This window comes from Dipodomys spectabilis, unplaced genomic scaffold (genome assembly GCF_019054845.1).
Source record: "Dipodomys spectabilis isolate Male_0828 unplaced genomic scaffold, ASM1905484v1 ptg000108l, whole genome shotgun sequence".
NCBI classification, from domain to species: Eukaryota; Metazoa; Chordata; class Mammalia; order Rodentia; family Heteromyidae; genus Dipodomys; species Dipodomys spectabilis.
Window position 1 is genome coordinate 2,946,885 of NW_024870785.1, and position 72,089 is coordinate 3,018,973.

The 72,089-nt window shown below is 43.2% G+C and overlaps 1 protein-coding gene across 1 annotated transcript; it reads left to right on the top strand.

Annotated features, from left to right (window-relative positions):
• The first annotated feature begins 2,084 nt into the window (after positions 1-2,084).
• Positions 2,085-45,863, top strand: Tmco5a (transmembrane and coiled-coil domains 5A). Its single transcript, XM_042687579.1, has 13 exons — positions 2,085-2,193; positions 3,128-3,300; positions 6,537-6,587; positions 35,402-35,559; positions 36,092-36,215; positions 36,563-36,613; positions 37,339-37,410; positions 39,433-39,489; positions 39,899-39,958; positions 40,386-40,450; positions 41,457-41,514; positions 43,419-43,459; positions 45,665-45,863. Exons 1-13 carry the CDS (start codon positions 2,085-2,087, stop codon positions 45,861-45,863), a joined length of 1,218 nt encoding a protein of 405 aa, XP_042543513.1.
• Positions 45,864-72,089: the final 26,226 nt, after the last annotated feature.

Genomic DNA, 72,089 nt, shown 5'->3' on the forward strand with positions numbered 1-72,089 from the left:
GTGGACGGGAAAAAAATGATTATTTAGGTATTTATTTATTGCCAGTCCTGGGGCTTGAACTCAAGGCCTGGGCGCTGTCCCTGAACTTCTTTTGCGCAAGGCTAGCACTCCACCACTTGAGCCACAGCGCCACTTCCGGCTTTTGCTGTGTATGTGGTAGTGAGGAATTGTACCCAGGGCTTCATAAGCCACCTGCCCAGCCCCTGTTTAGAGATTTAACCAGAGCATGGGCATTGCTAATTTGTCATGTTCCGTAACTTCTAATAATGAAACCCGTCAAGGTTGTGCCAGTTGCCCACGGTCAAGACTGCGCCGCTACAACAAAGCACAACAGGAAGAATCTCTTGTTGTTGGAGTTTCCATCTAAGACACAAAGCCTCCTTGACAACTTTAACACACTGCTTTTTACTGGGCTCTGTCTCCGTAAAACGCAAGCTACTGTTTACAGAGAATTTATGTGCTTGTTCCCGGGATCTGAATTACAAGAGAAAAGTAGTAAATGCATTATAAGAGAGGAGCATTAAATTCCTCTTCTCACTGGCTAAGGTAATACCTGAAACTTGGTACTTATCCCCCAAGCACTCTACCTAAGGCCTGAGGGACTGTAAGCAGCCCCTCTGGGGAAGGGCTGCCTGCGCCCGCCTCCGCCTCCATGGCGTCTCCACTTGGTCTCCACCAACCGAACCCTTCTTTTCTACTTTCACTCTTTCAGTCCTCTGGTTACTGCCCGGAACCATAAACTTTCTACGGTATTATAATATTTTCTCTTTTAAAAAAAGTGGTATTAGAAACAATAAATACATAAGTAAATCAATAAAAACAAAATGACAGTTTTGAATCATCACACATAGGTGGCAGAAAAACACTTCCCTGTCATCAAATTATATAAAGCGATGTGAAGTTTGTGGGAAATCTCATTATATTATTTTAAGCCCTTTTTTTTTACTTTTATGTGAAATGGTATCTCTTAATAGGAAAGATTAGCTCACATTTAGACAGAGTGAACAAATGTGAAACCAGGGATCCTCGCCGAGGGTAGGCTTTACATCTGTGCGTGTTTACATCTTGTAGCTAAACACTGGGCTGAATGTTTCTAACAAAGTTAATGCTCAAGTTATCCCGTTTATTATCATTCCATGAAAGTCTGAATATAGAAATTAACTACAAGATGCACTGGGTTTATTTTCCTCTCCTCTCATTACATATGCAATGGTGCCTATTCAATATGCAATGCCTGCTTGATCCAAACTTTCCAGCGCATTTCAGATGACTCTGTCAGCTCTACCACCAGCCTAATTCAAAGACAGCAAGAAGTGCTTGCATCCAAATGAAATCTATATTTGGCAATTCTTAAAATACCATCTTCCGCGGCTCCGTAGGGCGTGTTACTTGCTCAGATCAGGCACATGCCTTTTCAGCATAGCTTTTTTTTTTTAATTGAAATGTGAGCATAGGGTCCTTTCTAATGAACTTATTCCACATGCAGGATAAGTAATCCAGATAAAACACTGTCATTAAAAGCATGCTACTAGAGAGCTCTGTCCAGCCAGGTGGGACGTCCGCATGACTGGAACCTCTTCAGATCCAGCACACCTGCCCTGTGGGTGGACAGGAAGAGCCTCTCTTGTTTTCTTGTTTGGCTACACAGTCAGCCACAAAGAGCCAAGACAACCTTAATTTACCCATTAAGAATGGAGGTCCATATTTAAGAGTCATCAGCAATAAAGGGAAATACACTGGATCATTTCAAGTGCATGCTAATCATTTAATGTAATAAATGGAGCAACTCTAATTATCTCCCGAGGAAATGATTTCACACTAAAACAATGGGAATGGAGAGGTTACTTCAGGAGCATAATACCCAGCTGAAAACTACTCATGTAAATCTGTGAAGCAGAGGTGGGGACAACCCCCCCCCCATTTGTCCCCAATGCTTTGCTGCCTTGCTGCCGAGGAAGGGGGTGGAAGGTGCAGGCTCCTCTGCACGTGCTGCCGGCTTGTTTGCTAACCCCAGGCGAGGCTCCCGCCAGGCTGAAGATCTGCGTCTATCACTGCAGCTTTAGAAGCCGCTTCCTAATAGGAGGATGGTCTGCCTGGAGGGCAGCGAAGCCGAAGGCAGTCGGCTGGCCGTGCCCCTCCCGGGCCGGCCACCCCACACCCGCTGGCCACCTGCACGGCCGCCAAGAGAAGAATGCCAGTGACACACCTAAAACTAGGCTTATGAATGTTTTAGTCTTTTGTGACCAACATTTTTTTAAATCAAGTTGGGGGGGGTTGCATATTTTTTAAGTTATTCCTGTTTAAGTGTGTGTTCTGACCTTTTGGGCAACAAAAGATAAGTTTTAGAAAACGTAATGGGGGATTTACAAGAGAATAAAATGTTTATAGATTTAGTCAGCTCTCTGTAAAAGGTTTCATCATAAGCGTAAGCTTAAAGTGGTTTGATAAATTCCTTGTTTCCACTGCCTCATTGTTCTGTTTGTTTTGATGGAGCTCATAAAATGAATGCTATCCTTTCTATTAAAAAAAAACCACATATTCACATATTCACATAAGGTAACTACAGGAATGGGTGTACAAATCCTTCTATACTAGGTGGTAACCTAAGTTTGGCTTCCTTCAAATCCCCTCTTTATGTAGCTCCAAAATTAAATAACAACAATACCAACAAAAGAAAAAGGAAACACAATATAGACCTGATTTTTGAATGTCCTTCCTCAAATTTCCTATTGCTTCGCTTTGGGGAATAAAAAGCAGAATAGAGGACTCTCCTCCTTCAGAGATGAGGAACGATCTGGGAAATTGTATCTGTGTAAAGGACCTCAGCCATCTCTAATACATATTTATCACTGTGACTACAGTAAATGTAAATAAATAAATCCAAACCTCTGCCTCTGCTTTGGTCATACTAAAAGGTATGCTGAATAAAGAATACAAACACTGTAGATTCGGTAGATTAGGATTAATTTAAAAAAAAAATCAGAGATCCTAAAACAACTACACAAAATAGAAAACAACCCAATACAACACTGATTAATTCATAATTTCAAGGGAACAGATTTGCATTTATTCAAAAGCAGCATGTACATTCACAATAGGGAATGCTTTGGCTTTCTTTTTACCTTAGTTTCGCTGCTTTCTGTGTACGTGAAGACAATCGGCATCAGATATGAAGCTAACTGGAATCAACTTCGCCTATCTTTACAGGAAGATACTGGAATGTGTACCATTCAGGCTCGGCTTACCATAATATTCTCTATGGGACAGCTGACCACAGGATTCTCATTCACAAACATCCAGGTTAAACAGTTAAATGCTAGCAAATCCTGCATAGCCCTGTGGGAAATTTCACTTTAATCCCGAACTTATAAGAGGACAATCAAAGCCCAAAGCCTAGGTAACAAATGTGATCCTCTGTAGCAATCTTCGCCCTCATGGGAAGGAGAGAGGTGCTCTCCATACAAGCCCGAGATGGATAAATACCTAAATGATGAGATGGATGGGGAATGCAGAAGAGGCGTGTGGCCTCAGCCATTCGCTTCCAATTCCATATTACACGGCAAGAGGCAATTCTTGTGCAGCTCAGGAGCAGCCAGTCCTGATTACTAGAAGTTGAAGTGTGGCTTAAGGGATGATTAATGACAGTGTCGGGAGAAAAACAAAGCACAATGAGAGTTATCTCTAATCCACCTGCTTGCAGACGCTATAGTAGGGGAATGAAAATGGCCCCGGTGAGCCCTGATGATAAAAAAATCAAACTAGAAAGGTGCAAAGCTGTAGATATGTATTAATCTGATATCTAAAAACTAGGTCTTAGCTTGAATAAAGCATTAGGCATGAATGGAGCCCCATAGGTGATGGATACCAGGCCATAGTGGACTTCACATTGTCTGTGTTTTTTAAATCAAACAGAACTGTTCCCTTCAGTATTGCCTTTGACATTAATAGGTTGGTATTTGAAAAGTCACAGTTCACTAGATGAGCAGGCTTGTGAGTGCAAGCTCATTAAACAAACCCCCTTTCCTTGTTGTCCTTAAAAAGAATGCACGGCACCATAGCGCCACCTTGTGGTCTTGCTGCACATGTGCATACCACCCTAGAGAGGGCTAAAATTCAATCACATTTTCCAAACATATAAATCCTGGTAGAACATAATTATGAGATCGATGGTGTACTTCATAAGCAAGCACATTTATGAGCCGCTTTTCCCTAAGACAACACATTGCCAATAAGATCACTGGAGTTCCATAATGTATTCTTGGATACAATAGCAGGTCTTGGCCTGGCCATGCCAATGTAGTTGCTCTAGTTTTAGGACCCCGGTGAAACAAGCTTAGAAGATATGGAACACTCATCTACCTGAAAAGAGGGCAAAAGGCTTTCACTCACTTGTTCCTTGAGAGTAATCACTAACGTCTCAATTTTAACACAGCTAAGTGGGCACAACACTTTGGCACTTTGGGTGATTCTTCTGATTGTGGTAGAGAAATGAACAGACACACGTGGACTCTCTTCTGAAACAAAAGAATATGTTTTGGTCATGTCTCCCAATCCACAATAAAGAACAGTAGGGATCTTTATAAGATAAATTTTCACCGTAAGCCACTCTGTCAACTAGCCCTATAGTGGCCTTAATGTGCACTTGATTCTCTGCACAAGACAGCACCGGGAAAATTCCACTTGCGATGCAGTCACTCCCGTGAGAGGCCACCCTGCCCCACAGGGCTCTGCTCACGGATTTCTTGCTGGGTTTGGGGAAGCACCTCTGTCCTGCTCCCCAGTGCTAACTGTCCTCTGCATACTTGCTTCTTTAATCTAACTAGCAACAAGTTCAATGATAATTCATATTTCATACAAGATTTTTAATACTGAAAGTCTAATGAAGATTTAGCGTCCCATTTTTTTCAACAAGGCTGACATTACTGTCGAAAGAAAGCAAATACATTATTTTAATTAATATCACTTCATAAGGACTCCCGATTTATACATTAAACAAAGAGAGAAAGTGTCTTGTCACACTCGACAAATGATTCGGTATTCACCCATCATTTACTCGGGCCCATTCCCCGCCTTCTTCCACAGTGTGCGCATGATGGAAGCTGCCCGGCAGAGTGTGGCGTCTCGGCCCCAGCACTGGGCTCTGACCACCTCTCACCTGACTTCCTCATGACGGGCTCATGTCTGTTCTGGCCAACTGTGCTTCTCTCCACCTGACATCTTCTCCTGGCAAATAAGCAGCTTCTATTGTCTTAAGCTTAATGCTTCTGTGTATGGCACAGCCTTCCAATAATCACAGCGAGCCTGACAAGAAGTGTGCTAGAAAGGCATAATGTTAGGCCAAAGGAGGTAATTAATAATAGCAGGTTAATGCAGCTGGGAACAGGAACTGCCTTACAAACCAAACATCCTCCATTATGCAGCCAAGTGCAGACTTGGCAAGATGGGGACCGGCCGTGAAGGGAGAGGCCACCGCCTTCCCACGCGTGCTGGTACACAAGGCAGTTAGGAAAATTCCAGAAATATCAGGACCATCAATAAATACTTTCATTAGCTAAGTTCCTCCAGTGGCGGTACAGTGTCTTGTCCTTGTGTAAAATCTCTTCCCCAAAGTAACCTTGTCACCCGGCCCGCTCCGGCCTCCTCACTGCCACCTCTGATGCATGCCATGCCAAGGGCGCAGCACCTGCGCTTCGCATAAAAAATGCTGGCTTTTTGTGTTTTGTGTTTTGAGATTTTTATCTGAGCTCTGCTGCTACTTCCCTTCCCCAGAAGCACTCAGAGTTAAAGACAAGCCCCATATCCTGTGGGTGGGCCGGTAGGAGGGGCGGAGCCACAGGACTTAATGTAGGAATAGTTTTAAGCCAGAGAAAGGATTTCATTTCTTGTTAATTGTTGGGCTGTGGTAAAGCCAGTAATTATTTTGTCCCCCAGTACTTCGAAAAGAGGAGGGCGGGGGAGAGGGGGATGAAGGGAAAGGGAGAAAAAAAGCCTATCCTTTAAGTTTCATGCCTGAATCACTCCAACCAATGATGCTGGACGCTGTTTGCGGGAGAACACATTCCAAAGCCTCGAGTTAGAGTATCAATCCCAAACCCACTTTTAAGTAAAAAATAAATCATTTGCCAAGAGGAAGACAACTGGATCTGTGAGTGAGAACCTGAGCTGAGATGCCAGGCAAATTCCTCTCCCCTAAGCCAGGCCCTTCGTTCAATCATTTAAGAGTATAGGTAGGCATGTCTTCCTGGACAGCACAAAAGCACCATCCTCTCCCCCCACGTTCCCGAGGGCCAGGAGTGGGCACCTGGGTGCTGTGCAGGGCACTAGGGCTTGGGGAGATGCCTCAGGAGAGCCCCAGCACCAGTGAGAGTCGCATCTGTGCTCCATGTAAGAAAGAAATTTATTTTCCCTGGCACGATTATTTATCCGGCATTACACAGCAGCAGCCCAAGGAGTTGCTTCGTAGTTTCTCTGGAGCTGCTCTTGTTTGCAGCAACTCTGTAAATAACTTGTGTCACCATTCTCTGTCCCATTTCCAGATGCGAGATAAGACGTTATTTCTGCTTCAGTGCAAAATCTTAACAGCTGATGTAAGGAGGTGTTCAGATTCCTATCTAAATTACATGCCAGACATTCTGCATTAGCATTGTTAGGCGGGTTATTTATCTACAGCCTGAATATATTTCCAGGATATCAAATGATGACTTATAAGTTATCTCCTGTGATGTGATATGCAAGCCTAGAGCAATGTAAGAAAAATTTTAAAACCATCTCCACAGAAGGCCTTATTTAGCTTAGAAAAACTGATTTGACATTGTTCTATTTGCCCTAATTAGCACAAATCCTAGCCATATTTGTTTATAACACTATGTTAGTGACTAAATAAAACAGTTATAAAGCTGCCTACAAGACCACTGGGTATGCAAGGAAAACTACACAGTCATTACTACTCAGCAGAGGGCAAACACATTGTATTTTATTGCTAATTTGGACTGGATCCCTGTAATTTGGTGCTTAAGGACTGCGCCTGGGTTATGAGCATACAGTTGTTGAATAAATGTACCATGGCACATTTTTGAGCATCTGTAAATGTTTTAATTGAATAATAGTCTCCTTTCTCTATAGCCTAACAAAATGCATGTGTATCTGGAGATAAGAAGAAGGTATACTATTTGGAAAAGCATTTGCTTGTACCATCTAAAACTCCCTTAAGCTACTAGACTCTGGAAAGGAAGCATGGCACTAAAAGTTAAAAATTACACACAGGTGGAAAATGGGTTCTCTTCCATGTGACTTCAGCTCCTCTTTGTTAGGAATGAGGCAATGCATCTCTCCCTCATCCAGAGGTTTTAGTCTGGGCCATCATGTTGTGTTATTCCATTAGTGTGTGTTTTAAGACTGAGAGGAGATATTTCTGTGTTATAAATTATTTATCAACACAAGAACAATAGGAGGCTGTCAGGACTATAGCTACTTTAAGAAAATAAAAAAAAAAAGAAATGATGAATTTGTGACGAATCTAATATGATAAAGAAGACAGAAAGGCAACTGCTAATTACTAACATCCATCTGTGGATAGAGACCCGCATAGAGAGAATGACAAGGACACATTCACATCTGTCTGTCACCAAGAGAAATCTCACCAAATTCTCCCCGTCTCGCCTAGACAGTCTTAGAGACAGGTGGAGATACTTTACACAGCAGCAGACCATGGAAGAGATACACACAGAACTTTAGAACTGGACGCTGAAAATCCATCTCACTTCCTCTTGGACTCTTCTCAAACAGAAAATAATTTAAAAATCGTTTTGAAAAGGCACGGACCTGACCCTTCTAAGGAGAGGGGCAAGTGGCTTCAAGCCACACCCCACCCGCACCAAGCACAGCAGAGAGGAGGACAGCGCCAACCAAGGAATGTCCCGGAGGGGAAACGAAGAATGCCTCTGACGTGAGAGGGTGCTCTGGGTGTGGCTGGACACTGAGCCTACCTCTTGTCTTCTGGACTTGGCTTTCCTCAGCAGGAGGGAACGGAAGGTGGGATGCTTTGAAAACACACCAGCCTGAGCTGCAATACCTTCCTTTCCTGAAAGGAGTAGGGGAAAGGGTAAACAGACATAAAAAATTATAGATATACACATATATATGTATATACACATCAAAAGAAAGCAGTACTCGCGCCTAGATGCAGCTCGCTGAAGATCAGGAGGAAAGTCCTTCTTTCTCCAACATGAGTTTAAGTCTATGAGTCTCTGAAAGGGGTCACAACCCCAACTTTGCCCTTGTCATCTTATTTTCGGTAGCAAGGTCATCTATACTTGGGAGGTTTCAAATCACCTTGGAAAAATGTAGGGCACTATTTTTATCTGTCACCCTCCACAACACAAGCCCTGGGCTGCTTCCCGCCTCTGCTATTCATAGATGGAGCAGGTTTTTAGCCTAGATTTCTGATGCATTGTCCATCATGTGATTTCTCCCAGTTGGTCTGAATTAGCTGGACAGGGAATAGGAAGAGCGCTTTCCTCAATTCTCTGAATTTATCACATATTTTTAAACCAGACAAAAAGAACTGTGTGGTCCTTTTCAAAATATGAGAGATGTCACTTTGTTGATAATTTTATGCCCTGTAGACAGTCTACATAGTAAGGTTTTTGTTCCAAGCTCATATCACCAGTCATCCAAGATAAGATTTTTTTTTCTTTCAACATTACATTCTCTCATCAAACTTTTCTCAATTAATAAAGGTGTCTTACAATTTTTACAAACCCATTTAAGAAGTTTGGGAAAGATGGATATTTAAAACATTGGGAATGATTATCCATTACTATGACTCAAAAAAACGTTTCTTTTGCCGGTATCAGTGGCTCACACCTGTAATCCTAGCTACTCAGGAGGTTGAAATCTGAGGGTCTCGTTTCAAAGCCAGCCCAGGCAGGAAAGTCTGAGACTCTTATCTCCAATTAACCATCAAAAAGCTAGAAATAGAGCTGTGGCTCAAGTGGTAGAGCACTAGCTTTGAGCACAAAAGCTCAGGGACAATGCCTAGGCCCTGTCTGAGTTCAAGCCCTAGGACTGCACCATAAAAAAAAAAGTTTATTTTTAGTATTCAGTGCAGAGTGCTGATTGATCATAAAAAAGAAGAATAAAATAAAACTTCATTCTGTATGGACACTACCCCAAAAGTAGGACAGACAGAGACAGACACCAACAGATAAATATTTGATACCTGCAAAGCTGGTTTTTACCAAATTGTTTCCCAACATTTTGTAATAATCTATGAAATCGTTTCATCAGAGTTTTCCCTTCTGGTCAGGAATCATTACTGACCTTAGTTTTTCCCAGAGAAGTTAAATGTTCTCTATAGAGGTCCATGCATGGAAAGCTAGCTGTGGATTTAATGGGGTCACGTAGGTAAACTGTGATAGATGAGTCTGTTTTTAATAGCAACTTTGTTGGAAAGGTACAGAGAGGTCAACCTGTAAATCACTCTAAAGTAAACTTTCAGTCTGTCCATTTCTCTTCCACCCCCCCCCCCAAATACTTTTCATTTATTATCTGGAATGTGTAGGATGTGCAGAAATTCCAGAAGCTTTTCCAACATGATTTACTAGATGTTGGGGTGAGCCTGGGGAGCACAGTGAGCAGAGGCTTAGCAAGTGCTGCTGTGGGGGGCGGGGGGGGGGGGAGGGGGGGGCGGGGGTAGAGGGGAGGGGGAAGGGGGGGATGGGGCTCTCATGCTGGGATAACCACCAGACAACAAACAGCCCCTGCCTTCCCAAGGGATGCAGCCCAAGCCTGCAAAGGGTGCGCATGGGAGAGGCCTGAGCAAGAACAGACATGCGCGTGGACTCTTGGAGACTGCGGAAGGAGGAAAGCGTACTCTGCGGGGGCAGCGCTCAGAAAGATGGCGATTTCCCCCAGCCTCCCTCTGTCTAGGAAGGAAACACGGCAGTGGCAGGTCTGCGGCGTGTTCACTTACGCGTAGAATTCGGAGCTGGTGTTTTGGTACTCAGGCTTGCCTGGCCTTAGAGAGGAATGGGGAATCCTAAGGAAGCTAGGGGAAGACACTGACCACTGAGATGCTGGTGGCCAGAGCACAGCATACCGCTTCCTTTTCTGAACCTCCACCTCCCCATTTGAATAAAAGGCTTCCTGGAAGGCCAATAATTCCATTCTAACAAGGATGGCAGACTGAATGGAAAAGTTAGTATTATCTACCTCTACTACGAAGTCTTTAACTTCTGTCAAACATCCCTGTGAATACTCTACTCCCCATGAGCATCATGCAGCCCTCTTTTGGCACAAGGGAACTGCATGGAGTTTTGCTGATTTTTAAGCAGTCAAAAAACACAACACAGGATAATATGGATAGCATCAAAAGTACGTCAAATGTGACTGATTTTGGTGCAGATGTATGTACGTATTACTACAAGGTTTGTCTCACAATATATCATGGTCACCAGTTAGCAAAGGCCATTGTTAGCAATGGAAAAAAAAAACCCAGAAATTATGTCCTCTGACTCACTACAACATAATGCATACACAGCGCTCAGATGCTGCCCCAAGTCCTCACGCTGTCCCACTTCATGCTGTCCCCACAGGATGCCACACCCTTCTAAGCATAGCCCCAGCGCAGGCCATGAACTGACACACTGAGTAGTGGCTGCTCGTTCACTATCAAAATCACCCCACTGAAGAAATCAGGGGGCCACTGTGTGTCTCGCCTTGAAAATCCATGTAAGATTCCAGAATCCTGGTCTCTTCTCTTACAGATCTGAGGTATTCTCTGTGATCATCTCCCTCGTAAAAATGTTTTGTAAATTTCTCAAGCAATGTATGCATGCTATCATTATCATAAGTACCCCTGGAAAATGCTGGTCAACAAAATGTCAAATAACAAAATGTTTCATCTCTTGAGAATTGCATAACTTTAGCATCTTCATTTATTCAACAGATATTCACTGGGGTTCAAATCTGAGACACAAGTTATGCTTGGCATTGATTAAAGAGAGGAGGAAAAAGGAAAATAAAACAAAAAAAAAATACTCCGTGTCCTTCCATAGCCTTACACTGATGCCTCAAAAATAAAAAAAAATAATCCTGTTGCAAAACTCAGACAGAATGAGAGCAATTCTACTTTTATCTATCGAATCAGATGACAATGTACAGAAAGATGAGGTTCTCAGGCCTCAGCTACTCAGCCCACTTCCACACAGAGGCTGGAGTTTACCCCTCCTTGTACACATCCAGGCTCTGGCTAGTTTATTACTTTGTTTTTAAAGGATTAATGGAAATTCTTATGGAGTCCTTGATCTAACCCCAAGAGATTCCTAGCTTATCCTGGCCTCTAGGCAGGATTGCCCTTAAAGGCAAAACAAAAATAAGGCTAATCCTTCCAGCAGTGCCAAGCTGGTCAGTGATGTTTATACAAGTTCTACAACCAAATCTTCAGGATGTGATTTTCACATTTAATGGACACATCCTCAGGACTTCATGAACTGTTTCAGTCTTGCAGAGTTCAACACAACCCAGCAGGCTCAGCTGAGAAACAGGGCAGACGGAGGGAAGCCCCCACCACCAACTGCCCAAACAAGTCACCACAGAGCAGAATTTGGTGTTTTGAGAGTGAACATTAATAATAATCTCCTTTTTTTTGTTGTTTTAATCTTTGGCTATACAAGCTGTAGCTCCTCTTGCCATTAAAATACTACTCCTTTACAAATACACAAGAATAAGACTATGACTCCACTATTAGGAAAACTTAATTAAATATACATCTTTAACTGGAAAAGACCAAAGTCAAAACACCTCTTCCAAGGTCCAATCCATATTTAATCAGAGCGCTTCTTATAAGGGAGCAGGGAAACATCTCAACAAATCTGCTCTGAAGCAGCTCTAACAGCCACGAGAGAGCTCCAGCGCCCTCTTTTGGCCAGCAGGGAGCTCTGCAGGTCCCTCCTATTGTCACTGGAGCCCTCTAGAAAAAGAATGTGTTTACAACAAAGCCCTTTGCTTATGCGCAAACCTCAATGATAACTAGACAAATGGAAGTTGCCTCTAAGCAAAGCACTTTGGCTCTCAGAAATCCTCATTAAATGAGTTTCATTATATATCTCTCCACCCCGGTTGGGAAGCAGGATTCATTCTTAACCCTGTGGAGTTGAACACTAGATTTTAATATCAATTCATCAGGGAGCTCAGGACTCTCGTTCCGCAACAGGGTGCAGCAAATAGTTACTGTCCTCTTCTCTCTCCATTTAGCATTATTTCAACCCGCCCTCTACTATGGCTAGCTACCTACAAGAGAGCCTGTCAATTTTTTGAGGAGCTGAGCGATACTGTCTGGCTCTTGTGTCCCTAGAATGAATGTCAAGGCTCTGCATGCAAGGGGAGCCTGCAGTGACTAAAAGGACCACAGGATTCATGAGAACCCATTTAGAAAAGATCTTTGATTAAGTGATTGCCAGAATTAATTTTCTCTTTTCAATCTATTTTGTTCTATTCCCCTGGTGAAATTTCAGTAGCTTTCTAAAATCCAATAGGGTGGTATATGGTTTACAAGCTCCTTATTAGATCTCTGCCTTTTAAAAGTCTACAGAATATGTAATATAAAGTTACATACAACTCTCTTCCCTCTGCTGTGGCAAAGCAGCTACCCAACTGGCTCTTCTCAGGCAACAAATTCAAAAGCTACCAAGACCACATCAAACCTTACAGTGTCATAGAAAGTGCTACCTCTGAGAAACATCTTTGAGTGACTATACTATTTCCAGAGCAGCATCATACTCAAGTTAACATTTTCTGAAACAGCTTGATACCAGCTTTGTCATTCTGATTACTACTACTGTTTGGTATAGTGAGTGGGTATTCCAAAATCTTCTTGTCAAATTACAGTGGACAAAATCTCAAATCGACACATACCTCTAATATTTTATCATATCTTTACTGAAGGAGAGTTTCTGCAATTCTGAAGAACATACCGGAATATGCAGCCTTAAATCATCCAGCACAATACCAGCACCTAATAGTAGCCTAGACGACCAAATTAAGTTTTATGGGCAGTTATCCCAAAAGAGGACTGAAGATTTACTGGGAATAGTTGGATCAGATAGGGCCATTCTTTGCCATGAATTGGCATTTACTGAACACCTGTCAAATCCTGGACACCTTAGCAGCTTCTTCTGAAGAAAGACTGGCAAGGCATGGGTGGCGCCCAGGACTGTGGGTGCTCAGCCCCGGCCTCCCCGCACACCACTGCCTGGCTGGCACTTATAGAAAGCACCTGAAACAGGCGTCACATGAGAGACAGCTCAGTGCAAGTGAGCAGAACTGTAACTCTTTCAGCAAGATAACAGCACATGGCACCATCAATATCTGAAAAGCGGGAATATCTGGATGGAATGAGGTGTGTAGATGGTACAAACCACTCTGTGTCTCCTGCCTACCCAAGAAGTCTTTATAAATCAGGAAATCTAATGAGTCAGAAATGAAGGGTCAGCAGAGCAAGATAAGGTAGTTCATGAAGAGAACAATACCTTTGCCAGAGATAAAACATTTGTTTGAAATCTTAGAGCTTCTAAAATGTTGGCTCTTTATATTTCAAGAACTTATTAGTAAATTCCAATGTTACACATTACACACTAATATAATTTAATGAGACAATATCATTAGAGACTGTAAATTGTATATATATATAATTTTTTTTTGTCAGTTGTAGGGCGTGAACTCTGGGTCTGGGCGCTGTCCCTCAGCTCTTCAGTCCTTTACCACTTGAGCCACAGTGCCACTTCCGGTTTTCTGAGTGGTTTATTGGAGATAGGAGTTTCACAACCTTTCCTGCCCAGGCTGGCTTTGAACCGCCATCCTCAGATCTCAGCCTCCTTAGTAGCTAGAATTACAGGCATGAGCCACCAGTGCCCGGCTTATAAATTTACTTTTTAAAACACCAACAGATACAAGAATGGGAAGTGTAATTCATATTATGCTTCATCCAGCATTCATAACCTTTTCTGTGCCATGGACTCCTTGAACAGTCTAAAGAAACACCAGTCACTTCAAAATTGATATTTTTAAATTCACGTAACACCACACAGAGAATTATAAAAGAACCAATTATATTTCAATGGATTAGAACAGTGTTAAAATAAAACAGTAAGATACATGCTCCTTAAAGTTCTTAAATACCAATTTCTAGTGGTGAGTCTTAAAAATAATTTGGAAGTTGCAATGAGCATAAGTGACATTTTGAGAGATCAACAACTCTACTAAAAAATTTGTAATTTCTGTTGTTAATGAATTCACAGGTGTTGTTGCCTTACTATTAATTGGAAGAAATGTTAAGATTTCAGTAAGAGATTAATGAAAAGATATAAATTATTTTGATCCGTGCTCATAAACTCGTTTCTCAAAATTTTCTTGATCTAGTTTTATAGTCCAGACATGCAGGTCCTCCATAGTCTGAGCAGTAGTAATGTGTATTTCTTATTTTGCAATGAAATGTGTCTACATTTCCCTCCTGGGTTACTGATGCAACTTACATAAATCTTTCCAGTGCTGCTCTTTGCAGAAGAAGCATTGCTTAGTACATTTTAAGATTATTCACAGAATTGTCAGGGGCAATTAGTGAAGCGTTGAATTGTTTTTAGACCTCATGACATAGGGACAAATACAGACACGTAAGTGATAAAGGGATTTTAAAAGGGGATTAAGTACATCTGGGTATTTCTGTGGAATAGGAAAGTCCATGCTGATTATGAGGAATGCAGCGAGGTCAATTATTCCTTCCCAGTGCTGCTCTGGCCGGGGAGTGGGGGTTTGGCACTGCACAGAAGGACTATTCTGTCCTCTTTGCCTCACCTGCAGCTCTGCTAGATGAAGACAGAGGGTGGAAACACGTGTCAGACTAGAAAGAAAGCACTGTTCAAGAGAGCATCTTGAGAAAGGGAGTGAGGTGAAGCAGAATGGGGTTTGTAAAGATAAGGAGTGTAATTAAGAGGGAGAGGAAAATGGAAGTGGTGCTGTGGCTCAAGTGGTAGAGCTCTAGCCTTGAGCAAAGAGCTCAGGGACAGAACCGAGGCCCTGAGTTCCAGCCCCAGAATGGCTTTAAAAAAAAAAAGTGGAAGGAAAAGAGCATGAGAAACTTTGAAACCTTGAACATAATTCTCATTCAAAAAATGAGTTTCATAATCTTTTATACTATTCATTTCAGAAATTGTCTATAAATTTAGTCATACTTATGATCATACAGTATCATCCTTAATTATATAGTATCTAGAAGACAGGAGGTCATATATATTGTGAATATTATTATCAAGTAATATGAAGTAAAACATTATCGTTTATAGGAAATTTTAATAAGTATTTGCCGGTGGAATACGGAAACTACACTTCTATATTGTACCTTTCCCCTGACCAACTTTTCACTAAGTCACTTTCCCTGTATTTTTCCCATCAGTAATTTTTATCTACTATATTGTACAAATTCATACAGTTTTAAACCATATATTTAAAAAAAAAGCCCAGAGTGGTGTGCATGCGTGTGATTCCACCACACAGGAGGATCACAAATGCCAGCCTGGGCTGCATAGCAAGATTATCTCGGACAAAGTGACAACAGAAGCAAAACAAAAGTAATTAGCTAACTATAATGGATATGAATGTACAGCCACTCCCTACCAGTGCTCTGCCTCTTCGCTAACCCTTACCCAGGACCTATTAACATGTACATTGGGTTACCGCCCAAAGCAATGTGTTTATGTGAGTTCAGGACTTTGCAACTGTCTATCTTGTTCTAGTATAGTGTCTATCATACAGTAAGACATGGAGAGCTACGTCAAATGATGAACATGTTACAAAGAAGGATCTATGGATTGGAAAATTGACATTTATATTATATCTAGTTTTTTTTCTAGTCTCAACAAAATTCTTAGCAACACTTACTCTGTAATAAAATCATAAAACTGTCTTTAAAATCCAGGATGTTTTTGGTATAGTCACTCAAGCCAAGAGAACTTTCAGGTAAACTAGACATGCATCACCTAAGTTTGGAGAACACAGAACCTGCAGCTTGACTCTAATCTGAAAAGAGTCCAATTGCGCAAGGCTTGCAGGAGCCTTGCCTATTAAGGCAGGAAGAGAGAGGGCTTTGGTGGAAGTAGCCTGAACTTCGAGAGTTTATGGAACGGAAGAGCCAAATGCTTCCTTTGTGTCAGAACAGGTGCCAAGGAAAGTAGTAGGGTTCATTTGCCATCAAAGGACATCGCAGCACCCGGGGCAAACAGAAAGATAGAAAGACAGAAAGACAGAGGGTGCATCTCCCGTGCCAGGGACAGTTCAAAAACCAATTGTTGGATGGAAGTAAAATAATGGATTAGAACAATGATCTTCAAGCATTTTGGTCTCAAGACCACTTTACCTCTCAGACCCCCAAAAAGCCTTTTTATGTGGAATATATACCTGCCAGTATTTCTATTGGTACAACTTATCCTATAATATACAGTATTCGAGATTCAAAAATGGTAATACATGTTTAATGACTCATGTGGAAATACCAAGTTTTCATACTAAAAGAACTAAATAAATTCATGTGCAGAAAAATGTAAAATTTTATGTCACCATGTATATTTCAAAAACATGATTTTTAACACCATGATGGAATGTCAATTCCACTTACTGATAACTCGAAAGTCATATCTATTCTAACCACACCTAATGAGTACCTCAGCACTGTGTGCATATTGTTGTATAATATTAATTCTTACAACTGAGTATGCATTCTCAGCAAGACACATCTTAAACTCACTTGGCAACCTTAAAATATTTTGATGAACCTATATCATGCACAATCATTTAACTCAAAATGTTTGAGCATGGGTTCTGCTAATTTAGTAAATCAAACAGATATAAATACTATATTGTTGATTCAAGCCAAAATTGAAAGCCTCTAGGTTAAATAGACATAAGCTGCAACAGGCATAGATCAGTAATATCAACTTCTCAAATGCTCTGAAAGTCACCAGCTTGACCACCTTGCTCTTCTCATTCTGAACATGAATATGAGCAGAAATACGTTCATTATATTAATTCCACCCGTGTAGAGATAGCCAGATGATCTTAGTATGGGAAGAAAAGGTTCAGCTCTTGCTACTTGGAAAATACCCAAAAAATCTGTACTGCAAAAAAGGTTGAAATGTCAAATGATATTGCTTCCTACAAAACTGAATTAGAATGTGACCTCAAATGTTAATGTATTCAGATCTTTCCTCTGCCCTTAGAAGGTCAAATATTCACAACAGTCATAAAATCTGCACTGCCCTATCCTCCTAGGATTTCTGAAACTGCAGTAACAAATTATAAAATTAAAGGGAAAAAAGGGAAATCTGTGGAAGGAAGTTATAGTCTATGAAAATGGAAGACTTTAAAAGATGCAGCTAAACAGAGAAACATGCTCTTGACACAATGCCTAGTAGTGGCGCTATGGCTCACAATTTATACTATTCTTCTGTGTCTCTGAGCTGTTTTAATCCTTAGACCATCTATATTACTGACTCATATTTTCTACAAAAGAGCTAAGAGATTACAAGAGGTTAAATGACTCGTCCAATATGAATGACATCACTAAAAACTAAACTTAGGTCTTTTCAGGAAACTTCCAACTCTCCTGGCATGTGGTCATGTTTCTTAAGTAAACTTTCCTATTGATACTTCCTACAATAAAAACTCTGTTCCCAGACCAAATAAGTACAAAATCTGTTTGTAAGTGCTATGGGCACATGTATAAATCAGGAAAATGTAATTCATTCATGGCATTAGTATGTTTCATATGAATACTGGGTTCATACTGGGTTAACGGGTATTTCCTAGGTTTTGCTTCTCATTAACAACTGTTTAAAACCAAAAGTTTCACAGTATAGCCAATTTGGGAAAGAGTCCTCATATGTAAGATCAAGTTTTTGTTGCTGTTGTTTGTTTTTCTGGTGTCAGTCCTACGGTTTGAACTCAGGGCCTACGTGCTATTCCTCAGCTTTTTTGCTCAAGGCTAGGACTCTACCAGTTGAGCCACAACTCCCTCTCCAGCTTTTTTAGTAGTTAATTGGAGATAAGAGGTCCCTGGGCTTCCTACCTAGGCTGACTTTGAACTGTGATCCTCAGATTTCAGCCTTCTGAGTAGCTAGGATTACAGATGTGAACAACTGGTGCCTGGCTATAAGCTCAATTTTTTCAAACCATTTTTCCTGGTAAAGCAAATCAAATGACATGTGGTATCTCTGCAAATCAACCACACAGACATGTCATTGCTGGGAGTGCATTAAAGTAAAGAAAGAGTGTTCTAGCATTTCACCTAAAAGTCACTTGACCAAGAATGGAGTAATCATAACCCACACAAAAGGCAATACTTTGCCTAATACCGATGAAGACCTAGTCAATGCCCCATTTTAAATAACAACTGTGACTCTTTGTAATCAATAAAAAATCTTATTCTTTTTAGTGTGTGATCTTCTGTAGAGGTTAAAGGAGAAACGGTCCTCAAAGTCATGAGGTGGAGAGACACCCTTTCCTTTCCTATGAGTCTCCCAAATAGTGTATTTGCGCAGAATGAAATACCCAAATGAAGACTGGACAGAACAAGAGGCAAGAGGCAACAGAGATGCAGATGCTTTGGCAAGAAGGCTGGCCCTGAATACCAGTTTGTCTCCCAGGACTTTGAATAGCAGGAATGTTTATCTTATTGAAAGCAGAGCCTAATTGAATAAAAGAGTTTTTAAAATAGTGAGCCATTAATTAGGCAGCACAGGGTAAAGCACAAGATTCTGTAATCTACGAGGCTTTAGGGAGCCACAGACAATACTTATCGATTCTGTCAGGGTGCCTATGGAATGAACAAGAGCAACGAATGCTGTGCCTGTCCTGGAGACCTACCTGGAGCATTTGGAAGCGGCTTCCCACGGCACTGCCTCTGCTCAAATCACCCCATAATGGCTCTGGCACTGTGAGCTGTGAACTTGGCGGGCTCTGAGAGATATCAGATGTTTTCCTCCTGCTTGCTGAACCTCTCTCAGACAAATTTTGCATTGTTTTTTGTGTCAGTTTTATCGTGGAACATCGTGTTGCCATCTGGGAAGAAAAACAACATGGTAGAGGAGCAGCTGTTGAATGGTAATGGCCAAGTAAACATTGGCAGGCACCGCCATTAGGTGAGATAAGAGGGATGGGCAGCCGCAGCACCAACCATCACTCACCACTGGAACATCTTTCACTGTCCTCTTCCCTGTTTATCTTCATTCAAATTCATGGCCGTTTTTCACTGGGAGACTGGAGCTCTCCGAGTGTCAGGTGCTGGGCCTTCCTTCTCCGTCCTGGAGGAACAAGACACACCTGCCAACTCAATTTCTCTGCCTGGGAGGACAACAGGCTTTCTGAAGCAAGGGGGAGTTCTGGATGCCTGTAACAGATTCTCCCGAGAGGGAAGATCCCAAGCTGTCACCAAGCTTTTCACCTCCTTGAGTGCCCATTATTTTGCTCACACTCATTCTGTTGCCTTTTTATTTGTATATATAATTATACAGAATAATGGATTTTCATCATATTTTCATTCATGGATAATGCTGTATTTTGATCATTTTCACACCCCATTATCCTCTCTTATCCCTTTCTCCTCATGGGCTTCCTTCTTCCAAAATAGTTCCCCTTCTATTTTCATGTCTGTTTTCTTTTAAGCTAATTCCACATTCAAGAAAAAAAACATGTTATATTCATCTTTCCAATCTGTCCTATTTCACTTAAGGTGTTAATCTCCAGTTCCATCCATTTTTTTCCTACAAACAACAGAATTTCGTTCTTTGTTTGTTTGGTTTTTTGGGTCCAGTCGTGGGGCCTGAACTCTGGGCCTGGGCGCTGTCCCTCAGCTCTTCAGCTCAAGGCTAGCGTTCTACCACTTGAGCCACAGCACGACTTCCGGCTTTTTTTCTTTTTGCTTATGTGGTGCTGAGGAATCGAACCCAGGGCCTCTGGCATGCTAGGCATGCGCTCTACCACTGAGCCACCTTCCCAGCCCCAGAATTTCGTTCTTTATGGCTGATTAAAACTCCATTGGACATATACATCCCATTGTTTTCATCCATTCATCTGTAGATGGGTGCCTAAGCTGATTTAGTAATTTGCCTACTGTGATGTGCTGCAGTGGACATGGGTGCTGGGTGTCTGGACCACATGCTCACAATCCCTTTGGCTATATGAACAAGAATGGTAAAGCAGGATTCTATGGTAGTGCTAGTTTTAGTATCTGATCCATACTGAATTCCACAGTGGCTGCCCTCATTTCATTCCTACCAACAGGTCTGTTGTTTTTCTTCATTATTACTATTGTGACTGGAGTAAGCTGGATCTCAATGACATTGAGGTATTGAACATTTTCCCAAGTATTAGCTATTTTACTTCTTTCGAGAACTGTGTATTCAGTTCCTTTTGTAATTTTTTTCTTTTTCATGCATTTTTACTGTTATTGTAAAGGTGATGTACAGAGGGGTTGCAGTTAGGTAAGTCAGATAAACAGTACATTGCTTAATTTTAGATCATCTATTCAAAGAATTCTATCTCTGTGATAGATTATATTTATCCTAATCTATGAAACCTCTGTTAATTCATTTTAAGAGACAGAACTCTATTTTTTTAGAAATCTGCAGAAAACTGCATTCATGGCTCCCAACTGTAAATATGCTAAGAATATTTTAATAAATCTTGGTTTCTTGTCAAAAAAGAGAGTATTTCTTTTTGAATAATGTCACTCTTTTCCTTGCTCTCTCCAAGTTTTTCTCTCCTGTTCCCACCTCCAAGTTGTATAGTTCATTTTCAACATGGTGTCTGCTGCATTGATTCTTCCTTTGTCCCACCATTTCTAGGCCCCTTACCCTCCCAAAGACAAATAAACAAACAAGACAAAAAGAACAGAAAACAAAAACAGCAAGCAAGCAAGAAAAAAAACACCTCGTTACCATTTCCTGGAGTTCATTTCTATAAGTATTATTTGTATGATCAGATGTGCCTTTGTGTTCCTCTCCTAAGAATATCCTCCTTTGGTTTCACTGTGTGTGAATGTCTAAAGACCAAAGAAATAGGTTACATGGTTTCCCTCATATGTGGTAGCTAGAATGTGCCTAACAATCTCCATTCCATCATTTATTGATTACAATAATCATTTATTGATTACAATATTTGTTCGTTTGTTCCTTGAGTTCTTCCCATATTCTAGATATTAATCTTCCATTCAGTAAATAGCTAGCCAAAATTTTCTCCCATTCTGTGGGCTGCATCTTTTTTTTTTTTTTTTTTTGGGTCCAGTCGTGGGGCCTGAACTCTGGGCCTGGGCACTGTCCCTCAGCTCTTCAGCTCAAGGCTAGCGCTCTACCACTTGAGCCACAGCGCCACTTCCGGCTTTTTTCTTTTTGCTTATCTGGTGCTGAGGAATCGAACCTAAGGCCTCAGGCATGCAAGGCAAGCGCTCTACCACTGAGCCACCTTCCCAGCCCCCTGTGGGCTGCATCTTCACCCTGGTAATTGTTTCTTTTGCTGGTAATTGTTTCTTTGTCATTTGAACTCATACCTAATTTTATCATCAGTATTCACAGCTTTCAACCCCTTAAGTTTCAAACAATATGAGAATAAGTTCTCTAAAAAACACCTGCAGCAGAATCAATCTTTTTCATTCATTTATCTATGATTAAACATAATCAAGAAAAATGTTAGGGAAAATTAGAAATAACCTAAACCATAAGGAAAACTTCCTCAGAGTCTGTTTAGATTCACTTCAGTCTTTTTCATGAAAAAGTCAATTATCCTAAATGTTTCAATAAGTAATTTGATTTATATGCAGCCATATTCTTTTGCCAGTATGCGCTATTCATTCTCTTGATACCTGTCAGGTAAGTAAATCTGATCGCCAATGAGAATAAGTTCATCTTTTGCTATGTTGCCAAATTAACAAATTCTGACCTCATAATCCTTTAGATCAAAATGTTTACCTATACTTCAGTAACATCTTTGTCTATAAACCAGTTTAACATTTATAAAAAATTCTGTCCTAAGTAGCAGAGAATGTAAATCACTCATCACTAAAAATTAAAGAGAAGCTAAAAGTACTGCTTGCTATAACCATAAACACCAGATAGATCCTACAGAGATACATCACACAAAGTGTAAAAATAGAAAATAACTTAAAAGCAGCTTGAGGACTCAGGGAGTCTGTCTAGGCTACAGCTTTGAGCACTATGATGTGATACCAGGTGTAAAAGAACTGAGCACCAAGCTGGCAGTACATAACTAGGTTTAGTGACTTCTCTTCTGTTAAAGTAGTCAGGTGGGATTCCTAGGAGAGGGGGGGAAATAAATAGGGACTTTAAAAACACATAAGCTTGGTAAAGTAAATAAACTTGAACAACCAATAAACTTGGTAGCTTTTGTCAAAAACAGAGCAAATAACTAAGCAAAGCTGAAAGACAAGGAAGAGAACCTCCAGATGGAATAGCACAAATGTTGCAATCGGCCTTCAGGAGATGAAATTAAAACTGGAATTAAGCTCTGGCCAAGGCAATGCAAAATCCATTTGTAAACGATGGATGTCCCCATTGGATGACTTCCAGAGAGTCGCAGCACACAGGCAGGAAGCGGCTCCCTGCGGTGGCAAGTCGAGGGGTAACAGCCTTGCTGCTCAGAGGGGGTCAGCTGACAGCATGCCAGAAGGTGACAGAAGTGATATGACTATCGCATGATAAATTGGAGCATGTAATGACAAGATTCTTCACACTGAAAGAAAGGATCTTGTCACTGAGCAGGATCAATGAAGAAGGAAGCCTTCCCAAGCCGGCTGCGCTGCTCCTTGCAGGGCAAGGTGGCGTGCCTGAGGGACAGCTGCATGCTGGCCATCTGAACGACTAGCAGGTCCCAGTTCGAAACAAACTCTTACAGGGATAATGTAAAATGCTGGACTGTGAGAAAATACCCAAAGAGGGAGTGATTTATAAGCAACAGAAATTTAGTTCTCTTAGTTCCAGATGTTGGAAATCCAAGACGTGGGTGGTAGGCGGCCTGTTGTCTGGTGAGGGTCAATGTCCCACTTCACCGCCAAGGAAGGGAGACAGGTGTTCTTTCAACACATGGCAAAGAGGGGCTGTGCTAGATCCCTCCAGCCCTTCATAAGGCACTAATTAATCCTAGCCATGAAATTGGGCCTGTCCCAGACTAATCCTCTTCTAAATGCTCCGCCTCTTAGTAGCTCAGCCCTATAAATTTCAACAGAATTTGGGAAGTGGCATGAACATTCAAACTGCAGCACCAAACTCTCCAAGAATGCATTGACAGGTCCACGTCCGTTGAAGCCCATACCTTGAAGAGCCCAGATTCCACTTCTAAGGAAGAAAACTCTTATCATAACGATATGGGGAAAAAGAACATGCTAAGTTTGGAACACCAAGCCAACTATCATATCAAGTAGATGAATGGATCAAGAAAATGTGGTATATATACACAATGGAATTCTATGCCTCCATCAGAAAGAATGACATTTCCCCATTTGTTAGGAAATGGAAAGGCTTGGAAAAAATTATATTAAGTGAAGTAAGCCAGGCCCAAAGAAACATAGGTCCCATGGTTTCCCTTATTTGCAATATCTAGTATAGGTATGAGTCAAGCGGAAAAGGTCAGATAATGTGATGTTAGGAAAACGAACCCTTCAATATGTATTTTAATGTTTTCGTTTCTTTCATGCATGTGTTTCTAACGCATTTATAAGATTATTTCTTTGTTGCTTTGTATGTCCCTCCCCCACAGTGTAACCCCCACTTTCACTATATTTGATGTCAGTATAACATGTGGAGGAGATGGGGACAAACAAGTCGTTTAAGGATTCAGGTGGACCTGTTGCAACAATGAGAAGTACAAAATGTCATGTCAAAACCAGCTTTACAATGTCGGTGTGGGGGGAGAGGGGGGTATGATTGGGTGGGGGGGAGGGGGAAGGCTGGGAAGGGAGGTGAAGGGTAAACAAAGGAGGAGGCTGCAATGCTTGGTAAGAAATGTATGCATTATCCTGCCCATGTAATTGTAACCCCTCTGTACAGTATGTTCTCAAATAAAATAAAATAAAATTTAAAAAAAAAAAAACAAAAAAAAGAGTAGGCAGGAGCTGGGCACAGTGGCTCACCTGAAATCCTAAGTATGTGAGAGGCTGAGGCTGAGAATTGTGCTTTGAGCTCATATTGGGCCAAAAGTTCCTGAAACACCTTCTCAAGCAATAGCTGAGTGTGGTAGCACATGTCTGTCATCTCAGCTATTCAGAAAGCTCAGATCAGGAGCATCAAGATTCCAGGCCAGTGGGAGGAGGCGGAGTTCATGAGACTGTAGGGGAAATATTCCTGTGTAGTACCACAAGTTCCAGCCTGAAATCGTTTTGTCTTTTCTCATTCGTTTATTAACCCACCAAGCATCAAGTCACATCTAGAGCTACAATCCTCTTGTCTGGCATAAGAACAGATAGGAAACATCTGCTTGTGGCTTAGAAAGAGACAGTAGTGTTTGTTAAAATGTACATAGTGAGCAAGGGAAGGGGTGACATTGGTCAAAAAGAAATGTACGCTTTCTCTGATGTAATTTTCTCTTATGTAACTGTGGCCCCCTGCATACTACCTGCATAATAACAATTTTAAAATAAAAAATTAAGGTAATTTGCTATGAAATTAAGATAATATCATATTATTAAACCATGCCAAAAATGTATATATAACAAATGTGATCAATCAGCTCCAATAATAAATATTAATGGGGCAATTAGTGACCTGTGGTGCTTTTTATAAATCTCTAATTCCTACTTCATTTGGAAGTACGAAAATCTAAGCCATAAAAAATAAAGATAAAATAAAAGACAATTTTTCAGTTCTCTGGTTTTTTAACCTTTGAAAATAGATAAGAATTATAGAAGAAAGTTGAATTTGACAATATAATGCTGAATCTTTATACTGGAAGACACTTGGAAAAATTTAATACAACAGACATCTAATCTTTTGATAGCAGTACTTTAATTTTCCTTCAGACAAACAGTATCTCCTCTTAGCTTAATTGAGGCTGTCTTCATCCCTGCACAAACCAAGATTTAAGATAATGATGGTCAATCTTACACTCTCTACCTCTAGCTAGACTGACTGTTTCAGGAATAGGTGCATGGCGCATGTCTATCAATAAGACTCAGTGAGCAAGTTGTGCTACAGAGCTGGGAGAAAGAACCCCCTCCACACAGAGCTGGCTGAAGGAAGGAATTTGCTTGGCATCTCGGCCCCAGATAGAAAATCTGTCCAGCTAAAGTCAGTCAAAAGAAAATCCCAGCTGAAAGATGGAGACTGCAACTATGGCTGTTTCTATCAGGCCTACAACCAAATCAGCTAATTAGCTAATAAAAATTTCCATTTTTATTAAGCTAGTTGGAATTGACCTATCTCCTGTAACGAAAAAGGATTGACTTATCTCCTGTAACGAGAAAGAGTAAAACTCATAATAATTTGGGAGGCAGAGATTGGGAGATCACCACTGGAAGACTGTTTGGAGGAAAAAAATAAGATTCCATTTCAATGGAATGGGTGTGGTGGTACATGCCTGTCATCCCAGTGACACAAGGAAGCACAAACAGGAGGATCACAGTCCAGGCTGGCCTGGACATAAAGCCAAGACTGTACCTCAGAAAGAGTCAATTCAGTAAGGACTAGCAGAGTGGCTCAGAGACTACCTGCCTAGAAGTACAAGACCCTGAGGTCAATTCCCAATGCTGAAAAAAAAAACTCAAAATAAGAAAAAAAAAGTATAATAAATATTGCATCAAATTGATGACTTCTGGAAATATATGTTACTCATACAAACCAATAAGAATTTTACCTCATAGAAAAATAAAGACTTTTTTTTTTTTGCCAGTCCTGGGGCTTGAACTCGGGGTCTGGGCTCTGTCCCTGAGCTTCTCTGTGCTCAAGGCTAGTGCTCTACCACTTGAGCCATAATGCCATTTCCAGCTTTTTCTGTTTATGTGGTACTGAGAAATCGAACCCAGGACTTCATGCATGCTACGCAGGTACTCTACCACTGAGCCACATTCCCAGCCCAAAACATAAATTATTTAAAGGGAGGATTAAACAGCTAATAAAAGAACGAAAACTGTTTAATGTGTCACATTAATAATTAAGAAAATACAATTGAAACCTATCTTTTTTTTGGTGAAAATACCATATAGAGGGGTTACAATTACATGAGCGAGATAATGAGTACATTTCTTATCATGCATTGTTGCCTCCTCCAAACCTATCTTGGATACCATTTTCACCTATAAAAATTTACCAAAATAGCTATGATATTGGTATGAAATGGAACTGAAGCTGAGACTGGACCGATACTCCCTGCAGGGCTGTGGAAGCATGTTGTACAGATCGTTTTTACAACACTGTTGGAAAATATGCAGATGCTTCAGCACCCTTACAGGTCATGACGAATAATTCCACAGTGTTATGAACCAGGCCAGACTGACAAACATGGATCACATGTTTTATCTTATATGTTGAATTTGGACCACAAAAAGGAGAAAACATGGCAGGCATGTAAAATAGTGACTTTTGGGGGTCAGAGATGACCTGTGGGGGAAAATATGGTAAAAAGGGAGGGTACGTGACTCAGGAGGCTGAGATCTGAGGATCATGGTTCAAAGCCAGCCTGGGCAGGAAAGTCCATGAGACTCTTATCTCTAATTAACCACCAAAAAGCCAGAAATAGAGCTGTGACTCAAGTGATAGAGCACTAGCCTTGAGCATAAAACGTCAGGGACAGCGCCTGGGCCCCGAGTTCAAGCCCCAGGACTGCTCCTCCCATCCCCCAAAAAGGAGAGGGTTCTGGGTAAACATGATCTAATTAAAATGTTTTAAGAAAAAAGAATACATGAGAAAAATGGATTTTTTCAAGCAAAATGTGCAAACTAGTAATCATTATAAAAATACCTATATCTCAGAAATACTGAATTTTTCACAAAAACTTAGTTTTAAGTAACTACTAAATGTAAGTCTTCTAATCTTCAAAAAAAATAATTCCATGTTTAGAAACCTATTCTAAGGCATGATGTAAAACAGATAAAATGTTATATAATAAAAAGCTTCAAAATCATGTAATTAAAAATATTTACAAAGAGTATTTTAAAAACCATTAGCAAAATATTTTCACTATATCTGCAAAATCAAAATGCAATAAACAAAGCTCTGCTTAAAACCTGTTGAAAATTTACAAAATTACAAAATCATGGAGACAAAGGAAAGAAGTTACACCGAGATCACACAGTGGCCAGCAGTAGTAGTCTGGGAATGGTTCTTCTCCTTACTCTTTACTGAATTTTCTAAATTGCCTATAACAAGCACAATTTTAGTACTCAAAGGAATATTTTAAGTTCTTTTCAAAAAGCTACTTGTCCCTTTCTGCCACGTTTTCAGAAGCACATGGGCTCGGAGAAGGCAGAATGCCAGCCTAATGGGCACTTCCAGGAAGAAAGATGGATGCCAGCTCGCATCTGTTTCTAGTAGAACCTGCAGTGTGAGTGGAGGGCCAATGCTCAGACTGAAGAGGCTCTCTTCTATTCAGCCTACACCTCACTGAACTGCAACTTCTTCAACAAATTTATTTAGTTCTATCTCTCAATGCTTTATGTTTATTTACAAGGATGATGGCTATGCTGTCATTATTTGATATTCTCTCCCCCTTTTTCTCCCTTGTATTATAAATTCAGAATATGTATGCCTCTTGGTATCCCCCATAGCAGCCCAAGAAAAGTGGCCTGAAAAACTAAGCTGAGGTAGAACCCTGAAAAGGTCACTATTAAACTTTGACAGTGACAGAATTCAGACACACCAGGTACTCTGTGGAGACTCCCAGAAGTGATTTCAGGACTTTCAGCAGGAAGCAAGGCCTGGATGAGGAAGAGCCATCACTACAGCAGCATTCAAAGAAGGGGTTACTCAGATGGACTGGGGAAAGGAACTAAGGAAATGAACAGTCTGGTTGACATTGTTTTAAAAAAGAAAAGCAGTAGCAGATAAAGAGTTCCTGTCCACATCACCAGGGGTAATGGTAACCATTCTGCATGAACACACCCATGTCAAGAGCAGTGCCATCCCATGGCGGGGACAAATCCTGCAGCCTGTATGCCAGTCAGTACTCTCAGGAATGTGGCCTTAGGTGGGTACTGGCTCATGCCTGTCATCCTAGATACTCAGGAGGCTGAGATCTGAGGATTGCAGTTCAAAGCCAGTCCCAACAGGAAAATGAGACTTTTATCTCCAATTAACCACCAGAAAACCGAAGTGGTGCTGTGGCTCAAGTGGTAGAGCACTAGCCTTGAGCTGAAGAGCTCAGAGACAGCGCCCAGGCCCAGAGTTCAAGCCCTACGGCCAAAAGAAAAGGAATGTGGCCTCAAGAAGGAACAACTAGAGCACAGAGTCAATGAGAATTTTTCAAAATCAACATGAGATAATGCAAAAGAGGACTTCTATAGTTAGAAAAGAGAAAGCAAGCTTCTCCAGAGACCCTCACAAACTAGGGGACTTTAGAGATTGTATTGACAGGACCTTAGAAATAAAACAGAATACTTTTAGAATGTTTCCTTTAGTATTTGTGAATCTTCTCACTTCGGTTATATTCAATCTCCAGACTAATTGTAGTCTAGAAAGCTTAATAACTAAGATGAAAGTAAATACTAAGGTTTCTCACTATACCATTATTTTTAAACTGAGCTATTCTAGGTCTTAGACCAAAATAACAAAAATTTCAAGCACCATTACAGCAAGAAAAGAAGCCTTTTGAAGAAGAACCACATATTGACAAAAATTTTTACAATATCAGTGATCTAGCATTCAATAATAATAACAATAATAATAAGCAGCTTTCTAGAAAGTTGACATTTCTGACCAATACTACCAAAGCAAATGCTATGGGTTTTTTTTTTTTTTCATTCACTAGTGATGAATTAAGCTGATAAAACTCACTGCTCAAACTTCTTGTGAACCCTGCCTGAATAGATGAAATGGTAGCTCCCCTGAGCCAGAGTCCATGAAATTTCCTATAACTCACAGGTAAAGTAAATTTGGCAGGCTCTATTTCACAATATTTATACTGAATATTTCACATGTTTTGGTGATTTGTGATAAAGTCCTAGAGATAGTGAAAAGCCTAAACTGATAGTTTTTTTTCCATTTTGGATTTTTTTCTCTAGGGAAAAGAAAAACAAAAAAGATGAATCTGCTACTGCAGGACACAAACCAGGTGAAAATTAAACACAATCAAAACTAAGCACAGCTTATTCATTAGCACTCACAATACCTATGAATTGTAGTTCTTTCTGGGAAATGAACACAGACTTGCATTTGGATGTCGTATCAGAGGTTAACAAAACTAACTGCTAATGACATGAACTTTCGCCCTCAAGGATCTCGAAAATAAGCACAAACAACATAGTCTAGGGCTTAAATTTTAACTGCGGGAGACTTAATACAGCCCAACAGAGAAGAAAACAGTAGATCCCAGGGGAACAAAGTGGAGGAAAATGTCTGATGCAGCCCAGAGCAGCGCACAGTAATCTATCGCCATGGCTTTCTCTATCCGCCCATCACTCAGCAAACGCAGCTGCAAAGAAAGCACGGTCCTCTCTACTCTAGCGCTGGGGAAGTCAGAGATTTCCTGCGCAAAGAACCATCCACCAAAGGGTGCAGTGACAGCAGACTCAGGGAGATGTGTTGGCTAATGGATGGGGGAATAAATTCTCCCAGAACACTCCCTGTTCAAGCCACTGGAAATGGAATCAGCCTTCAAATAATCTGTATGCCTGTTTCTTTTTTCTATTTTCAATTTATAATAACAATAACGACCTAGACATAGGACATTTCCTGGGCTTTAATGACTGTCTGAGGTTAATGGCCCTCAACTACACCTCAGGCCATCAACCCCTCCCAGCTGGTCATTAATCTCCAGGAAATACCCTGTCCTAGGGTCATTATTGTTCCAATATCAATGATACCTTAAAAGCTTTATGGAACCTGCAAATACAGATCCTAGCCAATAGAGGTTATAAAACCTGTTTAGAATTCCAAAATTATCTTGAATTGAACCTCAAAGATGTTTTCTTCAAAACTAAAATTAGCTTAAGAAAATTTAATCTTTCCTTGTTTATTTACATTTTCTGAGGAAAGAAGTCTATTAGATATTACAAGGACTCAAAAATCAATTCACACTGGGGTAAAAAGGTCAGCTTTAAAGGGAATTACCCTTCCTTACAAGCAGTAGCTTAACCCAGTCTTTGAGAAGACATGTTATTTATGACAATAGCTCTCTAAAATGATGTATGTGCTTAAATGTCACCAGGTTACATCCCATCAATAAATTTTCAAACTGCATCTGATTCTGAAGTCCCTTTTCTCACTTCATCATAAGTGCCCCAATGTACACACTAATACCATTACAATAAGAGTGTATCAGAAACAACGCTGAAATACAACCTAGGAAGGGGCAGAAATTAAGAATCCGATTGGGCAGCACAGGGTTGGTTGGTTTCCCAGGAAGCCTTTGCGGTCTAGAGAGCTACTAGGAGGTGTGGTGGCCGTGAAGCAGCAATCAAATCGACCAAATGGCAGCTGAGACGGGTCTGTTTTACAAATAAACAGAAATGGGAAGCCTGGGCACAGACCTTAGAGCTGTGTGCAAGAACCAGGTGGGGCCAGGCTTTAGGAATGCAGAATTATAACTGCATTCCCAAGCCTTAATCCAGCCTGGAAACTGAAGGAAAGGAAAACCCTGGTCAAGGGAATGAAGCACAAGGACATCATCAGAATAAAAGAAGTCAAGCTGTTACAATAAAATATCATAAGCTCCTTCACCTAAATAAATGTTTCTTACAGTCCCAGAGGCTGGAATCCCCGGGTGAAGATGCTGGCCCACTGCTTCAGTGGTGTGAGGCCCTGCTATGGTATGAATGTGTCCCATCCAGGAGTTCATGTGCTGGAATCCAGCTTGCTCCTCTAGCCAGGAAGTGTTGGCAGGTGGTTATACCTTTGAGAAATGGGGCCTAGTGGAAAGTAATTATGTCACTTGGGACAAAGCCCTCAGAAAGGACCACTGCTCATTCCAGGGAGTGGCCTGGTGCTTGTGAGAGGGGGTTTCTATAGAGCAAGGGCACTGACTGCGCTTGGCCCCTTCTGGATATACCCACAAACATGTTCTTTGGGGAAGAGTGTGCCAGGGCTGTACCCAGGGCCTCCTGTAGTAAGCATGTGCTCTTCTCCTGAACACATCTCCCAACACATCTGTCCACAGCAGAGCTTCTGTAAGAGGGGCGAGGGATCGACCCGCATGTTCATGATCTCTACCACGGCTAAGCGCCTGCTGAGGTCTAATGTGTGCCAGACACTGAAGGCTGTGTTATGACCAAGTTACATCCTCCAAAATTCTTATGTGATGTCCTCACTGCATTACTTTAAAATGAGAAAGAGTGTTTAAAATGGCAATGAAGGAAAAATCAGGTCATATGGGTACCCTAACCCAATGTGACTGGTGTGGGTATTAGAGGAGTAGGTGGGAACAGAGAAAGGGCATGGAGGACACAGGAAAACTCAGATGCAAACAGCTCACAACTAAATTCAAATTTTGACTCATATAAAATTAAAATAAAAAGCACCTAGGCCAAATGACAATATTAACTAATGGTTACATTCTCTCTGAGTGTGTGTGTGTGTGTGTGTGTGTGTGTGTGTGTGAGTGTGTGTGTGTGTGTGTGTGTGTGTGTGTGTGTGTGTGTTTCTCTGTTCCCCTCCTCGTCTCCCCACCTCTCCTCACCTCCCTCTCACACACACATACATTTCGGTGTCGTTCAAGTTTCTGCTTCTGTGAATTCTAGAGGAAAAGTATTCTGAAATTCAAATAGATGTCATAAGCCTAAAGTCTGTTCAAAACAGTCACTAAAAATAAGAAAACACATAAGTAATTGGGTATTTCAATCTGTATGTAAAGCTAAAATAAGATTCTGGACTCAGCTGGTTAAGGTTCACTTCTACAAACATCCAAGATAATTTTGCAGGTAGGGCTCCAAGGGAAACCAGGCCACTCTGCATCCCCCACAAGCAGCTCTGGGGACCAGGGGAGCTTAGGAGATGGGGTGGACTGGGCCAATCCCCCCACAGCACAAGGGCCAAGACCCAGCAAACAGAGCTGCAAGGTGTAGCCTGGAAACAGGGCAGGTGACACTACCACACGTGCACACTGCCACAACGGCAGCAGCATTGCCCAGCGAGCTAAAAGCAAAATGGCTCTCAGAGACTGCACAACACAGGACAAGATAGGACACAGGGAAATTAACAAGGAAAACAGCTGCTCTGAAGCTACCGAGGGCATTAATTAAGCCATCTCTTAACCTGCAGGAAGGTTTAGATCAAAGACCTTAATTTGCCCCAAAGGCCTTGTTTTTGCCTTGATTTAACAATTCTCACTGGTAGCAATCTGCTGTCCTTGCCACACCAGGCCCAGCCCTGGAGGTTCTGCGGTTCCTCGGGCTTGCCTTTGGTAGCCCCTCAAGGAGAAAAGCTCCCCAGGAAAGAGACAGAGCTTTATTTTTATCCCAGTTAAAGTCCCTGTCCAATCCATTAACAGCCGATAACCTTGGCCTGGGGCATTTCCTAGAGAAGCTGTAACCAGCTGGGGTTAATGAACTCTCCCTACCATTAATTCCTGGGAGAGGCCATTGGCCTGAATTGTTACTTAATTACTCTTCTGTGTACAGCTTCATAAAGCAATGAAATGCCTTCTTTCAGGAAGAAGGGAGATGGTTATGGGGGTCATCAGAGGCCATTAATTCTACAAATAGTTTGTTAGAAACTACAGTATGTTAAGAAGTCACTCTGGTTCACAAATCTCCTCAACTTGGTCCTTAAGTAGAGATCTAAAACTTCACAGCTTTCTATGACTCAAAGACAAGAAGTTCCAAATAGTACAGAATCCGGCCACACACATTCAGGTATAAAGAACGTACTGTAACAGATCCTTCCCCAAAGATGTCAAGAAAAGACCTGATGAAGCCAGTTTAAACTATTGCAGACGTTTCCCATTTTAAAAAGCTGTTATAGGTAATTTCTCAGTCTTTTAGGGAGCTTCTCCCTCTCCAAAGCTCTGCTAGGTCCCAGGATGGGGACTTGCTCAGGGAAAGCTGTGTGTGTCTGAGCTTTTGCATGTATGGAAGATACGTATGGCAGCAGGTGCAGGGAAAGCCATGTAAGTCTGAGCTTTTGCCAGAAAAACTGTCGAGTTTTCCTTCTTCTTTTTGGTGCCCCCAGACCTGCTGGACTCTGGATCCAGTTCTGCACAATCCAAAGTCTCCTTCTGACCAGCAAGCCTCTTCACCCACATCTACACCCCACTTCCAGGCCAGGGGAGACCCAACCACTTTCACTGTACTCCTCAATTTAAAACCGTAAAACCTACACATAAACACACACACAACCCACATCCTTTCTCCTGCCCTCTTCACCTATTTGTTTCTTCATCTCGTTCTTCTCTTATCATATTAAATAAATGGGCTTATTTTGTTGCTACTGTATTACACACACACACACACACACACACCTTAATAAATGAACTCTGTAAGGGCAAACACTTTGGACTGTTTCATTTACTCTTTCCCTACTTCTTAGAATATGAATGACAAAGTAGTCTTAGTTTGTTAAATGAGTTTGTAATTTTTTGGGTACAGATAAGATCAAGCAAGATCAGTGAGAATTTCAGCCAAAAGACCCAGAATTCCCACTTCAGTCAAAATAGGGCAAGAAAGAAGCCTGGCCAGCAGAGAAACGGTGATAAAGGCTGCCTGTCTGTCCCGCAGAAGCTTCTCCTACTTGGGACAGCCTGTGCTGTGAAACCCACACCCACACAGAGGCACTGACTGCAGAGACGCTGAGAAGCCTGACACCCCCCCCCCACTGTGACACGCCGCCCCACCCCGGGTCAGCAGCAGAGTGGCTGCCCTCAAACGTTCCGAGATTCTACTAGAGGGCTTTACTGGGAGAAGCGTAGACTCTTGAGAAGCTAATTGACTAGGGCAGGGCCAGGAAGACAAAACACATCAGAGGAGAGGTAGAGTCTGGAGGAGAAAGTGGGATGGAGAGAAATGAGCAGGGGAAGGGACAGCTTGGTTTTCTGAGCCCTCTGTATAAAGCCAAGGAGGCCAAGCTGGAGCGCAGAGGTGATGTGTTAGGACACGGGACGCAGACACTGGGGCCCTTGGAGCCATACGGAAAGCCACTGAGCTAAAAGGAAGAGGGACTTGGGAGTCACTGATAGCCTCTGTTCTTCCTCTTACCTCATCAAATTCCAAGTCCACTCATATTGGAAAACAATCTCTGTATGTACCTGCTCACAGGAAATTGACTTTTCCAGCCTCACTTCTGTATCCTCACTGTTCAGGACCAACATGGAAGGCTAGGGCTTGTCATGACCAAAATGGGGAATCAGAAAAAGGAAAACTGTTCTTTTGTATCTGGGGAGACTTCTTTACTTCACGAATGGACTCATATCCCCAGTTGATAGATACATCTCTACTGGCATTTTAGGGCATCTACAATGGAAGAACACAAGGAAGACCAGCTAGATAATGAGTAAGTAATCGTGATGAGCTGCCCGCACCCAGGAAGTCTCCATCCACTCGTCCCCCCCTGCCCCTTTCCCAAGCACTCCAGCTCTCTACAAAGAAAAACCTATTATGACTTTCTCATCTAAACTATTAAAGACAGGACTTTATTTTCCAATATCATACTCTACTCCTAAATAAAGCAAAAGTCCCTGAGCCTTATTACCCCATAACAACTTCAAGGACAAAACAATGAATTGACTTACATGTAAGAAAACTACTCACTACAAGCCTCTCATTTTTAAGATTTAAGCCCTAACATGCTCATGGAAATTTTTGCTCTATATAATGCTACAACAAAGCAGAAGTGATAAAAAAAATACTCGATACAAGTATTACATGCACAGGTTTTGAGAACAATTTGCAAAACAGTTGCCAAGGGAAACAATTCTCTCCAATGGTAGAGACTATTTAAGGAAGCAAAGCTTCTCACAAAGCCAGAGTGGAGACGCAGTATTATCTGCACATGGGAAGGGACAGTCTGGAAAAGATGTCCCTTGCTGAGTTGAGAATTATTGACAAATTGTATGCATGGTTAAAAAATATCAGTTTTCAAGAGTGAGGAAGGAAAGCATGTTCCCAGAAAGAACAGGTTTGGTAAACTCCAGGTCTGTCAGATATCCTCCTTGGCCCGGGGATCTTTGCTCTGGAAATAATTGGTCCTGCTTATTGTGGGGCTGAATCTATAGGTCAGAAAAAATATGTCAGATCTTAAGATTGGCCCAGTCAAAGAAGAACATTATCAGCTTGAACATGGACCTCGAAAAGGATATGCAGAGAATAGATGAAGCAAACCAGGAACTACTTCTGAAAATCCAAGAGAAAGAAAATGAGATCCAGAGGTGAGTCTTGGGAAAAATAAGAAAATTCTTCAGGGAAATTCTCAACCTCAAGCAAGAGGAGAAGAAGAGACTCTAGGAAAAAAAAAAGTGTGTGTGTGTGTGTGTGTGTGTGTGTGTGTGTGTGTGTGTGTGTGTGTGTGTGTGTGTGTGTGTGTGTGTGTGTGTGTGTGTGTGTGTGTGTGTGTGTGTGTGTGTGTGTGTGTGTGTGTGTGTGTGTGTGTGTGTGTGTGTGTGTGTGTGTGTCCCCTCTGTTCTTTGGCAGTTTTCTGTGACCAGAACACTAAAATAGCAAGTTTCAAACAAGTTTCTTTGAAACTGGGTAGAGCCTGCCTGAGTTGAGAGAACTTGGGAGTTTGTGAATGAGAATCAGATCTTCCTTTCAGGCCTTGCAAGGCATCTGATTCTGTGGATTCAGTAAAGAAAGGCTTCCCACCTGAGACCCATGCACACACACCATCACTGGAATTCCATCTCCAGTCACTGGTTCACTGCCGATCCCAGGCCCTCACAGGGTGTTGCTTGTATCCTCCAGGCTGGAAAGTGAGATCACCCAGACTGGAGACCCAGCAGAGGAGGAGGAGTGGGAGAAGGAAAACCGTTCCTTACTAGAAGAGGAGGCAGCCTTGCAGGAGCTGGAAGAAGAAACAGCCAGACTGGTAAGCGAGAAGCTGGGGAAGTCACCCATGAGTTCACTCCCCTTCCCGCCCCCACCCATGGTTAGAGAGCAAATCTGTTCACAAAGTCAACTCCAGGGTCAGGATAGAATGTGTCCCGCATGGAAGCGTGTGTGGGGAGGGCAGGGGCTCTCTACTAATGTCAATACAGAGAAGCCGTGTGTCAGCATGCACTTCACCGGTGGCTCGGTGGCCACACCCCCTTATAGTACACAAGTTGTTAGGTCTAACAACTGCAGGAAAACTCTGCTAGGGTGCCAGCCACCACTAGATGATTACAGATGAAGGTAGACCGGTGCAGGTTGAACACTGCTTTTTTCTCTCCGTAGGAAAGGAAGAATGAGACGCTGGTCCACAGTATAACAGAACTTCAGAGAAAGGTGGAGGGGCTTCTGTGTTCCCCAGGGCCCCCTCAGCACCCTCACTTACCAAAGAGGGAGGGATAAGAATGGGTCATGAAGGAAAGTATGTGTCAGAGAAGCCTGGGCTTGGCATGGGCACGACTCTCTGGCCTACTTTCCCAAGCTGCAGCTCATGATCTCAGTGCCATTCATTCTCTCTGCAAGCATGAGGAGGAAGGAGTGAGCGGTATGTGTAATGACCCCATGGGTTCTTTATTTTGTCACAAGAAAATGTATTCCAACAGGTACTCTGGTCCAAGTGACTGGGACTGCTACAGTGACAGGTTAATTTTACTTTCCACAGACTTTAAAACTCTCTCTCTCTCTCTCTCTCTCTCTCACACACACACACACACACACACACACACACACACACACACACACACACACATACCCTAAGTCACTTAATCACCTAAAACTACTTGTCTAGTCACATCTTCTACCTCAGGTCCCAGTGCCCTTGGGTGGTCTAGCATGCAGCAGAAGCTCATGGACACCCCCCCAGCCCCGCATCGGTGTCTCCAATCGGGTAACAGGACTAGTGAGGAGAGGAGTGGTAGTACAGGTTTCCATGAGAAACTGAGTACCTCCCCAGTGACCACCTCCAAACATTTGCATCAAGCCACAGTGCAGTCCACACACACTAGAGGATCTTTTCTGTTTACACTGATTCCTTTTAACCTAAGTCTTTATTTGAACTGTAGCTTACGAGGAAGTCATACAAGACAACCAAGTTCGAACAAGGCAGTCTGGACAGAACCCCAGAAGAGTCAAAGGTAAATAGAAATTGCAGTCCCAACGGGATTGGGCTACGGGATACACAGCTGTCAAGTTGGAAGCAACGGCCAAGATTTTGAGAAGCTATTTCTCCCCTAGCAGGCATAAGCTTGAGCCACTGAATCCTGGACTCTCTTTCTTGCCCTTGGTGAAGAGTTTCACTCTGTTCTCCCTGCTATCTGGCAGAGCAGCACACAAATCCTATAATATACCTAAGGCTGCTGAAGCTCCTCCATTGAAACCCTGGCTCCAGGGCTTGTTAGCCTGGTATGTTAGCCTGGGCTCTTAAATTACCCCTCTCAGTCTCTGTTCCAGAATTAAATAAGATTGTGTATAAAAATATTCTTTCTTTGATTCCATGGCTAAACCCTCACAAAGTCACAAGATTTTAAAGTTGTTATTTAAAAGCCTAGCTAAAGCACATATATGTGTTCATAAAGAAAGAGGCCGTGTAAGTCTGCTGAGTGCTAAGCAATTCAGACGCCCAATGAGGACTTACTCAATTAGCCACTCGGCATTTAACGACCTCTCCTTCCTAATCATATGACAATGTTCAGCATTTCTCTTAATGATATTCCAGATGTAAGAACCATAATTCATCTGGTCAAAAACAAGAACTAAGATTTTTTGTATTCAGAAAGCAAATAACATTCTTTCTTTTAAAATTATTCATATCAATTAATTGTACAGTCTTGACCTTTTCTCCAGAACCACAGTATTTGTCCTAATCTAACTTTTAAAACCCATGTGTTCTGTGTGCGTGAAGCCTCTGAGGAAATGTACACATTAAATACAGGAGCAGATTCCAGGCTCTCAACAGAGTCCAGGCTCACACCTGTCACCCTAGCTACTCAGATGGCTGAGATCTGAGGCCAACCTGGTCAGAAACATCCACAAGATAGACTCTTATCTCCAATTAATAACCAAAAAGACAAAAATGGAGCTGTGGCCCAAGTGGTAGAGATCTAGCCTTGAGCAAAAAAAAGCTCAGGAACAGTGCTCAAGCCCTGAATTCAAGCCCCACAAATAAGATTGTATGTTCATACTTTAAACCCACTCTTCCTTTCTTAGTGGAGTGAGAATGAAGATTCAAATCCCTTCTAGAAGCTATAAGACTATACATAATCTAGTCTCAGATGGCCTTTCCCTCCTTTTCTTCTTCCTGCCACCCTCTTCTTCTTCCTGTGCACTGCTTCCTGGCAGTAAACCCCCATGGACCATGTCCCTTCTGAATCTCCGTTTGAGTGATGTTGATAACCTTGATTCCAATTCAAATATCACATTTTTATTTGCCTGGTGTCAAATATGGAGCACAACATTATCATGCTCTTTTGCTGAATCTCTCAACAAAATATCATCTGTATAGGGAAAAGGCCTGTCAGTCCCATTTCCCACAACTGCCTTGGATACAGAAGCAGTAATACAGAATAGTCTTTCAGCAAATATTGAAGGAAAGAAAAGAGCGAAAGAGGAATACAGAAGGTATAAAAGAGTGAGCAAGGAAGTGGCACTATGGCTCAAGTGGTAGAGCGCTAGCCTTGAGCTGAAGAGCTGAGGGACAGCGCCCAGGCCCAGAGTTCAAGCCCCATGACTGACAAAACAAAACAAAAGTGAGCAAGGGGTTGGAGGTACAGCTCAGTTAGTAGAGCACTAGCCAATGAGAGAAAACATGAAATACCAAGTTCAAGTCCTGGTCTTGAACCAAAGAATACAGAGATAGGGAGAGAGTGCGCAAAAACTGTCCAGTCAAACTGACTTCATAAAAGAGTAAAGTTTTCCAATATTAGAGTAATTTCCAATGGAAGTAGCTTAGTAAGAGAAGGAAGCAAAAAATGCTGAAGCTCGCTCGGGGACAGGTAGCAGCAGACAGACGCTCTGTGTAAACATTCTTCAAGCACCTGTAGGGAGCACTGGGAGGCTTCACTCCCCACCAACACCTGAAACTGTGAGACAGGCTTCAAGGGAGCCCGCCAACCCTGCGGCCTGTACCTCTACACTCACCACCCCCTTCCTTTCTGCAGATGAAGCTGCAGCAACTGGAAACTTCCTGCACAGACCAAGAGAAGGAGCTGGCCAAGGTAACACCGACTGACTTCACTGATAAGTCTCCCCAAGAAAGGGAAACATGACCCTAAGCCAGTTCCAGTACATTCCTCAAATGACTGATGTATATTCCTGACTCAGGAACATTATGAGGCTAGGATGGGGTAAGAAAAGGAATGTGGATATACAATCCTCAGATTGCCTTCACCTTAACTTGTTCCCTGTAAACCAGTATGTTAATATCTGTCCCTCTTCCAACTGCCTCCAGCAATTTCTAGTTGAGCTGTAAAATAGGGTTTATCTGGGGAAAATGAGATGAATTCAGATGTACAACCGAATAACATTTAGAACAATTAGAAAACCACACTGGTTCTATGACATAGCTTATACTCCTGTTCGGGAGCAATGTACTGAGAGAAATGTAAGGCCAGTGTTGGTTTCCAGGTAATGCAAGACTATGCGCTTGTGGCTCAGCTCTGTGAAGACCAAGCCCTCTGCATAAAGGTATGGACAGCTGCCCAGGCCGGGGACAGCGGGAGCTTGTTAAGGTACACGTTGAACGGGAACCAGGCTGCTCAAGGAGGGCTAGCTAGAAGCATTTTAACTCTTCAACATGGCAGTGCAGAGATTTCAAGGTCATCAGTCCCATCACCCCCCCCACACACACCCAATGTCACTCTAATGTCCTGGCATCCTTAGATGAATGACCAGTACTTCTGCTATTTCTCACCTTACTGACCCTGGAGAAGCTAGCCAGTGCTGAGGTGCAGTGAGAAATCAGGAACGGTGGAGGTGGCGGTTGGGGTCTCTTGAAGGAGGGCGTGATGGTGGGAATACCAAACACTCACACTGGTGAGTAATAAGTAGTCGTTGCATGCTTAGGAAAATCATGAAATATCTAAGTCATAACTAACTTCCTTTGTCTTTGAAGAAGTACCAAGAAACTTTGAGAAGAATAGAAGAAGAACTAGAGACCCAATTCCTTGAGAGAGAAGTGTGAGCGTTGGCAGAGGAGCAGCCTGGTTTAGTGGTAACCCCATCTCAGCCTGAGTCGGAGCACATGCACCAGCCCAGTTCCTCTCTGGAACTGAGTGGGCCCAGCACTCTTTCCCTCCTCTGTCACCTGCTTTAGCCCTGCTAGACCACACCAACTTTAAAACTCCAGTCTTAAAGGCCACAGAAACCTATCTCCCTTCATAATCTCATCACACTGTTATTTGGGCTGATATCATGAAACATGTATTTTTAAAAGTGTTAGTGGGCAAGGATTTCGGTAAGGGGAATATTCTCTTATATTTCAAAGAAAGACCTTAAAATTAATACCATCCTCACTTCACAGACACCTACGGGATAGGCCTGTAACTCCCCTCTAAACACACTACAGCTAATACATTACGAAACCAGAACCATACAATGCATTTAATGAGGAACATCAAAAATTACAAGTCATAAAGGAAAATCTGCCCCCGGCCAAATTCCTGTTTGTCAAAAATATAAATGCTATCAGTCCAAAATGGAAAAACTTACCCCTATTTTTCACCCTCTTTGAAAGTGAAATACTAACTCAGTCAAAAAGTATTTCTGTTTATTAAATATTTGAGGATGTTCAGATCAAGAACAAAAGGCCAAAACCAGACAGGTCCTCTGGGATGTCCTATAAGGACAGCAGTCTAGCAGCTGGAATCCTAAGCATGGAGGTCCTTGCTCCTAAAGAATGTTTCCCTTCAAGTCTATCACTAGGGTGGGCCTGACAGTCACACTATGATACTAGAAGAGCGCTGCCTAACAGAACATTCTGTGCTATCCAAAAGGGAGCCACAGGTGACAACTGAGCACTTTGGAAAGATGGCTAGTGTCACAGAGGAGCTGAAGTTTTAGTTTCATTAATGTAAATTAAACCAGCTATAGTGACTACAATATTGAACTGTTTGTAAATAGCACTCCCGTATTATGAGTGCTTGAATGCTTTGTTCAATCTCTTTCTTGGCTCTTTTCCTCACAGATCAAAAGTCTTAAGCATGGACTCTGTGAGAAACACTCAAGATAGCCAAAATCACAAGGTGAGCACTTCATTTTCTCTTCAGCCCTTCTCAGCCTTTCCAAGAAGTTTTAAAAGCTACATAGCAGTAGGTACATACCCAATCTTCCTATGTGCATGTTCCAAGAGTTGCCAGCCTTAGTTCCAAGGAATCTAACTCTAAACAACAGGATAAAAAAAGATGCTAAGAAACAATATGATTCCTGTTCTTCCACCTATGCAAATAAAAGTCACCCCAGACACCTCCTATAAGACTTGTGTTGCAAATGTAAGTAGAGAGGATGATTCATTGAATATATGCTGCAGAAAGAGGTGGATGCATGGTGCGTACACCACCCCTCTTCCTTCTCCTCCAACCACAGTACTCTTTTCTATTCATCCCAACACGGTCCCAAACTTTTCACAGAGCACCAGATACCTGTCACCATTTAATTTCAGTTAGCCCATGAGCTACTAAAACATAGAAAGCCATTGCTTCTTCATGGTACAACTTCTGCGTCTCTCCATAGTCAGCCTCATGAAGTTAGTAGCTTTCATGCAAAGCTCTGAAAGATGCAGAACTTCCCCATGCAGGGACCTGTCCTTCTAGCTTGCTTGCTGTCATGTGGCATCAGGCACACTGGTTCAACAGACAGACTTCTACGTGCTAATTTTATGAGTTACACTGGCTTGAAGTCACCAGAAATCTTATATAGCTAAGAGAGTCTCAATGACCTCAGGAAAAAGAACTCATCTCTTTAAAACATAAGTTACTGTCCCGTATCCAGAGACTACCCAGATGTCTGAGTATCTGTGAGAACATAGCCGTGGTGACCACATTCTGCACAAGTCATTCTGGCACATTCAAGCCAACAGACTCCTAAATTTAACTGGACCCAGTTTTGCAAAATCAGGCTTAGCCTGCTCTACCAGCTACATGATGCTTTTTCTTCCATTTGTTTTTTTCATTGACGGATGGCACTCTTGAACCACACCTCTAGTCCTGGCTTTTTGCTGTTAATTGCAGATGAGTCTTAGATTTATGTTCCTCAGCTGACTTTGAACCTCAATCCTCAGATCTCAGCCTCCTAAATAACTAGGATTACAACTGTAAGCCACCTGGACCCAGCTTTTCTTCCTTTTGATCACATACGTAAGATAAAAAGACAATGAAATAACTGAAAATAATTTGGGAGAGTGGTGTCACAAAAATCAAGACTTCTTACTTTTACATTTTTGTAGCTTTTAAAACTTGTCTCAGGATATGTTTGTGTGGTTCTCATAGCCTAGAGAGCAAGAAGGTAAAGGCAAAAGATCCAGTATCCAGGCCTGGCCTAGAAATATTATAGCCTCTTACTGGCTACATGATTTTGTACAAAACGATAGTTTCAGTACGACTAGGTTCCAGCATGGTGGTACAGACTTGGGAGGCCAGCTTTGAACTACATAGTAAGACCCCATCAAAAAGAGCCAACAAGCATGCCAGTCACAGTGGGCCATAGCTCTAATTCCAGCTAGAGGTGAGGTACAGATCAGACTAGCCCTAATCTAGGCAAAAAGTTAGTGAGATCCCACTCTCAATAAATAAGCTAGGTGTAGTGGCAGTAACTGTGATCCAAGCTGCTCTGGAGATGTCACTGTCCCAGACCTTATCTGAAACGTAACGGAAAACATAAAGCACTAAAAGTGTGGTTCCAATGGTGGAGAGCTGGTCTGGCAAGTACAGAGCACAGAGTTCCAACCCCAGTTCTCTAGTAGAATAATCATCGTAATAGCAATGATATGTTAAAACTGATCTTTGAAATTACGTGTGCTGTACATATGAAAAGAATGTGTGTGATGTTACGTAAATGTTGCATTTTGCTAATGACTTGCTGAATATCATTTGTCAATGATAACAACTTCCACAAATCACTTATTTATCAATGCCCTTTCTTTTTCTTGTAGTATAATTCTATTCTTAAAAGGTCAACATTGTTCGGTAAAAGGTACGCAAAATATCTTCAAGGTAACTTCCTGGGAAACTAGAACTCTACCCTGGCCATCCTGACAGAGAAGCCACATATAGATGAGGAGAGCCTTGGAGGCGTGCACAAGCACGCGCACACACACAGATGCACACACACACACAGAGATGCACGCATGCACTCACACATACAAACACACACACATACATACTTACGTCAGCAAACTAGAGTCACCATGTATCTCAGTTCTAGAGTTATGATGTCCTTGTCTAAAGTATATTATTAATCTCAGCTTTCCAGAATTAGAAACCAAAACCCTCAAATAATGAGAAACGGGATCTGATCACATGAGAGAAGGTGAAATACTGTTTCTCCCTTTAACAATTAGAAATAGCTTCAAGTATGCATTTTTCCATAGCATGGACAGACTAGAAATGAGGAAGGAAGTCCCAGCTGGAAGCCCAGCAGCACCCTAGAGCAGACAGGAAGAGACAACTGCGAAAGGAGGGACCTAATCATGTCCAGCACATGACAACTGCTAGAAAAAAAATACTTGTTAGCCAAGTAAGAACTCAAAGATTTGAACACCTGCATGGATATTACTCTCAAGGGAACGGTGCAATGGCAAAGTGAAATTGGTATTCACGAGGCTCCCACATTTTCAAGAAAAAAAAAGGTCAAATTACATTCCCTATGATCTGTTTGAGAAGACATAAAAACAAAGTCAAAAAAATTCAAAGTGGTCTGGAATAGGTTTAGAAAGAGTTCCATCAAAATGGTTAAAATTATGGGTGCTTAAAGGTCAGCTCCAATTGTCTGGAGATTTATCTCAAGGAGATACCCTTTTATACCATGTAAGTGAGGTGCTGTGTATCCCACATTTCTGCAGCAACCAGCACAACTCCCCAGAACTCTGCTCCTCTGGAAGGACTGCCCTAGCTAAGCAGCCCCTGCCTGATGAGCGGCATCGTTCCCAGGGACCTGATGAAAACGCCATCTCTTTTGTAGGGAAAGTTCAAGATGAAAGCTAGGCTGTCCCTGGGATCTCCCCTGAGAACAGACTCCCAGAACCTTCTCATCCCAGAACCTTCTCATCCAAAGTGGATCTGGTTTCAGGTTTAGGAGGAGGAGGAGATTTGTCAAGAGCTCTGATTCCAATTCTGACCAGGATGTTGTGCTAGAATGGCTCCTGTCACAAGGGTCAACCATAGAGAGGGACATTGGAGAGAGCTGGGGGAGGGGTGGTTTCTGTGGGGTAAGTGGGGGTAGGAAGAGCATCTACCCTGAGGCAGAAGGAGCCAGTATTTGTTGGGTAGGGAAAATGTACTTGTTGAAATTGTTTTGTTTTTGTTGTTGTTGCTGTTATTATTATTATTGTTTATTGTGGTATGGGGACTGCATGCAAAACATTTTAAATAAGAAAAGTTAATTTTTAAAAATCAAGATTTTCAGAGTTTATAAACAATAGGAAATATTAAAGATAACATGGATGAAATAAGAGAAATACCATGAACATAGATTTAAAAAATACTTATATGGTCTCCAAAAGATTACCAGATTCAATTCAGTTTCAATTTCCCCAAAGGTTACTTTATAGAATTGAATAAAATGAAAACCCTAAATCTGTAGTAGATAAATTAGCAAAAGAAAGCACAGAAGACCAACAAAGCTATAAACAGGTGTTCAGTAACACTGAGCCTAGGGGACATGCAAACAGCTCAGATGAGATTTGTCATTCCCATTTGACTGGCAAACTTCTCTGATGCTATCAAGTGTTGGAGAAGAATGTGGGTACACAGAACTACCCTGCTAATGAGGTACAATTTGATGCAATGGCTTTGAAAAACAATCTACCAAGACAAAAATTACATTTAAAACAAAAATAACCCGGCATGGTGGCACATGCCTGTAATCCAGTAACTATCGGGGCTGAAACAGGAGGGTCAGAAGTTAGAGGCCAACCTGAGCTACATAGTGAGACCTGTTGGAAAAAACAACGATGGCTGAGGATACGGTTCAATTTTTGCCTAGCATGTACAGGACTCTGGGTTTCACATAGTGGTAAATGCTACCAAAAATTAAACCATGCTGTGAAAGAAAAGGCTAGGAAAGGAAGACGACCTTTAGTGGGAGATACTGAGATACCAAGAAGGAACCAACTGCAGTCAGTGATGGCTTAGAGTTCTGGTCTTAACCACTAACAGTTTCTTGTCTTTCTCTTCTCAGGATTTTTCGTACTCTCTTTTTTACCACTCTATTTTTCACAAGACTGCTGGGATACCTAGTCTTCCACTTAAGTTTTATAAATCCAGATATCCTGGTCAACATACTGCCCAAAGTCCTGAGCAGGAGCATCTTGTGGAGGCTGAGATGTTCCCTCTGTCCATCGCTCACCCTGGAGACCGAGGGCGTGTTACCTCACTGATCCTCAGCCGGACCCTCGGGCAATCGGAGGCGCGTGGGACCCAAGACTTACAGACGGGAGATGGTAGCACTGATGGAGAAAAGAGGGTTTCCTCAGCTCCTTCCCTGGAGGTTTGCCAACCTGACCACTTTTTACTCCTTGGTCACTTTCCCAACATGAAGCTTGCTCGATAAAAAACTGTGGCTAAGTTTCTGTGCCTATATGAATAAGCTAAATTGAGTCCGACGGCAACCGAACCTGAAAGATTTTCAAATTATGAAGATGTTAAACCAAGTTAGAGTGGTTCACAGTGGCCCACCTCTGCAATTCTAGCTATTTTGGAAGTAGAGACTAGAGGGCTGTGGCTCAATGCCGTCCCTGGGGAAAAGGCCACAAGATGCCGTCTTCAACAACGACAGGAAACATCAATAGGAGACTCACAGTCCTGGACACCAGGACATCATCCTGAGACCTTATTCAAACAATAACTAGAGCAAAAAGGACTAGAGGATAGTTCAAGTGGTAAAGCATCCGCCAACCAAACGCAAGGCCCTGAGTTCAAACCCCAGAACCATACACACACACACATCAAATTAAAAAAGAGAAAACAACAATTTGATCAATGATTCTAGTGAATCTTAAAAGTCAAAAAAAGATGGATTCCTGAAATGCTGCTCACTATACTAGGACATATAACCTTCACTTAAGCTAGTGTGTGTGTATATATATGTTTGTATGTATATATATGTATATATACATGCATGCGTATGTCCTCATTCAAAGACATTCCTCATTCATTCAATGAGACATTTCTCATTCAAAGAGATTAGTATAACAGAGATTAGTATAATCCCAGTTCCTCAGGAGGCTGAGACAGGAGATCCTACGTTCAAGGCCAGCAATAACATCTCAGAAAACAAAACACAACCACAAAAAAATTTTTCACTAATAGATCTGGAGTTTCAGGCAAAGCATATTCAGAAGCCCTAAAATAACATCAGGGGCTTCAACTCTTTTTCTCCTCCTCTCTGAATGGTCATTCTCATACTTTAGTGGCAAGATGGCCATAGGCAGCCTCAATTCCACACTAACAGATAAGGAGGATTGGTCTTATCAAATAGTTCCAACAGCAAAGAGGCAAAGTGGTGCTCTGAGTTCAACTACCTAGGCCTGTTCTATAGTCACTGTGGCCAAAAAGACCTGAGTGCTGACAGGCAAGGCCGCCTTGAGAGGGATGACTTAAAGGAGTCAGGCATTGCTCACAGAGGAAGAGGTTGAGTTTCCAGTGGAAGGGAAAACGCGGAGCAGGCAAAAACAGACAGACGTCCATGTGATCATTAAGCGATAGCAATTACACTCCTAAAGCCATAGATCACTAAATATGTCTTCCTACCAGCAAACACTATTACATGTCATAGACTGAGAGGCAGGGAAATAACTGCAGAGAGCTCAGGGTAAGAACCATGCCATTAATCATGTTTCTTGAGCTCTGTTGAGCACAAGAACTGCTGCACAAACTCAGGGTAGCCTTTAATTTTTCCAACGATTTTAGCTAAAAATCACTGAACTGCATGCACTCATGGTTCATTAATATGATGTATTCAACTTTCCTCTAAGCATTCTCTCTCTCCCCTAAATCGTCAGGATCCTTGACAGCTCTGAGGTTTGTGGGCCACAAGGGGACATCCTAGCTTCCATGCTGGCCAGGAATGAACTTGAGATGCGTTGTTCCACTGCCATTACTTCTTGAGACCACACAGTGTCGCTATTGGAAAAAGATCCTTCCCAAGGTGGTGAGACCGAGTCCCGGGGAGACACACACACTTGACAAACCATCAGAAGGGCCCATTTTGGAAAGTGTTACGTGTAGCTGGAGATCTCTGTCCACTGTGGGCTGTGTAGAAGCAACAGGGTCCCATGCTGTAGTGCGCTTCAGACACACCACGCTCGCGGTCAAGGCACCTCCACTTTCTCTCACGGAAGCAGCCCCCTGCTCAAGTTGCAAGCAGCAAGACGAACTGGTTTCCACCTGCCTCCCCCTCCCTAGCCGGGAAAACTTCCCACAAAGTCATCCTGCTCTCAGGAGCTCACCTCCTCCTCTCAGAGGAGTGTACAGACACTTTCCACACACTTCTGAAACTTCTCCATGGAAAGGAGACAATTCGGTTGTGTAAAATTTATCTTAATAGTATATCTTATTGCATATTTTAAATATACCGTAAATGTGTTTTCTCAGCTGAAGCTATTCAAAATAATGCTAAGAAAATTGTTCGGAAGTCTTTGTAGAGGACTCTAACCCCAAATTCCACTTTAAAAATCTATAGAATTGCCAGGCACCAATGGCTCACGCCTGTCATCCTAGCTACTCAGGAGGCTGAGATCTGAGGATCACGGTTCAAAGCCAGCCTGGGCAGGAACGTCCATGAGACTCTGATCTCCAATAAACCACTAGAAAACCAGAGTGGCACTGTGGCTCAAGTGGTATAGCACTTGCCTTGAGCTGAAGAGCTGAGGGACAGCGCCCAGGCCCAGAGTCAAGCCCCACAACCGACAAAAAAAAAAAAAAAGATCTATAGAATTGCCTCTTTTGTGATTTTCAGGTAAACGTGAGGTACACTGCAGTCAGTGCACTGTCCAGTAGCCAGGTATGGGCATGAAGGTTCAGACAGCTGCTCAGAAGGTAAAGAGGGCCAACTTAAAAGTTGTCTCAGAAGACAGGAAGCTGGCAAGGTGGATTTCACCCTGTATTGTTACTGGATGTGAACCCATGGTGTGTTATATGAAGAGGAAGGAGAGAGATGGAGAGGCAGCGATTTGGGGGGGGGGAATGGAAGGAAAGGGTGGAGAGAAGGCGGCACCGGTCAACCCCTTGGCAGAGTAAACTGTTGACACTAAACTGTTCTTTTGTTTTTGTGGTTTTTTGGTTTTTCTTTTTTGCCAGTCCTGGGGCTTGAACTCAGGGTCTGAGCACGGCCCATGAACTTCTTTTGCTTAAGGCTAGAGCTCTGCCACTTGAGCCACAACCACTTCCATCTTTTCTCTTTATGTGGTACTGAGGAATCGAACCCAGGGCTTCGTGCATGTTGGTCAAAGCCCTCTGCCACCGAGCCACCTCCCCGGCCCTGACACTGAACTGTTTTAGACTGCGCCTTTGTTCCATCACAGCTGCTAACTGGGTGGGCTGCCTTTCAGAAACGGAGCTCAGAGGGATTATCCCATTCTTTCTGACGAGCAAAAGTCACGTCAGCTGTCCCGGGCTTGCAGGGAGAAGGGACAGGCACATTCGGGTGGCGCCCACAAGTCACCCTCTACCCAAAAACGACGGCGGGGCGCTGGGGGCTGAGGGCGTCACGCCTGCAGGGCGGGGCCTGGCTGCGGCCTCCACCAGGCGTGCGGCCTCGGATTTTCCTCGCCGGCAGTAGAGGGCGCGCTGTCCCCCGAGTCAGGGAGGCCCGGTTCGCCTCCACGGGTGTAAATGAGGCCACAGCCGAGGGCTCCCGGTTCCCCAGGCCCGCCGGCCAGAGCCGCGTCTCCTAGGGTGCCGGGCACACCGGCCTCTGCGGCCCACGGCTGTCACCTGCTCCAGCCGTGCGCCCAGAAGCCCGCCCTCGCGGGGCGTGTCCCCCACCGATGCCCTCTCCGCCTCCTCGGGGCCGCGGCCCGCCACGCGGCGCACTGGAACGCCTACTTTTACCGCTGGTTGTTCCGCGGTGACTCGGGAGAGACCTGGGAAGCCGAGGCGCCCGTCACGCCCGTCTGTTATGCAAGCCCGAGGACGCAGTGCCCGCTTTGGCCACCCGATGGCGCCCGCCTCCGGAAGATGCCCTCCACGAGCCGGGCGAAGCCACGCGGCCCCGGCCGCGCGCGGGCTGCACGCGGGGGCTTCCGCGCCCCGGGCTGCTCCCCCCCGCCCCCTCCACGGACACGCGCGGAGCTCTCATCAGCCCACACCGTCCATCTTTACCCACCCGAGAGCAGGGCGGCTGCGGACGGGGTCCCGAGCCGAGCGGCCCGGGACGGCTGGCAGCTGTGGACGGGTCCGGAACGGGGCGGCCCGGGACGGCGGGCGGCCTAGGTGAAGCTGTGTCCACTGTGAAACTGTGTGCATATATCATACATACATACATATATATTATAATGTGTTATCCATGCTTATATATATATATACACACAACCTTTTATTTTTACTCATCTTTAATGCTGGTCCTGGGCCTTCCACAGGGCCTGGGCGCTGACCCTGAGCTGGTTTAGCTCCAGGCCAGCGTGCGCCGTGACCCGGCGGCAGCTCCCCTCGGGCCTGTCTGGCAGGTCACTGGCCGCAGCTCCCCTCGGGCCTGTCTGGCAGGTCACTGGCCGCAGCTCCCCTCGGGCCTGTCTGGCAGGTCACTGGCCGCAGCTCCCCTCGGGCCTGTCTGGCAGGTCACTGGCCGCAGCTCCCCTCGGGCCTGTCTGGCAGGTCACTGGCCGCAGCTCCCCTCGGGCCTGTCTGGCAGGTCACTGGCGGCCTTCCTGGCCGGGCGGGCGTCGGGCTGCGATCCTCGGGCCCCGGCCTCCCGGAGCTGGGATGGCAGGCCTGGCCACCGCGGGCTCTCAGTGCTGCCGGGACCCGAAGGGGAGCGGCAGGCCGGACGCCGCGCCTTCCAGCCTGGGTGCAGAGGACACAGGAAGAGTGGGCCCTGCTGAGCCCTCAGATGCCCTCTGCCTGTAATAACCAAGATCCCGCCACCGCCGCTGCTTTGTGTGACTCCAGATGTGTCAAAGCTGGGATGACGTCTCTAAACGCCTAAGAAGAGCTCAGGAGCCACGGACGCTGCCAAGTGGCACCAGCGACCAGGTGTCTAAACCATTCCTAAAAGCATGGCACCTGTCAACACCAAAACCCTCTCAACTTTAGAAAGAGAAAACCAACACAAAGTTGTCCAGTCCGTTCCCCCATGCTGAGCACCAGGAGCAAGGCGACAGGGGCCTGGAAGGCGTTCACAGCTGCATCGGGGACTGCCCGGCACACGTCCCCACGCTGGGCAACACCCACAGGCTCCCACAGACTCGTGAACTGGCCTGTGATTAAACCTCCAGTGGGAAAAAACAATTGATATGCCTAACGTTCTTATGCCGACAAGTCTTATCCCTGTAATTTCTACTTTACAATATGCAAGACTCGAGGACAAGTTCACATTAGAAGGAGCTCATTAGATGAGCTGGAGATCCGAGAGCAGGGAGTGGGAGCTGGAGGAGATGGCAGATGGGACAACTAAGTGTCAGCAAATACCAGAGAGTTTGACAGACCTAGGTTCTAAGCTTCCTGGGGGAGGGGGGATGTGAGCAGGTGTCACAGGTCTGACAGAAGACTAGAGATGGCTCACAAGCCCGGACACACACACACACACACACACACACACACACACACACACACACACACACACACACACACACAGTGTTGACGTTGCTGGCATGAAGGGTTATAACTTTAGAGATGTCATCTGAGAGTGGGTCATTTTTTTAATGGAGGTTTTTTTTCAGCAGCCCCATCAGAGTACAGGGGCCTCAACTCCTCAGTGCCCCCACCCACGAGGTCGCCAGCGTCTTGAATCATCTTCATTCCTAGCGGCCACTCAGAGAGAATCCTTAGAAGGAAGACCATGGGCCAAGAGCATGGAGAGTCGCCAAATAACAGACCTTAGAATCAGGCAAGGTGGCACCGACAGAACTGAGGAAGCGGAAAAGTGCCGTGTTGTTCACCCACACAGGCCAGGGAGGAGGCTCGAGGCTTCCAGGGGTCGAGGCAGCGTGAGGAGGAAAGAGGAGAAGGTTTTTCCAAATCTCAGCTGTGATTTACGAGGAGGCAAACCACAAGGCTTACAAGCAAGCCCGTGAGCAGGCAGGGCCAGGCGGGGGCTCCCTGGAGGCAGGGAGCCGGCCTGCTAGCTTTCACAAGTTCCTGAGGATGGCAGAGCTGAGCTGCACTAGTGGGCCTGGGTGCCCAGTCCCCTGCGCAAGGACAGGGAGCACGCTGGGCCGTGTGAGAAGCAGCCGGAAGGAGGGGGTACGGGCCCCAGTGCCTTTGCTGTGTTGCTGTGTGAGAGACACGGTGGTAGGGGGAACAACTTAAAGAGAGGCTTAAAGACCTCCATACAGGCTGCAGAATCCAGTGGCTCCAGGCTACTGTCACCTGGAACATGAAGGGGACATATGGTTTGCTGTGTGGGTTAGAGATGGGGGGTGGGAGAATAGACCCAGGGTAGTTGGAGGGTGGTAATAGGACTTCATACACCTACAAGAGCCAGATCAAAGGAGACAAGTTGCATGCACTCCCCACAAATGTGGTTCTAAGATAATGAAGCCCAAAGAAACCTTAGGAATGAGGAAGCCAATATTTAAGGCTGTGGTGTCATCTGCCCAAATCCAAGGGCACAGTCAGCTCTGCACGGAGCGGTTTGTGGGCAGCGCGCTCAGCCCTGTGATCTCTCCTGCCGTCGACAAGTCAGGGTGCAATTCCCTGCACCACATCTTTGCAATCCAGCTAACTTTCTTTGTACACACAGGAGTAGCTGTCTTATGTGTTAGAGACACAGGTCTCTGTCAAAACTATTCTCCTGTGGCAGAAATAAACAGCTGTAAAACATACTCACAGCTGTGGCTGTAGTACAACAAAGCTTTGTGTATGACACTAACATGGAAATGTCACAATGATCGTTGTGTCATGAAATAGTCTTCTTCAACCTTTACAAAGTGTGGTGGGCTGCACCTAAACAGGCAGTGGGCTGGGTTCTGTCCACCACCGTAGCTCACGGCACCCTTGGGACTAGGGTTCCTCTTCCTCACACTTGCTGTGCCATGGCCGATGACTGAAGCACATGACAGTTCTCCATTTCCCGGTCTTGGCTCCTGCGGTGATAAGGTGATATGACTAGAGCCCAGGGTCTCTTGTGGATCTGTGGATTTATGAGCTTCAAGTTTTGCCAAGGATATGCACACAAAAAAATTCCTGTAAAATCAAATCAGAGCAGGATACAATGGCTCAGGCATGTAATATTAACTACTCTGGTAAAAGAGCCTGAGGATTAGAGTTTGTCAGTACAGGAGGGAAAATGTTAGTGAGCCTCCCCCCCATATCAACAGAAAAACGTTGTGTGTGTGTGTATGTGGTAGTACATGCATGTCAGCCCAACTACAGTGGGTCCAGGCCACGGGAGGTCCAGCCCAGCTCATGCAAAAAGAACCAGAGCAAAAGAGTCAGAGTCAAAAAAGAAAAGAGCCAGTCATAGCTCAAGTGATAAAGCTCAAAGCCTACAGTAACCACTCCACCCCAAGAAAAGCAAGGGAAAATTAAGAAATATCATAGGCTCAGTGGCAGAGAGCTATTTTTCCATGCGTGAAGTCCTAGATGCCGTCCCTAGCATTGAAGAAGGTAGAGAGGAAGGTAGAGAGGACTCGTACCACCATTATCTCTAGAAACCAAAGTGATTCAGGAACTATACTGTGAGGTGCTTTACATACACAGAATGGTAAAAGATGATTCATAGAATTCTCTGATTCTCTATGAATTAAGACTACACAAAGAACAGGCCCCCAAAGCAAGAATCTGGGGAAAAGACTTGGGTACAGGTAGCTCATGTTAGAGGTGAAAAGAGGAGACACCAAGGAGTTGGGAAGTTATGATGACAGGGATCTGAGAAAAAGCCAGAGCTTGTGTTGATGAGGAAGTCTGTGCTGTGATCACTGGAGCTGAGGTCTTCTGGACCCTTTGGGAGACTGATAGAGCTTCAGCATTATGGTGAGGATGGTTTATCATCAGTCCCTTCTCCCAGCAGTTGAAGGCTGGCCTGAGAATGTTTTGGTGGGGCTGAAGAAAACTTTAAGGTAATGAAGAAACCTGGCTTGGGACGGAGGGAGTGGGGACCACACTTGTGCCAGAAACAACATCCACCACCATTCAGAAAGCGACAGCATGTGCCAACAGAGAAGATGGAAGGGTGGAGGGGAAAGGCTGCCTCCTAGTTTTTTCCTCTCAATACTTTCTTCCATAAAACATCTAACTTTTTGACTCTAGAACTCTTTTCTCGTGGAATACCTGTCCCTGGGGAGAGGCTGCAACGAAAGTAATAGAAAGATAAGGCCGATGTATGGTAAAATGTCTTGGTAAAATGAAATCTCTTCAACATTTTACTGGCAAAGCCTTCATTAGACAGCAGTAAGCCTCTTGTATCCCTAAGCAGAAACTAGGCCAACAGAGTTCACACAATGCCAGGCATGAGGTCAACTCCAACACATACACACCAATACACACACACACAAACACACACACACAGCTAAAAACCATTCACCTCTAAATGACGTTGCTGTCTGAAGCAATGCATGCTGGAGGAAAGACAGAATGTTCAACTGTAGCTGGACCATGACAAGCCATCACCATCTGCTGTCTGACTCCCCTCTGCCCAGCCCTCTAGCCACTTGCCCACCTGCTCGGGAGAGTCATGCAGAGGAAGGGATGGCGGAGCCATTATCAACACTGAAGCAAAGCTCAGCAACCAACTAGCTCTGAGCCCTGGGCTCCAGTTCTCCCTCCAATTTCCTCTCCATGAGGAAACCTATGCGAGATTCATCAGTCAAAAGCTGAAAACTACACAGAACTGAACTTTCTGTGTGACCTGGAATGCTACAGTCCCACATCATAAATGGAAAACCAACAAATCATTGAAGGGATAGCGCAGCAAGGCTGAGACGCATGAATCTTATCTTCTATAGCTCATTCAGATTTTACCTCAAGATCCACTTTTCCCAAGAAAACTAAACAATGCCACACCCATCCAAAATGAATTATGGAAAGAGCCCCTAAGTGCTCGAAGCAATCAGTTCTCCTGGAAAAGTGTCACACGAAGGGTTCAGTGCAACTATTCCTGTGGTCTAGCCCTCAACTAGAGGCAGAGCTTATGTAATTATAGCACACCCCTCCAAAAAGAATAATCCTTGTCCAGAATCCACTCAGCAAAATTGCTCTGCCCTTGGCCCATCTTCCCTAAGCAGAAGAATCCTTCATTCTAAATACTAGAACAGTGCCTCTCCTTAAAAATAACTGTGTTCTTTTAAACTTATAAAGGGCCCACAAGACAGCCATTAGGAAGAATTCACTGAGTATATCATATGAGGGGAAACAGCTATCCTTTTCTATTGGGCTTACATGGGGAGAAAATGCAGCATGGCAGTCAGATGAACACACTCCAAGGAGAAACTGCTGCACTGGCTCTGGCTCCACCCAAAACCACCTGTGCAACCTGAGGCAAGTCACTCGAGCTCCTGGAGACTCCATATCTCAGCATACAGAAGAAATGATTATGAGTACATGCAAGTAAACATGCATGCAATGTGCTTTCCGTGGTATAGTGCATAATAAAATTTCAAAATGGTAGCTATATGTGGTAGGTCAAAAAAAAATAGCCCCCAAAGATGTGGACGGATCTATATCTTGACCCCTGGCACCTGTCAAAGTTACCAAGCATGGAATAAGTATCTTCAGAAGTGAGTGAGAGCCTATCTGCATCATCAGAGCGGGCCCTAAATTGGACTATAAGTGATCTCCTAAGACTGGGCAGGGGAGAATGAATGTACAGCCCCTCCCAAATCCTCACTATTGCTGTGTCCTCAGAATTTGCTGCTGAGCTACAAAACGGTCAAATATCCTTTTGACCTGACAATATCATAAGTTTGTTTAACCAAATCCTTCAAAAGGAGAGCTCAGAGAGTTTTGTCTCTGATACTGTGAAAGTCTCGGTGCTTGTTAGGGTCAGGCTGTGAGCAGAATCTACTGTCTCAATTCCAAGCAGAAATGGTTGAGTTCAGGTGCATTGCCTATGCCTGTATGGGCCTCCCATTACATAACACTTGTAGATACTCTAGTTAGTTCTCAAATACAAAATATATGCTCAGAAAATATGTGTAAGCAACATCAAAAATCCACACTAGAACAAATACCCAAAAGAAAGATGAACAGGATTTTAGTGAGGAATGATGTCAGTGTGAATTTAGCCCTATGTGAAAACATTATTTCTTTGGTTTCTAGTACTAGCTATCAGTCAAAATTCATGAGACAGGACTCATGTAACAATTTGAAATTAAAGTGTTACTATAAGGAAGTATTTATAACTTACAGGGGATTCACCACCAAGAGGGAATTAAAAGATAAATCCAAAGAATACTTTGGGTCCAATGGGAAGAACCCAAGAGAGGAGCAAACTTGGGAGAAACCTTCTATCAGAGCCAGGGTCCTCACTAGGGTCTAGGATTTCAGCACAGAGATGGCAGAACGGTCATAGTGTTCCACAGATTGCAGGCAAAGGCCGTCTGTAGGTGCTGAACCCTCTCAGAAGCCATCAGCAGAAGCTGCTGTTGAACTCAGTAAGAAGCTCTCAGGACTACCACAGAACTTACCAAAGCTCACCAGGAAGCCAGCTTTCCAGGCCACTTCCTATAAAAAATAACAGGTACCATGGAAACTTGCTGGTGTTTACCCTCCAGGGAGGCAAAAGACATCTGACCCAGGAAGAGAAATCCTTTCCTACTGCAGTGTTCCTAAACATACAAGAAAACAGTCTGTATATGAGGTCCATCATAGCTGAACGGCAGGAAATGGATAGCTTGCAGATTCTAGTCATCCATAAGGCGACATGAACTCTACTCTCGGCTCTGCTAACGTGATAACATCCAGCAACCTTTCAGGTGGCCTATAGGATGCCTTGGCTTTCTGTTACTTTCCTTCAGATCATCTATGAAACACTTGAATTTGATTGCCTGAATGAACCACCTTACTGCTTCAACATGCAACAACTGAAAGTAGCCAACAAACTAAACCACGAACAATTCCTAGCACTCACACTAATACTATTTTTTATTCACTTTTAAGATACCAAATGCTACAAAAAAAAAGACAATCTGTTCAATTCCTACTGCTACTGTAACAAGTTACTACAAAATGAGTGGCTTAAACAACGCAAATTTATTCTTTTGCAACCCTGAAGGTCAGAAATCTAAAATAGGCCTGCTTGGATGCCTTCCTGCCGGAGGCTCTAGGGGAGAACCATTTCCTTTCCCGCTCCTAGAGGTGAGCCAAGGAACTTGGCTCATCGCCTCTTCTTCCATTTTCAAAGCCAGCAGTGAATCATCTTTCTTCTTCTCTGACCTCTGCTTCTGTCCTCATTATTTTTTCTGACTTTGTCCACCTTACTTTCTTTTTAACGAAGACCCTTATGATTACCCTGGGTCAATTCAGATAATCCAAAATAAGCTTCATCTCTCAAGATCATGTAATCATACCTACAAAGTTCCTCTTGGAATAAAAAGTAACATATTCATGGTTTCTAGAGATTAAGGTAGGAACATGTATTGAAGGCATTATTTTTCTACTATACAATTCTTCCTAAAATTAATATCTCTAGGATATTATCTGGTTTGCTTCATATACGTGATTTCATTTAGAAATGTCTCAAAACCCAGCAGACATGGCATTCATTTTCAAGACACCATAGGGAATAACCAGATAAAAAGTGCCTCCTCTTCAATTAACTTAATCTTGAAAATATTTTTTGCTGCACTGAGGCATGGCTCAACTGGCAAGCAGCTACCCAGCAATTATAAGCCCTGAGTTCAAACTTCAGTACCACTAATTTTTTTCATTAAAAAATTTGTTCAATCAACTTTTACTTCTAATTCATTTTCATTAGATAATGAAACTAGTTTCTGTTTACTAATGATTTCTACATACTAGTTTCCTAGACCTAATGATAGACATAAGCTGTCTCCCAGACCATTACTTGTTTTATCGGCTTTTCTACATGCATGTGAATTATTTTTCAAGCGTGAGACACAGAGCTGAAAATGTTATTTTGCAAACATAAACACAGTCCTGCCCAAGAAGCCTAAAATGTCTTACTTTCCTCTCTTTACTGTCTTTCTCCCTTTCAGCATACAGCTGGAAAATGGAATACATAATTAAGTGTGGATCTTTAAGGATCTTCAGGGCAAAGAGTTTTTTTCAATTAGAGGCAGAGTCAAGTGGCATTAGGGAACGATGTGATGCCACTGCACACCTATCAGAATGGTGAAAATCCATAATCCTGACAACAGGAAATGCTGGCCAGGATGTGGAGCAACAGCAATTGTCATCCAATGCAGGTGCTAGAATAAGATGCCCAGCCATATCTGAGGAGACTTTGAAAGTTTCTTACCAAACTAAACACATGCTCACCATATGATCCTGCACTCCTACTCTGTGGTATTTATTCAAAAGAGGTGAGAACATGTCCACACAAAAACCTGCTCAGAGATGTTTGTAGAAGCTTTATTCTTAACTTCCAAAACATGGATGAAACCAGGATGTGCTCAGCCACAAGTGATAGTACAGCCAGACAACAGGACAGTATTTGGTGCTAACAATAAATGAGCTATTCAGCCATGGAAAGTCATGGAGGAAACGTAAATGCACATTACTATATTAAAAAACTAATCTAAAAAGGTTATAACTCCAACTATATGACATTCTGGAAAACACAAAATTAGAGATTAGAAGGGAAGGAAACGTAATTAGGCAGAGCACAAAGACACACAGCACTTTCTGTGCACTACGACAACGGTAGATATGTTGTTTTACGTGTACTGAAACATCAAGGGTGCAACACTATATAGAAATATGGCATTAAACATTTGCTAAAACATCCAGTGACCCCTAATATAACTATGGGCTCTGGGTGCTAGTGACATTGCAACAAATGAATCACCCTGGCAGGAAATACTGATAATGGAAGAAGGTGTGCGTAGGATGCAGATAAGGGAGAAGTCCCTACTCTCCTCTCCCCTTTGCTATGGCCATAAAGCTGCTCTTTTGAAAAACCTCTCTAAAACAATAATTACAAGACCCTCGAAAAAAGTAACGAATAATCTATCAAGAACAATATGAAAAAAGTATAAAATTTAACTAAGTAACACAAAAAAGTATGAATAACAGAAACATAATTGCATGCTCTTCTTGGAAAACAATTATGTGGAAAAAAATCAGTTCGCCTTAAATTACTATACAAATTCCATACAATCCCAGTAAAATGCTTAGTGGGCTTTGTTGGTACTATTTGAAACTTGATGAGTTGAATCCAAGGTTCCTTTGGAAACACAATGTGGAAAAATAATGAAAAAGTTTTTAAACACACTTGGATCTTGAAGCCTACAGTGATAATTAAAGCAGCTCAGCACTGTTACAGAAAGAGACCAAGTACATGGGGCTGTCTAGTGACAGAACACCTCACAATACAATAGATGAAGATACAAGAATATTTTGTTCCTAAATCTTCGATCTTGGTAGGGTTCAACAGAGAGGACTGTGAACCCTGGGGGGCTCTAATAGGTACATTACCTAACATTTCTCTCTCTCTCTCTCTCTCTCTCTCTTTCTGCCATCATTCTAGGTTCTGCCATCAATCTAGTGGCCCTGGGGATATTTGACCTGAAGGAGCACTTTGGCTCTATTTCATCAATTTACCTCCATTCTACAACCAGTTCTCTTTAATTTTCTAAATTTAAATTATGACAGCCATTCTTAACCAGCATCCCATATCTTTAACTCTTTATTTTTACTATCACTACTCTCCTACCTCTTCAATCCAAACTTTCCTTTTTTTCTGTCTGTTTTCTTTCTTTTTTTTTTTCTTGTCACTGGAGATCAGCTTGTTGGGTAAGAATTCTACCATTTGAACCATGCCCCCAGCTCTCCAAGCTTTTAATCCCAAATTTCTCGATGTCTGTCTATTCATGGTTTGACTTCTAGACACTCTTCAGTTATAGACAAAACCTAACACTCTTACTCAAAATTCTTCAAAGGATCCTAATTTTTAGAAATTTCAAATTCCTTAAACATCACCTTTTCTAACTTGGCCTCGGCTGACCACACACTCCCTCCCTAAGCTACCACATTCTGGAATCCAGGGTTTGCTGACCTACTTTCCATTTAATTTGACCACTCGCCTAAAATGCCCTTCTCTCTTGTCTCTGTTCTCCTGGCAAACTCGCCCTGGAAAACAGTTTAATGTCTTAAATTCAGCTTTTTTATTTTAAGGTAATTGTGGAGTCACATGCACTGATCAGAAGCAACACAAGAGACTTCCCAAGTCTTTCATCAAATCTTACCCAATGATAGCGTCTTCAATGTTTTATAAGACAGCATGTATACAGCACAGCACTTGAGCCATTGGCTCCTACACCCCTTTTTTCTTTTCCTTTTTTTTTTTTTTTAAATTGGTGGTACTTTGGTGTTTTCAACTCAGGGCCTAGCATTCAGCAGGCAGGCATTCTACCATTTAAGCCTCTCTCCCAGACAGTTCTTTTGGAGACAGAATCTCAAGTTTATGTCAAGTCAACCAAGACAGCTATCTTGCTATTGATGCTGAGGTGGCAGGTGTGGGCCACCATGGCCACTTTTATTGCTTGAGATAGGATCTTGAGAACTTTTTGCAAAAGCTGGCATTTTACCACAACTTTCCCAATTTCTACCTCCTGAGTAACTAGGATTACAGGCATGAGCCACCATGCCTGTTACAGAGTCAGTTTTTGAAGAGCAAACAGAGTCAAGATAATTGTAGGTACATGATAAGGTTCCTTCAAAAGGGAAGACACTCCAGCATTAGCAATCTAGGGGACAGAGTCTCTAAAGCTATGGTGGGAAGAAGTGAGGGACTTGGACAGGTCATCAAACAGCTAAAGCAAAGTGCTGGTCCTGCCTGGAAAGGATCCCCAGCTTACCTGGTTTTTAGAGAACAAACCATTAAGGACTTCCTTGACATAAACAAGAAACCATCCAGAATGAAGACCTGCCTTGGAGCCTGAAGGAACCTCAATGGAACAGAGGTGGGGCCTGGGCTTCAAGAGGAGTCCTGTTATCACTCATTGCAAAATAATTTTAGCAATTCCTGTGGGAGGTGAGGAGGAAAGGGAGCCGATGAATCAGACTATCTTGGTGGAGAAAAGCACAAGTGGGAAGGGTGATGATCTGGAATAATATAGAAAGAAAAAGGAGGCAAAGGGAAAGCTATTTGGCTCTCTGTGTTTAGCTTACTTTTAACTCTTGATCCCTGCTGCCATTTAGAGCTGCTTTGTGTACATAATGTCTAGTCTATACATACACATATACATGTGCCCATACACGCAGTCTTCACATACTGATAACTCACTGTTTCAAGAATTACAACCCACAGGGCTAGGAAAGTGGCTCCGTGGTAGAGCGCTTGCCTTGTATGCATGAGGCCCTGGGTTCGCTTCCTCAGCACCACATAAGCAAAAAGAAAAAAGCCGGAAGTGGTGCTGTGGCTCAAGTGGTAGAGTGCTAGCCTTGAGCTGAAGAGCTGAGGGACAGCACTCAGGCCCAGACCAACCAAAAAAAAAAAAAAATGCCCAGAGGATTCAAGGCAAAGTCAAAGCCTCAGACAGCTTGGTGAGTGAGCCTAGTGTGCTGATGATAGAAGAGTCCATACACATTGCCACCTGAGTGCACAGAGAGACAAAACACATGAATTCCAACACCGTACTGGGGGATTAACTTGTATTTGTCTTTCTAGCTTGGAAGAATGAAGTTCCATTAGAATGTCAAGATGAAACTCTGAGTCACCTCTAGAGGCTGTCACTCCTCAGCCTCCTGCCTTGGCTCCACCCCCAGCTGCCCACAGGACTCTGTTCTTAGACCTCTTCTATTCTCTCTACCCACCCCCCCGCCATGAGTCTATCTACTTTCACCATGCAGAAACAATCCACATTACCAACTCTCAATTTTTTTTTAGTTAATTTTTGTTGTTGTTGTTTTTTTGTCAGTTGTGGGGCTTGAACTCTGGGCTTGGGCGCTGTCCTTGTGCTCTTTAGCTCAAGGCCAGTGCTCTACAGCTTGAGCCACAGAGCCATTTCTGGTTTTCTGGTAGTTTATTGGAGATAAGAGTCGCAGGAACTTTCTTGCCCGGGTTGGCTTTGAACCTGGATCCTCAGATCTCAGCCTCCTGAGTAGCTAGGATTATAGGCATGAGCCACCGGCGTCCAGCTCTCAAATGTTTTTATCGACTTCCAACTTCTCCAAGCCCCAGACCAACATTACCAACTGCTTCCTAGACAGCTCTAACATGCTGCCATATGGCTGTCTTCTGTCAGAGAGCCACCAAAGGAGCCCAGTTCCCATGCCCTTCAGGACTTCCTAAGACTCTCCAAAGACTCTCCTCTGGCTGTTATCCCCCCACAAGAGAAGGGTACCCTGCCCACCTCTGTCCATGCACCCACTATTATGCCATGTTACAGGTATGCAGAACTCAATACTGAGCCCTGCAGTTTTCTTTCCTAAATTGATCTCCTAAGTGCAACCTCTGCCACTTTGCATGCATCCTCCTAGTGCACATCAGGGTCTGGAGGGTCTGGACAGGGAGAGGCTATCCACAGCACGTGATGAAAACCATGATCAGAAGGGAAGGGACAAGAGCCTGGGCCTTTCCATGTAGCCATACTCTGTGCTGAAACTCAGAAGTACAATTCTACATTCTAACATGGACAGGTTAGGAGATATTGTATTATTTAACTGTACATTAGCTTGACTTATGGCTTTTCAGTACTCTTAAACCAGTTTGAGCAGTACTGACCTAACACATCCAAAATCAAGCCCATCCTGGCTCCTCATCCATCGTAGCCTGCGGTACTTGAAAAGTAGAGTTTAAAGTAAGAACTGACAAGCAAGTAGTTTGCTTGAGAGGTGATTCAAGGGAGCCAGATGAATGAGAGGGGGAGACAGGAAAGAAGAAAAGCCAACAAGAGATGTCCTGTGGAGGCTCTACTGATTCTGCACACTGAGAATGTGATAGATGCTTCCAGATAGAGCATCCTCTGGCTGCTTCCCCCACTGATGGATGGGACTGTAATGAGCGTGTAGATCATACTGTTTATTATACGGCCTCAAGTTTGTGAGTGGGCTCGTAAGCCCACGGGCAGCAAGCGAAGACCTAAACACTCACAGAAGGTACCCGGTGCTCTGGCGCTGCCCCAGGACTTCTGCCCCAGTCACTGTCAAACCAGAGGGGGCCAAAGGGAGAGAGAACAGACACCAGGAACGTTTTCCATGCCACCCTGCCTTTCCCCAGTGCACCCTGCACTCCCCAGAGAAACTTCTATCATCCGCCCGTGCCCTGCTGTACTAATAACACACTAGCCGAGTAGTCTCCCAGGAAGAGAATGCTTGGCTCACCTCCCTTCCCTTGTCCTTCTTACCCCATCCATCCATCCCAAGTCTTTACAATGTGACCCCTAACACATTTCACGGATGGAGGTCATCCCCAGCATTTCCCTCTCAGCAACTAGTTTAAGTCCTATCCCAACTGCAGGAGCTTCACCCAGGTCTACCTATAGAAGATTCTGCAGCGGTGCCCCCTAAGAGCAGCCTGGGCTGACTTCTGTAGAGCCTTTCACAACTCCATCTTCCTTAACTCCAATCTCATCTGTAGATCACTACCGTGGCTCGCTCCTCTTATTCTGCTTTAGTCACAATTCCACACTCAGCCTACAACATCCTTCCCAATGTTCTTGGCCTCCAGTTTATTTCCCAGAGGGCCCCCCCCCCCCCACTTCATTCCAGTCACATACAACTTCCCACTGTCATCCAAAGCAGCCATAGCATTGTGTGCATCCACACTGCTGCTCAGGTCTAGAATCATCTCCTTAACATCACCCCTCCTACCTCTACATCAGATAAATCCCGAACCAACTAAAATGCTACCTTCTCTGACTCCTCCAGCATGATTCAGTCCTCTTATTCCTGCCAGAGCACTTCACCTCTTATCACGTTAGTTTTAAACTTGGATGATTTGGCCATCTTTGGAAGCTCTTCCTGGGCAGGGCCAATGTTTTATTCAGTTTTGAATCCCCAATACCCAGCAGAGTGGTTAACATGAAACAAATGACATGATTGTTAGATGACTGCAAGAATGACAAATGCTGAGTAAAACTCGAACAACTGACGCATGTGTTTCCTTACATCCACTCATTTAAGACATACTTCCTCTGAGACATTTGCTGCAGAATTCAGAAGTTATTCACGGCTAAGCATGTAATGCCTGCACAAGCTTTCAGTGTGAATTAGGTTTGAAACTAGCTAAGTTATGGGTGTTTCTTTTGCAAATACCAATGTGATATTTAACACATGAGCAACAAGTCACAGTACAGAAGGAACTGGAACAAGCAGGGGTAATACTACAAAAACTACCTAGAGCGAGGCATCAGTGGCTCACGCCTGTAATCCTAGCTACTCAGGAGGCTGAGATCTGAGGATCCAGGTTCCAAGCCAGCCCAGGCAGGAAAGTCCGTGAGACTCTTATCATCAATAAACCACTAGAAAACCAGAAGTGGCACTGTGACTCGAATGATAGAGCGCTCGCCTTGAGCTGAAGAGCACAGGGACAGCACCCAAGCCCAGAGTTTAAGCCCCACGGCTGACCAAAAAACAAAAACAAACAACAACAACAAAAAAACTACCTAGTGCAGACTATATTTAGGAGGAAGGAAAAAGTAGCAAAACACTTAAAATCAGCTCCATCTCAGTTTAACCCTCATGATAATGTAAGCATTTTACTGGTTTATTTAAAACTCTACTCAACAGAACATTGTATGGTTTTATAACTGTCATGTAAAATTAGCTGATTTCTGCTTGGGTCCAAATAAAAAAGCATAAGCCTCTATAGAAATGGTAGATAAAGCATTTGGAGAGCAATGACAGGACTGAGTTATACCCAACTCAGGAACACCAAGGACCCAGGACCCAGCTACTGGGAAGAGCAGCCACAGTGAATGGCACTGGCCATTCACAAACTCCCTCCAGAACTAGCCTTGAGCAAAACGTTTAAAAAGCTCAGGGACAACACCCAGGCCCTAAGTTCAAACCCCAGACCTGGCACCAAAAAACCAAAAACAAAACAATGAAATGAGCTGAGCACAGATGGCTCACACCTATAATCTTAACTATTCAAGAGGCTGAGATCTGAGGTTTCCAGTTCAAAGTCAGCCTAAGCAGACAAATACAAGATTCTTAGCTCCAATTAACAAGAAAAAAAAGCAAAAGCAGAAAGATGTGGTTCAAGTGGTAGAGTTCCAACCTTGAAGAGAAAAAAGCTAATCAAGGGCTGGGAAGGTGGCTCAGCGGTAGAGCGCTTGCCTTGCATGCTTGAGGCCCTGGGTTCGATTCCTCAGCACCACATAAGCAAAAAGAAAAAAGCCCGAAGTGGTGCTGTGGCTCAAGTGGTAGAGCACTAGCCTTGAGCTGAAGAGCTGAGGGACAGTGTCCAGGCCCAGAGTTCAGACCCCATGACCAGACCCCCCCCCCCAAAAAAAAAAAAAACTAATCAAGAGAATGTGGCCCTGAGTTCAAGTCCTACTGCCAGCATCAATGAAATCACTTCACAATACAGAGACATCCCTCACAGTTTAATGAGAGTGTAATCATACCTTTTCATTTATCAATATAAAATATAGATGCAAAACAAAGCAATGGAGCCTGACCATTGGAAAGAGAGGAGCTGCCCCATCTGTGTCCAGGTAACCTTTGTATCTTATGTGATATTCATCATCTAAAACTCCCGCTCATCCACTTTATCTCTGCTCCCAATAACTGGAGTATGGCACTCTGTGATTGTAAGAGAATTATTAGGAGAAAACAAGTATTCCTTCCTTGGCAAAATGGTATTTTGCTTTTTGATGAAGCTACTGGTGTGAACTGTAGAAGGCAGAAATTTCCATGCTGCCTGGCTCTTTCACTCAACTTGATATCAGACACTTACTTTCCATTGATTCCAAATCATTTTGTTCCCCTAACTGGGAAATTTCCAAGTCACGTAAGGTAAGTCTACTTAGTTATTTGGCTGTTTATATTAGCTCCTTCATACAGAGTCATCTATACAGTGCTTGAAATTAAATTCAGAGCACAGAAGAAAAAAAAAGGTGTTTAACATGTATGTCTGTGCTGCAGGATATAATCCAGCTCACTCTCCTCGCAAAAGGCCAGCATCAGATGGAAGAAAACAGAGTGCCCTGAGAAAGACAGCCAAGAGATGTGCATGAGCTGGTCCATCTGCATGGGGCAGGTAGGAGGGGACACAGGGCTTCAAGGGGTGTAACTGAGCTATTAGTTAAAGATTCTGAGTGTAAGGTTTGTTAAATATAGAAATGGATGACTAAGATAGAATCAACCTAGGTGAATTCCCAGAACAGAAGTGGTGCTTGCCAGGCTGAGACTGTTCAGTTATTATTTGGCTAAAGAAACACAGCAGAGGCCAGCATCAAGCGTGCACCTCTGTGTGCAGAGCTGGCCAGGCAAATGCTAATTTTTCCACAAGCTCTATCATGGGACGGCCTCAACTCCTTGCATTTCCTCTCACTCCTTAGTCCCAAGTAAAGAGAAGCACTTACTCTGATTACTTAGCGATTTTTCTAGGAACACAGTTTATAAACAGGCAAGTGTCCCATATGAGTTAAGCCGGCCACGTGGAACTCTACCCCTCCCCTTTCCGTTGTAGAAATTATGCCCCAGAGGTACAGATTACAAGTACAAGCCCATACCTAAATTTCCATAGCAGCCTCCCCTAATACCTAGGGCAATCATATTGGTAAGTGAATGGGGTATTTGCCTGAACAAGTGAAACTCAGTGGCCCAGGCCAGATTACATCATAGAATCAAATCCCGGGCTTCTGATTTAGTGTGCCTGGTGACAAATTAACACAATCTTAGCCCCATCAAACACCACGTATCCGTTCTGTCAGTGCCCACGGGCCAGCCATCTGGACAGCCCTCAGCGGGGTCCTGTGCATGCTCTACTCGGGCGTTCACTGGGCTGCACTTTCATCAGAGGCTCAACTGGGAAGACCTACTTGCCAGTCCTCTCCCATTGCTGGCAGACTTTGTCTCCTGGTAGCTGTATGACTGTGGCTTGTGGGGTTATGGGGACTTCCCACAGATCCTTGCCACATGGGCTTCCCCAACACAACTGCAAACCTCATCAAATCCTCCAGGACAGTTTCCAGGCTGCTCAAACGGAGTCTCGCCATATGTAATCATCAGTGAAGTGACATCTCATCTCCAGGTCATACAGTTAACAAGCAAGTCACAGTTCCTGTTCAACTCAAGAGAGATTACACAATGGCGTGCCACGAGGAGGCGGGGGCAATGAGTTCACATTAGTCTTATGTGTCACAGCTTGTCTAATGGTGCCCTGGCCATAGCTTCCACAACCCCTGCAACCCAAGCTGCACAGGATAGTTGGTGTCCTCCAAGAACCACAATCTGCCAAACTTAGCAACTGCAGTTACACAGTCCAACAGATCTGCTGAGAGTACAAGTCCACAAAAACGTACATACTAATAGTAACATCACCCAACATGGCCAAAAAGTGGAGACTGCCCGAATGTCTGTCCCCTGACAGAGAAAGGCACTTAGTACTATGACAAACAGAAATAAGAAATGAAGTACTGAGACATGTTACTGCATAGACAAACTGGAAAAACTACATGCTAGGAAAAAGAATCCAGTCACATACTGTTTGGTTTATGAGATGCCCACCACAGTCAAATCTACAGACAGAAAGAACAGCAGCATTGCCAGGGGAATGGCTGCTGAGTTACTTATGGGATTATGAAAAGTAACTTTCCATGGTGTTGGTGCAAAATTCTGTGAAAATACTAACATTTTAAACTGGTGACTACTATGTGATGTGAATTATATATCAATAAAGCTTTCTAAAAAGTAAGGCTTACAAGTTGTGTCATGGAGAAACACAATCTGAAATACTATTTATATACTAAAATATTTAAACATTGATATTTGTCTGGCATTTAAATTATTATTATTTGGTGGCGGTGGTGGTGGTCGTGGGGCTTGACCTCTGGGGCTTGGGGGCTGTCCCTCAGCTCGAGACCATAAGTATTCAAAATTGAGATAATCTTGGAAGATCTACACTACATAAGACCTTTCCATGACACAGATATAGGAAGGTAAAAAGAAGGGACCTAGAGGGACTAGGAATGTGGCTCAGTGGTAGAGTGCTTGCCTAGCATGCATGAAGACCTGGGTTCAATTCCTCAGTACATACCACATAAGCAGAGAAAGCCAGAAGTGATACTGTAGCGCTAGCTTTGAGCAAAAGAAGCTCAAGGGCAGTGTCCAGGCCCTGAGTTCGAAGCCACAGTACTGACAAAAATAAAGAAGGGACCAGATAGTAAGTGGTTTTTCCCAATGGTCCACCAAAAAATGATTTAGCTTCCCCAAAGTTTAACAGAACCTATTTACACATTCTCTGGTGAAAAAAATCCCCTCTTCTTCCCTCATAACTGCAAACACTACATTGAAGGCCATCCTCAGGGGACCGCCCTGGGAAGGCATGCTAAGTGGACTAGAAACTGGGGCATTACAATGGCATTTCTAATACTTCCTCGGCATTAAAACTCCTGTTGTCTTCAAACTCTCAGTAAAATCATTTCAAATGCTTACTACCCTGCCTCCCATTCTGTTTCACATGGTAGAGCATTTCACAAGGCTCAGCAGCTTACACATGGAGTAATTCAAGGGAAATTGAAAGCATGAGACTGGGATCTCCACAGGAAGAAAAAATATTAGCACAAATTAGCTTTGTACAAAGGCGTTGCACTGTGATATTTACATGCATACATATAATGACAAATTCACCCCTCTATTACTCTCTTATCCCCTTCCTTTAGGTATTTTAGTGGGTTTCAGTATGCTATTTTCACACACATATGCAATACACTTCAATTATATCCACACACCCCCATCCTCTCCTCTCCCTTTCCCCTTTTATTAGTTCCCCCTCTACAAAGTTTCCCTTTTTCATTATTATTATCATTATTATTATTAGTGAAACATACAATATTTGTCTTTCTAAGCTTGGCTTGTCTCGCTCAACATGATAATCTGCCATTTATCTGAATATGATGTAATTTCTTCTTTCTTGCTGAATCGTCTCTCTACTGGTCAGTTGTCAGGCACAAAGGTTGATGTATAGTAACTACTGAGAACAGTACTGCTACGAACACTGGTGCTCAGCTATCTCAATTGTACGATGACTTACATTCCTTTAGATGTAAGTGTCATAGCAGTATCATGTGGCGGTCATACTTGTAGTTTCTAGAGGAACTTCCATACTGACTTCTGTAGTAGCTGGGATACTAGGTATTGTTTTTTGTTTTGTGCTGTTGTTTTCTTTTTCTTAGGCTAGCACTCTACTACTTGAGGCACAGCACCACTTCCACCAGATACTGTCTAGTTTCCCTTCCCAATCTGTCCTCCACTCTTCTCTTGCTCTCTCTGGGCCATTGAGTCTGAGCTGTGTTCACAACTAGCTCCCAGCCTCCTTGCTCCCAAGCTCTGGTTGGTCTTTCCTTGGTGGGAGTGAGAGGTATCAGAGGAGAAAAGACTGATATCAAGTGGGTATTTTTCCCCAGTCTCTCACCATGCGCTGCTATGGACTGGCTGCATCTCCCAACTGTAAGTGCCAGCCCATGCTAAATGGTCTTCTCCATCAGTGTTCTCAATCTCCCCACTCTGGTAAACATTGCTTTCCCTCGTCCCTTCATAACCAGAATGGAAATGGCAACCTGGTCTCCAGCCTTAAAGTACTGCATCCCATTGACTTCTCTGAAAGTTGGGTTTTTAGTCAACTCTTCACATTTCTCAACCAGACATGTTTACTGCTGAGGCACGCTGGGCATAGCGAGGTATATAAAACAGGGGACCACACTGCAGTGCTACATCACCCGGGGATGACTGCCTGCATAAGAATGGGGGTAGAAAACAGGAGGGTCATGGTCCAAGGCCAACCAGGACAAACAAAAAGTAAGCAGACTCCATCTCAAAAAAAAACCAGTCCAGGAAAACACATAAGACCCTTTATCTCTCTCTCTCTCTCCCTCTCTCTCTCCCTCTCTCTCTCTCTCTCTCTCTCTCTCTCTCACACACACACACACACACACACACAAATAGCTAGGAATGTGATTCAAAGGATACAGTACCTGCCTTTCAAGTACAAGTCCCTGAGTTCAAACCTCAATACCACAAAAATAGTAATATATTTTAAAAAACTATTTCCAGCCAGGTGCCAGTGGCTCACACCTGTAACTAGCTACTGAGGAGACTGAGATCTGAGGATTGTGGTTCGAAGCCAGTTTGAGCAGAAATGCCCACATGAGACTCTTATCTAATTAACCACTCAAAAATGGAAAGTGGTACTGTGGCTCAAGTGGGAGAGTGCTAGCCTTGAGCACAAAGAGGCTCAGGGACAGTGCCCAGGCCCTGAGTTTAAGCCCCACAACCACCACCACCACCACCAACAACAACAAAAATCACTTCCAGTTAACCCAAATGATTTGCTCACGTAATAGTTATATAAAGGTAGACAGCAGAACAGAAATGGTTTGGTCATTTCTGAAACTGAAAAAAGATGGAGTAAGTGTCCTCTTACTGTGCTACTATGCTCAGTGCTGCTCCTGAAATCCCACTCTTCCTCTTCCCCTACCCAGTAAACAGGCTTTTATGACAGAAAGTAAGTTCTGACCCCTTCTTACACCATCCGGCATCAAGTAACAATTGCCCACTCTGAGCAGCACACGCAAAAAAAGAAGTCAAAGTGGGTAGTAGTGGCATGTGTCTGAGATTGGGAGGATCGTGGCTCTAAGCCAGCCTGGGCAGACAGAGTCTGCAAGGATCCATCTCGATGGAAGAAGGCAGGCAAAGTGGTTGTATGCACTTGTCATCCCAGTTACAGCAGGAAGCCTAAAATAGGATCCAAACCCAGGAACATTCTCAGGGAAAGAAAGTGAGACCTTATCTCAAAAATAACCACTGTAGTCAGGCACCAGAGGCTATACTTATAATCCTAGCTACACAGGAGGCTGAGATCTGAGGATCACAGTTCAAAGCTAGCCCTGACAGGAAAGTCTGTAAGACTCTTATCTCCACTAAACTACCCAAAAGAAGCCAGAAATGAAGCCATCGATCAAATGGTAGAGTACTAGCCTTGAGCAAAAAAGGTTCAGGAACAATGTCTAGGGCCTGAGTTCAAGCCCCAGGATTGGCACTCCCCCTGCAAATAAATATATAAAGGGCTGGAGGCATGGCTCAACAATATAACACCTTCCTACCAAGCAAGAGGCCTGAAGTTCAAATGCAAGTACTACCACAAAAAAAGAAGTTGACTAAATGTCTGCAAAATTGCCAGGTGCTGCTGAAAGGTAGATTTCAGGTTTAAATTTGAAAAACACAAGTTTGATAAGAAAGACAAAGAGGCAATAAATAGAAGGGAAATTTTCCAAAGATCGAGAAGTGGAAAGAGGGTTCAATTTTGGATCACAAGCTGCCTTGATCAACAACATGATTCAGTTGACTAGCTTATGTAACTCAGCTAATCAAAACATATGCAATCAGTAGAGTAACTGCCTTCTAGACAGATTTTAATATATGGACCTGGGAAGCATCCTGAGTGCTGAGGCATAGTCCAGTCAATCAAAAAGGCCTTGGAAATTTCTCACGTGTGCCGACAAAGCAGTCCCATTTTCTAAAAATTCAATAGCATCCTTTGGTTCCAAGTGACTTGTTATTGCAAGAAAAAGACCACTGACATGTAATTTCCATTTTTCTCTGTCTCAGTGACTCCCTTGGTCCTGAATACACAACTTCATCTTTGCAAAAGACCGGATAAAGACTATGGTCTCTCCTAAATCTCCCATTTGATCATTTTCTTTTCCTGACTAGTTTTCTAATTTGTGCTACTACCAGTTCATTTAAATTTGGGGAGGTAATAGAGAAAAAGTGAATTCACATTTTTTTTAATGCCAAACCTATATAAGATATATTTGGAAGGATAAAATGCCAGAACATTTCAAGTGCTTCAGTCGAATCCTTGTCTATCCGACTGAATTTTTTTTACCTTGATCTGCATAAAGAAGGGAGTGAGGAAAGTATACATACATATATATGTATAGATACACACATGTGTGTATACTGCCAATATGCCTTACAGCTGAGAACGGAAACCTTCTACACCCACCAGCTTATTAGCCTCGTTTTAAGATGACCTTACCATGCCAATGTGCACACCGACATAATGACTACCTCAGGAAACTTACCCATATAACTTCACTTCTCATTCCAGCAAACGTCGGAAGACCAATCAGCTCTTTAACAGGAAAGTCAAG

Coding starts and splice junctions, on each gene's coding strand:
- Tmco5a (XM_042687579.1), top strand. CDS start 2,085: ATGGTCTGCCTGGAGGGCAGCGAAGCCGAAGGCAGTCGGCTGGCCGTG. Junction 35,560..36,091: donor AAAGAAAATGAGATCCAGAG/GTGAGTCTTGGG, acceptor TGTATCCTCCAG/GCTGGAAAGTGAGATCACCC. Junction 39,490..39,898: donor AAGAGAAGGAGCTGGCCAAG/GTAACACCGACT, acceptor GTTGGTTTCCAG/GTAATGCAAGACTATGCGCT.